At 47.4% G+C, this 71,325-nt stretch overlaps 4 protein-coding genes, 1 long non-coding RNA gene and 1 pseudogene across 11 annotated transcripts; 2 read left to right on the forward strand and 4 right to left on the reverse strand.

Moving 5' to 3' along the window:
* Nucleotides 1–21,148: 21,148 nt before the first annotated feature.
* On the reverse strand, nt 21,149–25,121 carry LOC125506720. Of its 6 annotated transcripts, none has more exons than XR_007282755.1 (5): nt 24,221–25,121; nt 23,487–23,695; nt 22,329–22,451; nt 21,731–21,837; nt 21,149–21,470 (listed from the first exon to the last, which is right to left on the reverse strand). It is a non-coding gene; the product is annotated as an uncharacterized LOC125506720 (long non-coding RNA). The 6 variants fall into 6 exon arrangements; XR_007282756.1 differs by having other exon boundaries at nt 23,487–24,276; nt 24,767–25,119; XR_007282754.1 differs by having other exon boundaries at nt 23,487–24,276; nt 24,763–25,119.
* Nucleotides 25,122–32,614: 7,493 nt separating this feature from the next.
* LOC125555530 lies at nt 32,615–32,938 on the forward strand. Its single transcript, XM_048718444.1, has 2 exons — nt 32,615–32,683; nt 32,825–32,938. Exons 1-2 carry the CDS (start codon nt 32,615–32,617, stop codon nt 32,936–32,938), a joined length of 183 nt encoding a protein of 60 aa, XP_048574401.1.
* Nucleotides 32,939–37,219: 4,281 nt separating this feature from the next.
* On the forward strand, nt 37,220–52,063 carry LOC125506725 (protein NUCLEAR FUSION DEFECTIVE 4). 2 transcript variants are annotated; one of them, XM_048671462.1, is made up of 3 exons: nt 37,220–37,920; nt 38,620–39,637; nt 51,723–52,063. In XM_048671462.1, exons 1-3 carry the CDS (start codon nt 37,468–37,470, stop codon nt 51,866–51,868), a joined length of 1,617 nt encoding a protein of 538 aa, XP_048527419.1. In that variant the 5' UTR covers nt 37,220–37,467; the 3' UTR covers nt 51,869–52,063. The 2 variants fall into 2 exon arrangements, with proteins under 2 accessions (XP_048527419.1, XP_048527418.1); XM_048671461.1 differs by lacking the exon at nt 51,723–52,063 and having other exon boundaries at nt 37,228–37,920; nt 38,620–39,951.
* Nucleotides 40,079–42,442, reverse strand: LOC125506727 (annotated as a pseudogene).
* On the reverse strand, nt 42,579–44,378 carry LOC125506728 (AAA-ATPase ASD, mitochondrial-like). Its single transcript, XM_048671465.1, has one exon. It carries the CDS (start codon nt 44,227–44,229, stop codon nt 42,739–42,741), a length of 1,491 nt encoding a protein of 496 aa, XP_048527422.1. The 5' UTR covers nt 44,230–44,378; the 3' UTR covers nt 42,579–42,738.
* A 125-nt stretch (nt 52,064–52,188) lies between the features above and the next one.
* LOC125506726 (AAA-ATPase ASD, mitochondrial-like) lies at nt 52,189–53,948 on the reverse strand. Its single transcript, XM_048671463.1, has one exon. The coding sequence runs from the start codon at nt 53,891–53,893 to the stop codon at nt 52,313–52,315; it is 1,581 nt and encodes a 526-aa protein (XP_048527420.1). The 5' UTR covers nt 53,894–53,948; the 3' UTR covers nt 52,189–52,312.
* Nucleotides 53,949–71,325: the final 17,377 nt, after the last annotated feature.

Consider the following 71,325-nt stretch of genomic DNA (forward strand, 5'->3'; position numbering starts at 1 on the left):
CCACCGTAGCGCCGCTCTTCTTCTACCTCTCTTTGTCTCTCACAACTCTCTCTTCTGTCAAGAGCACCAAAACACACACACACACACGGAGGAACACACACACACACAACGCACACATACACCAGAGAAAAGGATCTCAATGGCTTTGCCGAGAGGACTTCCCTGGTGACCATACAATGGCTACATCTTTTCTCCCAGCCCACACGGCCTTGAACTTTCTCATTAACTCAGTGCAACACTTATATACACAAGAGATGTTGGCTGACTTGCCAAGCCAGCCGCCATACCCGGGCACACTAACCACTAACCCATGTACTCACGCACTAACTTGGCCGGCACACTCGGCCACTAACCAACTCACCCATGATCCAAATGACCCGGCCAGCATGCACATGCACATGGCTAGCTAACAAACTACATGCGTGACTACATCAACTAACTAATCTGACCCACTACTAGCTTGCATACACACACATGATCTCATCTTTATGTGAGTACACTGCCGCAGCCTAGTATATGGACACGACTACATGCATGACTCAAGAAAAACCAAGAAATAATCTAAACCTAGCATTAATAACAAGATTAGTTCTAACAATAAAAGGGCATGCTTCCAAGTATCTGTCGCTCCACAGAGGTGTCAATTATGTTCAGTACTCATATTTCTATGTTTCAACAGCTACCCGGTTGGCATGGATCGTCTCGCAAGCCTCCACAAAAAGGTTTTCAACTTTGATGGGACCTCGATGTGCCAGAGTCTACTCCAGTGATCGCCCTCATTCTGAAGTGTGGAAGCTCCGCCTTGTTCATTCAACCACGACTCCCGGCTGTGTTTTATACACAATGCCATGCGATAGGGCGACCGAACTGAGAACAACCCCCGGCTCTCCTCGTGCCATGCCCAGAAGTCGTTTACTCTGCGCATGCAAATCGGTATTTTCAGGATATCTGTAGCATCAAAATGTGTAAATGTAGCCCGAACCAGCTCCTCGTTCCACGATGAACTAGTTGCATCAATTAGCTGAGAAACCATCTGAGATGGGTTTTCAACAAGAGAAGTGATGGGTCTCTTGAAACTGTCTCTGGGAATCCAGTTTTGATGCCATATGTTGGTGGTTTCACCATTCCCAATTCTCCTGATAACACCCTGCGTTAAAATGTCGCGCCCATCAAGTATGGCTCTCCAAATCTGAGATGGATGCGTCCCCAACTCCGCCTCTAGCAATATAGTGCTCGGATAATAAGCAGCCTTCAAAATTTTGCCCCTCAAAGACCTTTCCTCAGTCAATAGCCTCCAAGCTTGACGGGCAAGTATGGCTAAGTTGAAAATTTCCATGTCGCGAAATCCCAGGCCTCCAAGGTGTTTTGGCTGGGTCATGATATCCCATGCTACCCAGCTCGGTTTTCTCCTTCCCTGTTTACTGCCCCACCAGAACTGCCGAATTATGGAAGTGATGCTCTCACAAAGTCCCCTTGGCAATCTGAAACATGACATAGAGAAAACCGAGATTGCTTGGGCAATTGATTTAATCAAGACCTCTTTACCTGCTGCAGATAAAAGCTTCTCCATCCATCCCTTTATTTTCTCCCAGACACGATCTCTCAAATATTTAAACGTGCCATTCTTCGAGTGACCCACATCTGTAGGCATGCCAAGATACCTTTCACTCAAAGATTCATTGTGGACATGCAAGGTATTCTTGACCGCCTCCCATAGTGTCTCGGGATAGCCCTTGCTGAAATATATGGATGACTTGTCATGATTTATCCTCTGCCCTGATGCACCACAATAAGTATCAAGTAGGTTTGAGATCACTCCAGACCCCTCTACACTCGCCTTGAAGAGCAACAGGCTGTCATCTGCAAACAGAAGGTGGTTAACAGCGGGTGCCGCCGGAGCCACCTTGATGCCTACAGGCGATGACGAAGAACTGGATTTGAGGAGGCACGAAAGGCCCTCTGCTGCAATCAAGAATAAGTAGGGGGAGATAGGGTCTCCCTGCCGAATACCTCTCATTGGTCTGAAAGATTCAAGTTTCTCACCATTGAAAAGCACCAAGAAACTTACCGATGACACCATGCTCATTACAGTATTTATCCATTGACCTGCAAAGCCAAGCTTTTCCATGATGGCTCTCAAATATGACCATTCCAACCTGTTATAGGCCTTCATCATGTCGAGCTTTAAAGAACAAAAGGAATTAGCTTTTGACCTAGATCTCTTCATGAAATGTAGACACTCATAGGCACAAATGATGTTGTCAGTTATCAACCTTCTTGGGACGAAAGCTGACTGTTCCTCGAAGATTATAGCAGGTCAAATGATTTTCAGTCTATTTGCTATCACCTTTGACGCTATCTTGTACTACCTCTGTCCCAAAATATAAGACCATTTTTGACACTACACTAGTGTCAAAAACGTTCTTATATTTTGGGACGGAGGGAGTATAAGACATTGCAAAGACTTATTGGCCGGAACTGGGATAACACCGCTGGGCTCGTTACCTTTGGGATTAACACCAAAACAGTGTCGTTGATGCACTCCGGGCTTTCTTCTCCTCGTACAATCCTTAGAACAATATCCGTGACTTCGTTTCCGCAAATGTCCCAATGGCGCTGATAAAAATGAGATGTAAAACCGTCAGGGCCCGGCGCTTTTGTTGGGAACATCTGGAACAAGGCATTTTTAACTTCATCCTTAGTGTATGGGGCGCACAAAGTTGTGTTCACCTCATCAGTCACCTTTCATGGTACGTGTTGTAAGACGGTCCCCATGTCCTACACCCCCTCGGATGTGTATAAGGTTTGATAGAAATCATTGGCCATCGCCTTCAACTCCGCAAGATCAGCTATCACCGTGCCAAGGGAGTTCTGAAGAGCTTTTATCATGTTTTTCTTCCTACGTATACTGGCTTGAAGGTGAAAAAATTTAGTATTCCTATCCCCGGCCGAGAGCCACTGAACTCTGGCCCGTTGTCGCCACATAATTTCCTCCCCGTGGTACATCTCAATCAACTTTTCATTGATTTTTAGTTCTACATAGGTTGGCCCTGTCCTTGCTGGATCGCTTCGGAGTTCTTCCAGCAAACTCTTCAGATGCTTAATCTCTTTCCGAACGCTGCCGAATGTATCCCTGCTCCAAGTATTCAGCCCCTTAGCTAAGCCATCTAATTTGTGGCGCATCTCTTCTACTGATGAGCACGGCTGACCTGAGCCCCAGCCAGTTGTGAGCTGGTCCTTGAACCCTTCATGTGATTCCCACGTCAGTTCGTATTTGAAGGGTCGCAGTATATGCACATCCTCCCCACCTCCAAAATCAATTAACAAGGGCGTGTGGTCTGAAGTAGATCCTGTGAGGTGTGTAACAGATGCCAAAGGAAACTTGGCCTTCCATGCAGTGTTAACCAATGCTCTATCTAGCCTACATCTTGTGTAGCTTCCCCCTGTGACTTTCTTCTCAAACGTCCAAAAATTGCCCTTAAAGCCCAAGTCTAGTAACATGCAAATATCTGTGGTGTCTCGAAAAGCTTGTATTTGGACGTTACTACGTTGGCCCACTCCCTCATGCTCTTCCGGACGTAACACTTCGTTGAAATCTCGCATGCAAAGCCATGGGAGGGTACTCAAAGTGCTAATATTCTTCAATACTGTCCAAGTGTGATGCCTCAAATGCGTCTGTGCCTCACCGTAAACACATGTTAATCTCCATATATCATTGTTGCCTTCCTCCACCGAAACATCAAGATGATAACAAGAGTAACCAAGAATATCAACTTTTATTGAATTATTCCAAAACAGACCGATACCACCACTTCGACCTTGACTACTAACAGCATATGAATTATCATAACCTAAAGTACCTGCCAATGCTTCTACCCTAGACCCCTCTATCTGTGTTTCAACTATGCATAGTAGGGTAGGGACAAATTTCTTCGCGAAATCGTGAAGCTCTCGGACTGTCGCGGCTTTGCCCGCCCCACGACAGTTCCAACAGAAGGCACTCATTGGCCTCGGCGGCGCCCATCATTCGGGCCCGCCAACTTTAGGTCTCCTTTCACTTGTACGCTATTTTTTGCCAGGGCGTTCTTCTCAGCTTCCAGTATCACCTTTGCACTCTTCGGATCCTGTTTGCCACTCGGACTAGGGGGAACCTCAGAAGGAGGTAGTGCCAATTGACTAGTCCTTTCACTGCTTACTGATTCTGGTGCTGCTAGCCTTGATCTAGCAGCAAGTTTGGACGCTCTCTTCCTGTTATTCTCAGCATCCTGCATATCAGCATCAAGATCCTCTCCATACCTCAGATCATCCTCATAGCCCTCATAGCGCGTGCTTTCTGGTTCTTCCCTTCCGCGGCCTACGCCACGTCCTCCTCTACGTCCTCCTCTGCGGCCGCGCCCGTTCCCAGGTCCACGCCCGGTCCTCATTGTCCATGATGCATGCAGGTCCTTGAAGATCAAAGCTGACGGTGGATGAATACCCGTACCGTGTTCCTTGAAAAGGTACCCCAACATACCACACACCGCACACCAATCGGGCAGCTTCTCATACTTGACCCGATAGATCTGGCGCTTCCCCTCGCGTATCATTGACACTGCATTCCTCAGAGGTTTCATCACATCAATTCTTACCCAGACTCGATAAAAGTTTCTTGCGAAGTCCTGCGATGGTGGTTCAGCAAAGAGAACCTCTCCAATCTTTGCTGCAAGTGCCGGCACTAGGTGTGCATACAGATTTGGAACGTCGTGGATTTGAGCCCAGATTTCAATGTTGTCAAGCTTAACTGTAGAGGGTTTCACAAGTGCATCATATGGCTTGATGATCACCGCATCGCCCCTAAAGTGCCAGGGGCCGTCCTGGGTGACTCTCTCCCAATCTCCCAAGCACGAGAACTGGGCGGTGTAAAGGTTGTCCTCCAATGGCTTGAATTTTACTTCCTGCACAAGATCCCATGCCGCCCGCATATTCTTGAAAAACCAAAATTGACTATATGTTTTGCTTGAGTGAACCCTAATCAGGGCAACCCATCGCGCGGCCTCCGGCGGAACCTCCTTCTCATCAAACACAACATCGTCCAGATCCTCCTCTTTCAGTCCCAGCTCTTGCATCAACTTTTCCACGTCATCTTCCCCTGCTTGATCCGCCATAGCAGACCCCGAAGCCTTGTTGGATGACATCCTGAACCCTAGTCCGATGAAACATATCGGATCCTCCTGAAGGAACCCTAACCCCCCGCCGTCCTACCCCCTCCAGTACGAGTGCACGGGTCAGGGAAGGCAGAACGGAGGTAGGGGAAGACGATCTCGACGGCGGCGTGGTGGAGTCGCCCTGGGAGAACAAAAACCCTAACGAGAGGGAAAGATTCTGTCCTAGGACGCTCAGCACATGGCATGAACGCTTGTTAACTGTGCTGGTTAGCTGCTCGCTGCACTACTGTACAGTAAACAGGCACTCTCGCTACCCACTATTGGTCTGGCCCAGTGGCGGGTCCCTATGCGTCGCGTGGTTGTTCGACGCAAAACACGTCGAATAGGAGCTCCCGAGCTCCTGTATGACACTCATTAGCGTCAAACAGAAGAGCTTCCACACCAGGGCTCTCGCACAAACGAGCCGGCCCATTGATAGGCCAGCGTAAGGAAAAAAGTAACGAACAAAAAATCATAGAGCTAGTTGGTTTCTAACTCGCGACCTTGCACTGGATAGCCACGCCGAATGCCACTCCCACTAGCGACTTGTATTATTTTCAAGTACAGCGTAAACTTCAAGTACTCCCTCCATTCCCTTATACAAAGTCACAAACTCAAATTACAGGTACCAAGGTAAAATTTAATAATTGCTTTGCAAGTCAATTATTCTTTTAGTTAACCGGGATCATTAATACGCCCGCATGCATGCAAAGAAGGAATGGGAAGAAAGTAGCACAGTGTCATTATGACTACATGTATGTAAATATTAAACAAGTTGGTACTACGAGGAAACATCATTAATTTTGGCCTCGATTATTGTTAGTGGCCTTGTATAGATGCAAATTGTATTTTTCATAGTGGACTTGTATAAGAGAATGGAGGGAGTACTATGTACAGCGGCAGATCGGTTTTTTAATCTTCATTAAAAAATGAATAATGTTTTCTTGAACAAATTTTGAAACTCGAACAAACTGTTAAAATGTATTTTCTTAAAACTTACAAATCATTGAAAACATGAACAGAAATTTATTACTTTTTATATATATGATGAATGATTTTCAAATATACATTGAACATTTTTTAGATGTACGATGAACAATTTTGAAGTACATAGTGAACATTTTTGTGATATACACTGAACAAAACTTAAAACATAATGAACATTTTTGTGATATACCATGAACAAATTTTGAACATTGAACATTTTTATAGTATAGTCTGAACAATTTTTAACCATACATTGAATTTTGTGATATGCGCCTAAAAAACATTTAAATGCCCATTAACATTTTGTGATATACACTGAACAATTTTAATTTTTTGACAAAATTTGAAAAAGTTAATAAAATTACAGAAAACTGTGAACACGTTTTGAAATCATGATTTTTTTGGGGATTCGAAACATTTTTCTTGAAAACAAAGTATAAAAATAGAAACGAAAAACATTGAACATTTTTGTAAAAAAATACGATGGACAATTTTTAGTTAAACATTGAACATTTTTGTGATATACACTGAACAAATATTTAAATATACATTGAACATTTCTGTGATATATGATGAAGAAAGTTTTGAATTGTGAACTTTTTTTTTTGAAAAAGTGATTTTTTGGAAACCATGAACATTTTTTGATACATGAACAAAATTAGGAATTTCAAACTTTTTGAAAACAAAGAATAAAAAAATGAAAAAGAACAGAAACCGGGAAAAAGGAAAAAAGAAAACAGGCAAAAAGGGAAAACCGACAAAAAGAAAAAAAATGAAAAAAAAAACCAAAGCTTCATCTGTATCTTCAAATCCTCCAGCGACATAGCATACCTTTTTTTATCGCGAATACGCAAATTGCGTATCATTGCATTGATAGGTAGAATGGAGAGTTACAATGGCTAGACACAACTACAGATAGAGGGTGGTCATTCTAGCCAGCATTAGGAAGATACAAGACTCAAGGTGGGTCAAAAGTAAATTTGGCCAGCCCTTTGGCACCAGCTGAAGCCCAAGGCTTAGCTTCGTCAAGGATATTTTGCGTCAGGGTGGAGGTAGACGGTTGGATCCTGTCGAAGGTGCACGCGTTTTTGTGCTTCCAGAGCGACCACGCGATCAACATCCCAAGCGAAGCAACCCCTTTGCGAAGGGAGGTAGGCACACCATTGGTGGTGCGGAGCCACCAGTCGAAGAATGGCTCGTCGCCGTGCGGCATGGCACCGGTCAGACACACGGATGCGTAGACGTCGTGCCAGACCGTGCGGGGGAAGGAGCAACCGATGAGGATGTGCCATGAACTTTGTTTCCTGGTCGCAGAACGTGCACTTCTGGTTGTGCGGTGGGCCATGGCAGGCAAGGCGCTCGTTGGTCCAACAACGATCGAGGAGAGCAAGCCAGATGAAGAATTTGGCACTGAAGAGGGCCCAAGTCTTCGAGGTGAGTGCAGCTAGGGGCGAGGGAATCGATCCTTGGAACATGGCATTGTAGCAGGAGCGTGTCAAGTACTTGCTGTCAGGAGTCCAACGCCAACGCAGTCGATCCGGCCGGTCCGATAGGATGGTGGATTGAACACAGCGTATACCTGAAGAAGTCCGGTTCACATCTATTCACAGCATGGGCTAAAAGCATGGAGCAATGACGATTGTGATGGCTCCTAACTGAGCAACTAAGAGCATCTCTAATAGACCTATCAAAACACGGACCTATAAACTCCGTTTACAGTTCGTTCATTGCCTCGGATATGGGCTGAAAACCTCCACGAAAGAATAGAAACCATAAATCGAATTGTAAATTTTGAAATCAAGACTTTGCGGGAGAAATAGAACGTGTTCATAGATCTTGATCACCATACATAGTTCATACATACACTAAATTACACTAAATAGCTAGGAGAATAGGCGGCCATCGTAACCCTATAGCCAAAAATTGGCTCATTAGAGCCATCCGGGTGCGGTGGCGACCCTGCGGCGGCGGACATGCTCAGTCGTCGTCGTTGGAGACGAGGTCAACATATATGTCGCCCTGCGCCTTCTTCTCGTGGCGCCATGCGTCTTGGTTGTCAACGAACTCCTTCTCCTTCGATTAGGAAGTCGTCGAGGTTCGCAAGATATCGCCGACGCTGCTCCTCCTCCTCCCACGCACTGCCCGCCATGATTGCCCGCTCGAAGATGTCCGCCTCGGCCGGGGGAGGAAATCCTTCGGCCCGATGACGCCGACGCCCGACAACTCCGCCTCGAGCTCCTGCTTCACCACGCGGAGGGCCGAGAGATCCACCGGCTCCCTTTTCATCGGTGTGAGGAGCGGCATGCGAGGACTTGACCCCCCGGCGGCGGAGGAGCCCGCGCCAAAGAAGATCAGCCCATGCCGGCGGTCGTACTCCTCCGTCTCGTGGTGGAGGAGCGACTCCGGCGGCCGGAGACCGTGGTTGGTGTACTTCTTTGCCACGCGCTTCCTCGCGTCGTCCGCTCGGACACACCGCTTGCACTCGGGGTCGTCTCTCTCGCTGGAGCTGCGATCGGAGCTCCACATTCCGCCCCACATGATGGCGTTCGGCAGCGGGATTGGACTCACCGGCGGCAAGAAATAGAAGGGGGATTGGGGAATCGTGGCGGCGGGGGATAGGGTTTCGACCCGTATCGGCGCCACGAACCCTTACATATACCGTGGGGGGGGGGGGGGGTGTTGTGGGCCACCGTAAAATGTTTTACAACCGGGCGAATATACGGGCTCTGTTCTGGCCAAAAAATAATATTCCAACCCCGTATAATCGCCGGGTTTTGCGGGTCCACGCGTTTTTAGGGGTCTGCTAGAGATGCTCTAAGTCAACCACTTGATTCATGGCCTGAAGCTCAATCGTCAATGCATCACGGCCATGAGCCATCCGGCCAGCTTTGCAGGCCACCACATCCCCGACATGATCCCAAACCACCACACCCCAGGCTGCATGATCTTGGCCTTGAACAAATGCGCCGTCAGCGTTAAATTTTAGCGTGCCGGGTTGCGGCGCAAGCCATACTGCTGCCTCTTTCTGCACACTCTCCTTGTTCGGACACATAATCTCCATATATTCAGCATTGTCAATAATGCCTCGATATCCTATAGTCTGCGCGCTTGCCATCTTGCGTCGACCCTGACGGACGTCGTTTCTGTTATTCTACCAATGCCACTATGCATAAAACAGCTCCAGCCTCTTTTTCTGTTGGATTAGCCATAGAATATCCATTGTTTCCTGTATTGTTGTACAGCACTGAACTGAACGTCTTACATCCTCGAGGCCCAGGAACTGCCATAGCTCCTTAACCTTGCTGCATTGTATAAACAGATGTGCACCATCTTTGATTCTTGTGTGGCCTATTTCCATTTCACCCCGGTAATTCCATCGAACTAAGTAGCAACATGTAAGGAATCAGTTTTCGAGATACCACGCAACACCAATTTTCCAACGACACTAATTAGAAATAAAAAGATGCATCACTCGTTTCCGACCAAATTAATTATGTCTTGGTATTAGAGTTTTCTCTCTTTGTCCTGATAAACCCAAACGGAGGGAGTAAAGATTATCTATCTCAACATTACATGATTCGAAATACAAAACAGAAAACCACGGCTAGAAGAGGACGACATCTAGAGGTATTGCTTTTCATGTACTAATACCTTGTAAAACACATTCTCTAACAAATTGGTCTGGATCCTTCTTCAACAATTTCCACACACTACAAGGCCAGTTCACAAAAGCTTAAAGCGTGAAGCTTTGGTACAAAACTATCTGTGGTCTATCTTGAGAAAAGGGTACATTTAGTACACGAACCGTCACCTGTCTCAACAACGCACCATTTCTGTTGGCTCGCAAAGTAACTTTAATTTGTGAGCATTAGCCAAAGCAACACACAATGGTAGGCAAAAACCATGTCACTAAGCAATAAATAAAGGGGAGCCTCAACCCATCTATTCATCTCCACCACCACCACCAAAACAACATTGAAAACATGAAGACCTTATTCCTCCTAGCCCTCCTTGCTCTTGTAGCGAGCACAACCTTCGCGCAATACTCAGAAGTTGGTGGCTGGTACAATGAAGTTGGTGCAGGAGGTGGTTCTCAACAATGCCCGCTGGAGCGGCCGAAGCTAAGCTCTTGCAAGGATTACGTGATGGAGCGGTGTTTCACAATGAAGGATTTTCCAGTCACTTGGCCCACAAAATGGTGGAAGGGCGGTTGTGAGCACGAGGTTCGGGAGAAGTGCTGCCAGCAGCTGAGCCAGATAGCACCACAGTGTCGCTGCGATTCTATCCGAGGAATGATCCAAGGCAAGCTCGGTGGCTTCTTCGGAATTTGGCGAGGTGATGTATTCAAACAAATTCAGAGGGCCCAGAGCCTCCCCTCAAAGTGCAACATGGGAGCCGACTGCAAATTACCTAGTGGCTATTACTGGTGATGATATAGCCTCTATTCGTGACCAATAAAATGTCACATACCACAACATGTGACAAATAAGTGTGCTCGTATGATAATCTATGAATAAAATCACCCTTGTATATTGATTTGTGTTGGAGATACCTGTGTATGAGTTTGCTGGTGGTGGTTTGTGTGCATGTTTGTGCAGCTTTAACAATAATAAAAAATACAAACTTGTTCAATACTTCGCAAGAAAGAGAAGAAGATTAAATGGTTCACACAAGAGAACTATTTTGGACATGACTATTCTCTCTTTTTAGTCTAGCAATAGCTAAAAGAAATCTATACTAGTCACTGACATGCTAATCGAACCCATAAATTTGTATGCACAGCCACTCCATGTATCTTTTGCACTATAACCTTATCCGTCCATCCAACAACTTGTAAAATAGTGCAAATCTAGTTTCATGAAATGTTTAAATCTCATGGAAGTGAAACTTGCTCACTTGTTTACGAGAGTAGATGTACAACCCCACCATCCGGGTTGAACTTTTCACTCCATAGGGATCTCCTTTACAATTTGTTTGAACAATTATCTTGGGAACAACCTGTTTTCTGGGGGGAAATAATCTGGAATAACTAGGCATGAACCAAATGATTCTAAATACAAGATAAAACTAAATTATGGCACAGATAGGACGTCATCTTGATTCACTATTTTCTGTACATGGAACCTTGGCGCATTCCTTATCATGTACTACTATGTAAGACACATTCTCCAACTAAAAAATTTACATGACTTGTATCTTTTTAGGGTAAATATTTAACATTTTTTAGGGAAAATATCTAATAGTTTGGTTCAGATCCATCTTTGACAACTCGTGAAACACTAAAAAAATAGTTCTGCAAAACTATTTGAAGATTTGGTAGGACACTACTTATGGTCTATCTACACACGTCCTATGTGCTTTTAAACTAACTTTGTTTGGTATCTAACTAAATTAACATGCACCGACCAAACCAACACACAAGATAGAAAAAATCGTGTCACCTCATCTGTAATCATAGAGAGGCCTCATCTAATCTATGCATCGTCTTTCCTGCAGGGTAAGCTATCCATCTTCACCGCCACCAAAACACCATTGACATAATGAAAACATTCTAGCTGCTTCATGTAGATCTCCTTGCTCTCACAACAAGCATGGCCTTCATAATTCATGTTGTACAAGGAAGTTCGCATGGGGAGTGGTCACAGTTGACGCAAGAAGGAGCAGATGATTCTGATATATCTCTATTTCTAATGGACGAGTTGGTGAATAGTCACCGCGGTTTATTTTTGTTGGGTTTTTTTGTCTCTCCTCCCACCACCCCCTCCCACCCTGGCCCATCAGTTTATTTTTCTCTTCACTCTTTATTACAACCAAAACTTTCCTAACGTATAACAAATCACGGATCTAACTTCCTTAAATTATGCAAATCAATCGATTCCTTTTATTGGTTCAATTTGTCTTAGGAAACAAATAACAGATTTTCACGAAACAAATAATACATTTTAATCTAACTTTCCTAACTTATCTAAATCAATCGATTTCTCTTATTAGTGAATTCTCTATTTTTAATGGACGAGTTGGTAAATAGTCTCCGCGATTTATTTTTGCTAATTTTTTTTCGTCTCTCCTCCCACCACCACCACCCTGGTCCATCGGTTTATTTTTCTCTCCACTCTTTATTACAACCAGAACTTTCCTAACATATAACAAATCACGGATCTAACTTCCTTAAATTATGCAAATCAATCAATTCCTTTTATTGGTTCAATTTGTCTTAGGAAACAAATAACAGATTTTCAAGAAACAAATAATACATTTTAATCTAACTTTCCTAACTTATCTAAATCAATCGATTTCTCTTATTAGTGAAATTTGTTTTAGGAAACAAATAACAGACACGTCACAACTTTTCTCCCAATAAATAGTTGCTTAACATTTGCAAACTTTCCTAACCAGACACGTCACAAACGGGCAGGTATTGATATCACGTTACCTAACAATAAAACCCCATTTGCATAGAAATCAGTTCAAAAATCCTAACTTTTCTAAATTTTTACCTTTCCTTGATAACAACCAATATTTCCTATGTTTTTCATCTATTGAAGGAAATCACTCCTCCATCGATATTAGCATTTTTTGGAATGAGATCTCTGGGTTATGTTTTTTTTGCGATTCTTTCCAATTGTGACCTCTCCTTCCACTCTGGCTCCTTCTTGCATAAACACCTCCACCACAGCCAGGTGACACCACCCCAGACCTCCTGCCTCTTCACACCTTCTCCGCCACCTCCTTCTCGTACTCCATTAACAATCCCTCCGCCACATTTGTCCACGACGGTGTCGAGGGCATGGCGCAGCAGCGTACCAGCGGTAGAAGAGCGTAGCAGCAGGAAGCAGCACGCAGCAGGCGAGGCGAGCGGCCGACGGTGGAGGGCAGAGATGCGGCCGGCGTGGCTGAGGGGCGGCCGGTAGAAGATGGCCACGACTGGAGGCGGCGCGAGGCAGGGGCGCGACAGCTGGGCGAGCAAAGGGATAGGCGGCAGCAGACGGGGCGAGCGCAACCAGCGAGAGTGTGCAGCGCGGCCAGGGTGTGTGTCGCGCGGGGCACAGTTGTGCGGTGGCTGCGGAGAGCGCGACAGCAGCGGCGGGCGCGACCGACGCGGTGTAGCACGGGAGTGGGCATGGAGAGGGAGTGGCCCCGCGGGCGCAGAAGAAGAGCGGCAGGCTCGGGCATGGGCGTGCATAGGAGCGGGCATCTGCCACGGGGTCAATCCGAGGAGCTCGGTGGCTACCCCTGCAATGGCCATGGCGGACGACGGTTCTCGGCCATGGCGAAATACCTAATGAGAGCAAACGAGAGGGGAAACAGGGGAAAGGCAAGAGGAGATCATGGTGGTGTCAATGGCGCCCTAGGGAAAGACATGGGAGCTCAGGGCGGTGTGGATCGAATGACAATGTCGCGGTGGCCCAAGGTTGAGGAAGACGACAGTGACGTCGATGCGGGGGTGCTGGACTTGATCTAAATATATCGGCTAAATAGGCTATGCTGATTGGTACTAAAGTTGAGCTAGCACCGCTTGATTATGTTACATATAATCGCCAAGATCTCGTCAGCGGCGTCATCTCTTTTATGTGCTTTACTGCATCACATATGTCGTGTCTCAACAGCAAAATTGTAGGAGTAACTGGTCCTGGTTGCACAACCTTTTGAATAAGAATAGGGCCAGACAGATTATAGAGTTCGCTGCCGTGAAGGGTTTGATTGTGTGATACCACCATTCAATTGCGCCATTCTTTTGTTTTTTAGGAGGAAACGACAGGAGAGGCTTCTACTGCATTTAATTAACAAAAGATATTAATGTTACATATTTACAAGAGGGGTGCCACTTGTTTGTTGTTTTGCCTCAGTTGCTCTTAACGCGTTCCTACCTTCTGTCATGCGATGCCAAAGGCGTTCCAGGAGGCGTTGCGCATGATGGAACGTTGATGAGTCATAGGTGCACCAGGTCATCATGGCCTCCAACAGTACCACATGGTACGTTGAGATTCACGCATCATTAACAGGTTGAAGATGAAGTTGTGTGAGTCATAAATTGAAGTGGCTCGTGATTCTGTATGTTAGCCCTTCCTTGTAGGTGCTTCTCAAGATGGAGGACAACATATTAGTCAAGACATTAGGGATCCTCATTGATGTTTTATCTCTCGTCTGCATTTATTTTGTTTGCTCCAATTCTATATATTCTCACGAGTAGATGAGGTGTAAACATGTGCAATGTAGTTCCTTTTTCTACATATGGTGATTGATTTCTTATTTGGTAACCCAACTAACGGATGGTAATTAATCTTCAAATACCAAAACCAAACATACAAGGTAACAATCAATTCATGTATCACAATCAGATTCTTCTTTAGTACCCAGTTTAACTCACGGATGGTAATCAATCTCCAAACAAAGGAAACAATCACCGTCGTTTACCTCTCGCCAATGTTACATAAAAATAACGCTGAGAATTTAGATGTATTGTTTGTCATGACGCTGTGGCTGGCCGATTACATGAAATTAACTCCCTCAGTTGTGGTGACAAATATAATACACATAATCCATATTGTTATGCACTAGCACATGTGCGTGTGAAATAGATAGATTATGGTCCCGTACCCAATAAGATGAATATGTGTGTGTTAGAGAGAGAGAGAAAAGGAGAGGGGAGAGAGAGTGAGGAAGAGGGAGGGGAGGGTGTGTGTGTGAGAATTTGATGGTAAAAAAGGTTGTCAATGTCACTTAATATGTATGAGAATATTAAATGTAATATTAACATAATTAATATTAAACTCTTAAAGTTAATGTGGCCCCGTTGCCGTTGGTATACCACCGTATGTGGCCAATATAAGGAGTTGTAGATGGTGGCTGGGCCTTCGGATTAACACTAAAAAATGTGTGATCTTGCCTATCAGATGTGCACGAGGGTGACTTCATAAAATTTCAAAGTGATATGCCGGCTCAATCTCTCAGAGACGCCCATAGGGATAGGATGTACGTGTGTGTTCAAAAAAATAAATATATGCGTATGTATATAAGCGTTTGCGTCTGTACTATGTTAAAAAAATGTGCACGAGGTGGTGGAATTGCTCGCCAATGGGCTTGGGTGCCACCTGGGGCTACCATTGTGCCTGCAGAAAGCCGTGGCTGGCCATTTCCAAGAGCTGCGGCCTTGGATAAATCTGCAAGGCTGATTCTAGTGCACTCCGTCCTATGCGCTATGCCGATCCACACGATGATGCTCCTATGCGGCAAATCCTATTTAGCGCTGCAGGCGCCGGTTTCTTCAGTTTCTGCAAACAGGCGCCTGCAGGCGCGGTAGCTGGGCTCGGCCCATTTCTCCTTTGTTTCTTTAGTTTAAAACTTTCAAAAATTATGTAGCTGCCGGACGTCGAACCTACAACCAGCTCCTTCGGGGCAATCAAGCGCAACCACTAGACCAATGAAGGACTTGTGCGGTCAAAGCGTTTTGTTTTTATTTCTAATTGTATCACCATAACATCAACCTGCTGCTGCACAAACACTTCGTTTTCTCTCTTTTATTTTTTTCTTCAGTTCGGTTCATTTTTTATTTTCCTTTTTCTCATTTTTTGTTTCATTCTAATGCATGTTTTTTATAAAATTCGTGAACCTTTTTTCTTAATTGACGAACTTTTTTCCGAATTTCATGAACTTTTTAAAAAATTCAATGATTTTTTTTTCAAATTTGATGAACTTTTTCTCAAAATTAATGAACTTTTTCCAAAATCGATGAACTTTTTTCAAATCGAGTGAACTTTTTCCAAAATCGATGAACTTTTTTCAAATCGAGTGAACTTTTTTCAAAATCGATGAACTTTTTCAAATCGAGTGAACTTTTTTCAAAATCGATGAAATATTTTTTTGAAGATTGATGAGCTTTTTCCATTTTTATTAGTTTTTGTTTTAAATTCTTCAACCTTTTTTTTAACCCATGAACCTTTTTTTTAATTCCTGATTTTTTAAGAAAAGATACACATATTTTTTTGAACATTCAATGGTCAACTGGTCAGACCGGTCAATTGATGAACTTTTTTCCTCCAATTAGTGAACTTGTTCTAATTTAAATAGCGCAGCTAGAGTAGTTCTTAGATGGTGCGTGCTGTATTCAATCACTATTAGCCTGGTAGCGTAGTGGTAGCCAATGTATTGGATGAAGCTGCAGTCTTTGTTCGATTCCCCACGAATCTCTTTTTTATGGTGGGTATGGTGGGTTTTTTCGCGCTACAATATTACGGTACGTTACGTGTTTATGGGCCGGCCCACTAAGGTTCTCCTGTGAGCGCCGGTTACCGTCGCGGGTGCTTAAGGCGCCGACTAGGACCTCCCCTCCTATGCGCCACTCGTTGCGGCGAATTGTCGAGCGGACGCACAGGCGCGTCTTCAGCTGGGCCGGCCCATTAGCGCAACGCAATGAAAAAATCCCAAAAAACTCTGCTCGAGGGAGGGACCTCCATCTTTGTACGCACAAGCCTAGCCAACGCGATAGACAAGCTTTCTTGGTTGCCATGGCGCGCGAAGCTAAATGTAATGTAGATCCGAACATTTTCTCAAATTCCTAACGCGAAAATTATTTTGAAAAAGTGTTTCTTTAAAAGCGAACACTTTCCAAATTTTAGAAGAAAAACTAAAAAGCTTGAACAAAGTTTTGATAAAATGAACGCTTTTTAAAATCCCAAATATTTTTGAATTTAGAGAACAAAATTTTGAAATTGAGAACACAATTTGAATATGAACATTTTTTAAAGCATAAACATTTTTTAATCTTGAGAACAAATTTTGAAATGGAGAACAAATTTGGACACGTGGGTTTTTTTTAAAGCATGAACATTTTTTTGGAATCTTGAGAACAAATTTGGAAGCACGAACAATTTCTTAAAGTACGAACATTTTTTGAATATTGAGAACAAATTTTGAAACGGAGAACAAATTTGAAAAATCCCGAAAAAATTTGAAAGCGCGAACATTTTTTGAAAACGTGAACAACAAAATTGAAGTCTGGTACATTATATTAATTTCGGAAGTTTTGTACTTTTTTGTGTAACGAGAATTTTTTTTGAGTTTTGAGAACTTTTTTTTTAAAACTGAACATTTTATGAAAAGGCAAACAAAATATTAATATTTTGAAAAAAAAGAGAAAAGAAAAAGAAAATGAAATAAGAAACCAAAGAAAGAAAAAAAAGCAGAAAAAATGAAAAAAGAAGAAAAGAAAAAAGAAACAGAAAGGAATTTGAAAATCTGAAGAACAAAAAGGAAATAGAAAGAGAAGAAAAAATAATTGAAAAATGAAATAAAGAAACAGAAAAACAAAGAAAGAAGAAAAAAAGAGAAAGAAAGAAACATAAACAAGAAAACAAAAAACCAATGAAAAACCGGTTCAAGAACCTTCTGGAAGGTTCCAAAACCGGTAAGGAACCTTCCAGAAAGCACCCAAAAACGGATACTGTAGCCCGTGTACTATCTAGTTGGGCCGGCCCATCTTGATCGCTAGGTCGCTCGCCTTTGTGCGTTCGCTCGACATTCTGCCGCAATGAGCGTCCCTTAGGATATTCCCACAATGATGGCTTTGGATGTTGCCCCCTGCTACTTTAGCCCAGATTAGAAAGATCTGTAGGGGCTTCATTTGGCCTGGTCATGCGCACGCCAATGGAGGGAATTGGGCTGTCGCTTGGGGTACTGTTTGCACGCCCAAGTGGGCTGGTGGCCACCGTCAACATACTTTTCCCTCACGTTAGGGTTCCTCTCCTCTCGGCGGCGACTCATAGCCGCCGTAGAGATTCATCTTCCCTACCCATGCTTCTCCGTGATCCCTCGGCTCGGATCGATCAAGGGGCGGTCCCTGGACTGCTACTCGATCTTGGCTAGGGGTCTGTGGAGAGGAAGGGAGTCTAGGGTTCCGACAAACAAGCCCGGTGGAGAGTTCTTCGGGCTAGGGAACGACGAGCGAAGCTTCTGGATCGGGCACTCACGAGGATCTGGAGGCGATGATGAAGGAACTGGGTCTCTCGGAGGAGGATCTAGATGACGTTGTTGTTGATCAAAAAGCTATACCGCCGGAGGCAACACGGTGGATGGCGATTGCTAGAGTTCACAATGAAAAGCCCTATAGCCAATTCTGGTTCTACAAGAACATGAGGGCCGCTTGGGATCTCGCGCAGAAGGTGAACATCCGACCACTCGAGGATAATTTATACACTCTGCAGTTCTCCTGCCTCGGTGATTGGGAGCGCGTGATGGAGGAAGGTCCGTGGACTTTCCGCGGAGATGCGGTGATTCTTGCGAAGTACGACGGGTTCACCAAACCGTCAATGATCAAACTGGACAAGATGGCTATATGGGCACAGATTCATGATTTTCCGGATGGCTATGTGTCGCAGATTCCGGCTTTGGCAGCAAAGATAGGGGATCTGGTGTACGCGGAGCCAGCATCTCATGATTTTGAAGGTAACTTCTTCAGGGTTCGAGTCAACCTAGATGTCAACAAACCACTGAAGAACGCGGTCTCGCTCAAGATTGATGATAAAAGGTTGTTGTTCCGTGTCAAATATGAACGCCTCCCAGATTTGTGTGCTGTATGCGGCAAGCTTGGGCATCTGTACAAGGAACACGGTGACGGAGTTCACCCCCCATCGGCGCTGGTGTTCAAGAACTTGAAGGCCTCTTGGTTCCGCGGAGCGGGTCCTGGACTCGGTGGGGCGAAGAATAAAAGAAGCACAGCAGGGAGTCGACGGTCAGCTGCTGATGAAAGACCCGCCTTCCCAAAGGACCAGGATGCTGCGATGACAGAGGCAGATCAGAATGGGAAAAGGACCCAAGCTTCGGTCCTGTCTACAGGCGTGCATACTTCTGCACCCTCGGCTCATCCAGGCGACGGGATTCTGCTGCTGCCGGCGCCACAGTTACCCGTGAGCCCACCACCCAAGCAGGACCCCAAGAGGGCGAAGACAGATGCACAAGGTCAGAACATCCAAGGCAAGGGAAACAATGCAAAGGATAACACAAACGCAACATCGGCGGACTCCCGGGTGGAGTACCGCCGGGCCCAATGAGTATCCTATGTTGGAACTGCCGCGGTGCGGGCAAAGCCGCAACAGTTCGGGAGCTTCGCGAGTTAGCGAAGAAATTTGCCCCTACCCTACTTTGTATCGTAGAAACACAGCTGGATAGAGCAAGGGTAGAGAGTTTGGCTAGTAGCCTTGGTTTTGATAAAGCATTTGCTGTTAGTAGTCAGGGGCGGAGTGGTGGACTCGGAATTTTCTGGAATAATCCAATAAATATAGAGATTTTGGGCTACTCGGTTTATCACATTGATTGTTCTCTCACAGATCCAGGCCAGGACCCATGGAGGGCCACTGTTTTTTATGGAGAGGCCCAAACCAACCTGAGACATCATACTTGGGACGTAATGAAGGGGATAGCTAGTTTAAGCGATCTACCTTGGGTCTGCATAGGTGATTTTAATGAAGTGTTGCATCCAGAAGAACAAGAAGGCATTGGAGAGAGGAGTAATGCGCAAATCCAAGGCTTTAGGGAGGCGGTGGACGTTTGCATGTTGGCGGATTTGGGTTACCAGGGTAACTTTTGGACGTTTGAAAAGAAGGTCTCGGGAGGGAGTTACACCAGAGTACGCCTTGATAGAGCGCTTGCGACGGGTGCATGGGCACTGAAGTTTCCCACAACCATGGTTCTGCATCTTACGGCTGCGACTTCGGACCACGCACCGATCCTCTTGAAGACGCAGGATGATGAAAGTCGTCCACCGGCGAAACCCCCATTCAGATATGAGGTTATGTGGGAGACGCATGAAACGTGGCAAGATACACTCTCGAACATCGCGCCTGGATGAGTTGCAACAGAAGCTGCGGACTATATCTGATAGTCTTGGTAATTGGAATAAGAACACTTTTGGAAGCGTCCGCAAAGAAATAAAGAACCTATTGGCCGAGCTAGAACAACTGAGAGGGGACCCAAGGAGGATCGGACCGTCACGTGCAGAACTAAAAATCAATGAAAAGCTGGTTGAGCTTTACCATCGGGAAGAACTGATGTGGCGTCAAAGATCTAGGCTCGAATGGCTTGCATCAGGAGACAAAAACACAAAAAAAATTCATATGAGGGCTTCTATGAGGAGAAAGAAGAACATGATTAAAGCCCTAGAGAATGCTCTTGGGGTGAATGTTAGCGATCCTGCGGAACTAAAAACACTCGTGACTGATTTTTACAAATCTCTATACACATCAACGGGTGTAACTAATGTGGACCAAGTTCTCCAACATGTTCCTGCAAGAGTCACTCAAAGCATGAACGAGGCGCTGGTTGCCCCGTATACTCGGGAGGAAGTTAAAACGACACTTTTTCATATGGGCCCAACTAAGGCCAGGGCCCGATGGCTTCCCGGCACAGTTCTATCAGCGACATTGGGATATCTGCGGAGAAGAGGTCACGAGAGCAGTCCTGAGAATTGTAAGAGGGGAGGAAAGTGCAGAATGTGTCAATGACCACTACACCACGACACTCAAAGCAGCGTCAAATAATCTGTCGGCATAAGCCACCTAAGGCGACACATTTAGTGTCGGGAAAGACCTTTGCCGACAAAAAGGAGCTGACGCCTATAGTCCTGCCGGGAAAGGTCTTTGCTGACAGATAAATCTACACCGACAGATAGTATGTTAGCTTTGGTGAGACATATGGCGACAGACATTTCTACACCGACAGACTGTTCTATGGCGACAGATCATCTGACAATGTACTATGCCGACAGATTGTGCGATGTCCATTGCTACGCCGACATTTTGTGTGTAAGTGTGCTATGCCGACAGATTGTGTGACGTCCAATATTACTGCCAGACAGATTTACTGCAGGGTTCCACATTTCACCAGAAATGCAAATGCACCATATTTTAAATGAATTTACACTCATAATATTCAATTCATGTTCAATATGTAATACATATATAGACAATTGCACTCTTGTATTCATCAAAAGATACTATTGATCAAATGCATTCATTCAACACATATAGAACATTCATTGTTTTACTTCACCCAAGTAGCTACAACCATTAAGGATCCACAAATCAGATATACAAGAGAGGCATGTTACAAACATAATGGCCAAAGTTCCTAAGAGACCAATTGCATGATCACTGGATTACTACAGAATAATACGGAAGACCAACTCTTCAATCGCCAAGCCGAATCAACTTCCATATGAACAAAATGTGTCAACCCTGTTCTCAACAAAAGCAGTCACGAGAACATCTTCAGTCAACTTGTGGACTTGCTACTTTCTACCATTTGTCCCTACAAAAGAACTCGTATGTTTTAGAAGATGTACAATATACACACAGATCATGCATATTACCAAATATTATATGATGAATTGGAACCATGCATAGTTGAACTAGTCTCGTACAGGGAAGACCACAAGAATGAACTAGGCTGGAGTTGAGTGTCATCAATCAATCAGTAAACCAGATCCAAGTAGTAAAACAAAGATGAACTAGATATCACAGGTCTAAATCAACAGTGTAGAGCAGTAAGAAACTGGGGAGAAACCTCACAGTCAAGAGCCGCTGATCCACAACCTTGTTTGGGGAGTTGAGGTCAGGGTCGTCGTCTTGGGCTTGGGGTCTTAGTTGTCCTCCTCGTCCATGGAGCCGGGTGCCTGCTGCACCAAATCAAGCAGGAAAATAAACATCATATTATTCAAAAGTCAGACATACAATCAAGTGGAAAAATAAATAAAATCACATGAAGATTATAAGGAACAAAACCAAACAACCAGCACAGCTACATTCCGTATGAGGAGTTTACATTCCACTCATACTCCATTGTACACAGACAGAGACAGCTACACACAAACAAGTCCAGTCCCTAGAACCAACAAATATAACCATCGATCGTGCGGTCTGCAAGGGTCAAAGTAAAAGCAATTTCTACTGTACCATCCATTTTTAGTTGCGACAACGACTAGAACATCTTGGCCAAAGAGGGATCAATTCCACAACCAAACAAGATAACTGCATTTACACACAATTCCTAGTTCCCTACCAAACAACAAGAACAAGATAGCCAGGCCACTTGCATCAGACCATAAACAGGCCAGAATTAATGCAATGATACATAAAGGGCAGAGGGAGGAGAGTTGTTGTTTATTACCACATTGTTTGTTGTTGTTATTGTTGTTGTAGTTGATCAAAAGGGCGACTTGGTGGGTTTGTGATCCTTATCCAATTCCAACTGACCATGCCAGGTGCTGAACCGGAGGGGTTCCAACTCTACCTGCAAACCATAAAGGAGCTCACGATTAATAACATTACAGAAAAAGAACAAGATTACTTAAGAGGAACTAGGCTGGAGAACCTAGAGAACTAGAACTGGCATCACATCATTAAATCAAGGTATAAAGTAAAGCGAGCGAAACCCAGGACAGATGGTAGTGTGGTTTCACAAACAGAAAAGAATAGAACCTAGGCAGGCTAGAGCAGAGCATCGACAACTTACTTGGGTACGTAAACCATTCATTTTAAGGCAAGACTTGCAGGCATGTTCATTGGCAATATATATTTAATAAACGCGTGCATCTATCTAATTCACATGTATGAATGCAAGAAGAAAACAAACCATTCATTCTAGATCACTAAATGATCGAGAACGTCTTATTTTACTTTACATATGTGCACATGACTCAGTCAAAAGGAATAACAACACATGATGTTAATGCTAGTTAAGTGCATTGTCGCTTATATTCTACATTATTATCAGGTCATGTGTTCCACTTTTGAAGTGAATAGGCATTTTACTATGTGGTATAAGATACTTATAGAGAAATACATACCCGTCCATACATCCATAATTGGGAAGGCCAAATTGCATCAAACAAACATATGATTATTTTGTTACAACCTTTAGAAATGCAAGTAAGACATGATGATTTTGTTATTGTACTTATGAAAAGAGATAAAGGCGGCAAGCAAGCAGGGCGAATGCATTGATGGGAAATTGAAACTAAAGAAGAAATTGGTTCCTAGTCAATGACTTGTGCATAACCGTCAACAGATGGATGGCTACTTAGTGTCGTACTAACTAACAAGACACACTAGGCAAATCACCATGCTTTCAGTTGTAGAGACCAGACATAGTAAACCAGATGCTTAAGTTTAGGGGCCTCCCTCCCTGCTGCAGTGGAGCAAGTATCTAGTGTGTGCGTGTGCGTTCCAAAGCTAAAGATGCATACATTATTACATGACATTTTTCCATTAGTACAAGGGTGACCCAGCAGCAACGATATAGAAAAAAACAATGACACTTCTTTACCTTCGGACAAAATAGCACCAAGTTTTGCTTCTCATATGCTTAATTTACTATTGCCCAGGGTGATCACACCTAGGCGGCACAACGGTCCACCCATCAGCATCAGGGATAGGCTTCCGAGGACCTCGGTTCATCCTGCTTCATCCTCGAGCAACAGTGGCTGGTCACCATCATCATCATCCGAACTATAAATCATCGGCATCGGCAACCCTCTCCTCGCAACAAGGAAATCAATAAATTAAAAGAGAGTCATCTCCTGAATATTAATTGGTAACCAAGATCCAACCAGCACAATGGTGGCATGCCAGGATGCCAAAAACTGTTCGTTCAACAAGGAGAATACATCAAGGGAAAATCTAAAAAGAAAAAACAAGGCTCGCCGCTGGCCTATCCGCAAAGTACCTGGGATAGATAGATATATGCTAGCAGCTCGCATTCTTGCTGGAATAATATTCACATGTATGTGGCTACAAACTAAACCATACATTTTCTACTAGCTGCCATGATTAAGACTCAGGATTTGATACTATTCGCATAATCAGGGTGCTGCTATACATATACAAATGTAGAAACCAAATATTCAATATTCTTCCATAACCCGGATTTACTGTCATCATATTATGCCCTTATTTATTATCATTTTTATATAAAAACTAGGTATTATGACAGTCTGATGCATCCAATGTTTATAATGACATTAGAAATTGTAGCATTAAGCAGCTTTGGAGGACTATCACCTATTCACATGTTCCTGTAACAGAACGGGCATAAATTCTTTACTTGCCTTCACCACCTACGTATGAAGATTGACTGATTGTTAGTATGTTACTGACAAATGCTTCTCTTCAATAGATGCATCATTACATGTGTATGTAATTAGGACATGCAGATCACATTTGGGACTTGATAGGCCCACACATAATCAGATTTAGCTACAAGAGGCTATGAAAGCTAGCATCCGCGCAATAAGAAAAGGAGAAATTGAAAAATAAAATATGCCAATCACAAAGGGGAACATAATTACAATTCTAATAGAAGAATGACACGCATCCCTCTCCTTTGTAATGCCTCGGCTAAGAAATTGTTACATGCTGCAAATTTGTAGATGAAGCACGCACTAGAACAACCATAGATTTATTTACCTACTGGAAGAAGCCAACCAATTCACGGCTGGATCCGATTAGTTACCTACACGTACTGGAAAAACCACTAACCCAGCTTACCTATAGCGACCAGATCTGGAGGTGGGGCAGAGAGGGGGCGACAAGGAACCACTCACCCACCAGAAGCTTATCTCTTGTATTCTGTAGGCGGGGCAGAGGAAAGGAGATCAGCCGAAGCAGAGGTCGCACGTGGAGAAAAATCAGCAGTGGATCCTCGGTGGCGGTTGACGGCGCTGCTGCTCCTCGGCGTGGCGGACGGAGCTGCTACTCCTGGGCGTATGGCGCCCTGCGGGGAGGAAGGCCAGGATCGGAGATGATGTGGCACGAGGGGACCAGAGGACGGGCGGCGGCGCGCAGATCAGGGGCGGCGGCGCAGTTGAGTTAGGTTTAGGTCGGGGGCAGCGGCGCAATCGGGTAGAGAGAGAGAGAGGGAGGGGGGATTGGGAAGTGGACGGGTGTGTTTTTTCTTTTCTTTTCCTGGTCTGGTCCGACTCTTAGTGTTTTCAATCGCGCGCGCATGGCTCTCTTTCCGCGCCTTATTTTTCGGGTGTGGGTGGAAGGAAACTACCCGTGGGTGGAAGGAAACTACCCCGACACTTTCTTTGTTCCTACGAATCGCCGACACACAAACAATCACTAAGGATGGTAACTGCCGACAGAAATTACGTCGGTGCTCCGGTGGTGCTTCGGCGATAGATAATGTGTCAATGAGGTTATATAATACTGTCATACTATGTGTCGGTATAGTTTGGGACAAAAAAAGTGTCGGCGATGCTCACTTTTACCAACAGATGCATGTTGTCTTTGTGGTGTCATGGTGTAGTGGACATAGTATTAGTGTTAATTCCGAAGGTGATGAATCCAACCCTCTTATCTCACTTTCGCCCCATTAGCTTATGCAATGTCATTTATAAGATTGCGTCCAAGGTTATAGCAAACAGGTTGAAAGTAATCTTGCCAGATATCATCTCAGCGGAGCAATCAGCTTTTGTCCCGGGCCGTCTCATCACAGATAACATTATTTGCGCATATGAGTGCTTGCATTTCATGAAGAGGAGTAAGGCCAAATCAAATAGTCATTGCGCACTCAAACTTGACATGATGAAAGCATATGACAAGCTTGAGTGGGCTTATCTGCGAGCGATTATGCTCAAGCTTGGTTTTATGCAGCAGTGGGTGGACATTATTATGGGTATGATCAGTTCAGTTTCTTTTAATGGAGAAAAGCTAGAACCTTTTACACCATCATGTGGTATTCGACAGGGAGATCCGATTTCCCCTTACCTATTTTTGATTGCAGCAGAGGGCCTTTCGTGCCTCCTAAAACACAGTTCTCAGTCGTCTTTGCTCAGTGGGATTAAGGTGGCTCCGACAGCTCCGGTTGTAAACCATCTCCTGTTTGCGGACGATAGCCTGCTGCTTTCCAAGGCTAGTAATGAGGGTGCGACGGCGGTGTCAAACCTACTGAATACCTATTGTGATGCATCTGGTCAGAGAGTCAATCATAGCAAGTCCTTTATCTTTTTCAGCAAGGGATGCCCCCAGCAGAGGAGAGAAAGCATCAAGCATATTCTCAATGTTCAGAATGAGACCCTGAGCGACCGCTATTTGGGAATGCCAACAGATGTTGGCCAATCAAAAATGGGAACCTTTCGGTATCTCCGAGACCGTGTTTGGGAGAAGGTGAAGGGGTGGATGCAAAAACTATTGTCTTATGCGGGGAAGGAGATCTTGATTAAAGCAGTGGCACAGGCGCTCCCGGTCTTCTCCATGGCATGTTTCAGGTTATCGAGAGGACTTTGTGAGAATATCACGTCGATCATCCGGCAGTTTTGGTGGGGCAGTAAGGCGGGAAAGCGCAAGCCCAGTTGGGTGGCGTGGGACGACATGGTCAGACCAAAACACCTTGGGGGTTTGGTATTCAGAGATATGGAAATTTTCAATCTAGCACTACTCGCCAGACAAGCTTGGAGAATCTTGAGCGAGCCATCCTCTCTTAGTGCGAGGATTTGAAAGCAGTATACTTCCCAGAGACTTCTTTGCTTGATGCAGAATTAGGGAGCAAGCCATCGCAAATATGGCAGGCAATACTTGATGGACGAGATATGTTGAGACATGGAATTATAAGAAGAATTGGCAATGGTCAGTCTACAGAAATTTGGAGACACAACTGGCTTCCACGCCAGGGTATGATGAGACCAATTGTGTCCTTGATTAATAACCCTCCTGAGCTTGTTTCTGACCTGTTAATCCCAGCAACAGCATCCTGGAACGAGACGCTGGTGCGTCAAGTGTTCTTACCTATAGATTCTGAGGCCATTTTGTCGATCCCCTTGTGTACCAGAAACATTGATGACTTCTGGTCATGGAGTGCTGACAACTGAGGTATGTTCACTGTCAAATCAGCCTACAAAATGATACTACGCATGAAAACCACAAGGGAAAATTGGATTGACGAGGTAGCGGGCGCGTCAGGCGATGATAGGGAAACGAGCGACTGGTCGAAGCTATGGAAGATTGATGTTCCATCTAAATTGAAAATGTTCCTGTGGCGGCTGGCTAGATCTTCTATGCCTACTGCGGATCTTCTTCAGCATCGGAACATGGCTACCTCGGCGGCATGCAGATTATGCGGAGCTAGAGATTCTTGGAGACATGTGCTTATAAACTGCTCAATGGCAAGAAGTGTGTGGGCTTTAGCTGATGAAGAAATGGTGGAGTTAATGTGCCAGCACGAATCTGAAAATGCTAAGGAATGGATCTTCCAAATGAACAGCAAGTTATCACATGATCAACTAGTGCGTATGGTTATCACGCTGTGGTCTATATGGGGAGAGAGAAGGAAAGCAGTTTATGAGGATATCTTTCAAAGCCCAATGTCTACACACTTATATATTCAGTCCTACTGGAATGATCTCCAAGTCTTGAAAAAACCGCACATTCAGCACTCACAGCCCAAGCCAGTGAGGCCATCCCATTGGATCCAACCGCCGGAGCACTTGACGAAGGTGAATGTAGATGCTGCGGTTTCGGGACGACGAGGGGTAGGCTCAGTGGCAGCAATTTGCAGAAACAGAGATGGACTCTATCTAGGTGCTTCATCGGTGGTATTTAAAGGGATAACTGATCCGACAACTTTGGAAGCTCTAGCGGTAAGGGAGGCGCTGGCATTAGCAGAGGATCTAAACATACAAGCAATACATGTGGCTTCTGATTGCTCAGTGGTGATAGAAGATCTCAAGAGAAGAAGCGGGGCTGGTTATGGAGCTATTATACATGAAATATTAGAGTACTCTACTAGTTTTACTACGTGTAATTTTGTTCATGAGTTTAGGAGCTCGAACGTCGAAGCTCACAATCTAGTAAAGCATGCACTTAAACTGGGGCTTGGTCGCCATGTTTGGTTGGGCCACCCTGGGGATCTTCATTTCGTCCATGTAAACTGTGTGACGGATCAATAAAGCTTTGCTGATTGTTGTTGGCACAGCCGGAGGAGGAAGAAGACTCACACACACAACTAGAGGTGGAAGAAGATACGCACAGAGTCTTGGCACGCACACACTTTGCCTTTTCTTTGTTTTCTTCTCACACTTGCAATGCAATTACATGATGGCTTAAATAGCCGGAAGCACACGGCTAAAACGCAGCCACTCACCTACTAACTCCATGCATACACACGCACAGACCACAACTGTCTGACCCGGTTACTACTCAACTAACCCACGTCTAGATTGAGTCACTTTCAAGTTTTCTGCAGATCAACTAAGAGTTCACGCAGCCGGCGCATGCCACAACTGATTTTGCCAGCTTCTTTCTCCACCTCTTTCTGCTACACAACTCGGCCGCTTGGACTCCACGGAACTAGACGCATGCAGCTAGCCTATCCATGCAAACTACTAACAAACTCAACGGCATACACTACTGACTTGCATATACACGCGTGATCTCTTCTCTACGTGAGTACATGCCCACAGCCAGGTAGGTCAGACGTGACAACATGCATGCCACTGCTAAATAAATATGATGAAAAACCAAAAAACAGCAAGGTTAATTCTAACAATTGTCTCAAAAAAGAAAGTGGGCTGGTGGCCTCGGACTTCTGGACATGCACTGCTTAAACATTGCCTTGGGGCAAGATGGCTTTGGCTGAGAAGGACGGACGGTTCACGGCCATGGATGGAATTCCAGATCAGGGTGCCGAAGGAGGCACTACAACTTCACCATGCTGCGGTGTTTGTGGATGCGGCGATGGGCAGAAGGCCCTCTTCTGGGATGCCATCATGATAGATGCTAGATGAGGCGTCCTACCAGTTTCTCACATCGGACTACCGATGGGAAGTGTTTCCCATTAGTCTTTATTCCTCGAAGAAATGATCGCATGCAAGTTTGTTAGTTAATATAGTTAAGTCAAAATCTGTTTTTGTTGACATGTGTGAGTTATTTTTAGAATTTACACGATTAGATCATTGCAAAGAATAGACAGTAAGGGCGGTATTTGTTAACGAGGTTCACCAAACATCAACAACATCTTAAGGCATGACTTTGAATATTCCTCCACATGTACTAAATTGACATAGTACAAATCAACAACAAGCCCTGTAGAGGCAACCACACACTCAGGCCAACTCAACCGTACAATCCCAAATGAACGTTTGTTTTGTCCGGATTCTGTCTGTTTGGGGTGGCAATGAATGGCAAAACGAACATGTATGTCCAGATTGGATAGAGTTGAAGGCGCCCAACGCATCAAATAACCTTAAAATGTCCGTCTCGACCGCACGTCTCACCCGCCTGTGAGCTCGCGCTCTTGCTCCGCCGGTGCAGCTGCAGCTGCCAAGCCCGTCCGCCCGTGAGCTCGCGCTCTCGCTCCGCTGGTGCAGCCGCCGCTGCCAAGCTCGTCCGCCCTCGCGCTCGCTCACCCCCGCCCGCTCGCCGTCGCCACCCGACTTGCGCCCTGCCTGCGTCGCGCCCGGGCCGAGCCCGCGCCCCACCCGCTCCGCGCTCGCGCCCGCGCAGCCGGCCGGCGCGCGCCGGCGCCACGCCCGCCCCGCACCTGCACGCCCAGTGCCCCCGCTCCCTCGTGGCCGCGCTCGCCCGGCGCGCCCCTGCCTGCCGCCGAGCGCCCCGCTCGCCAGCTCGCCCGCAACCCCGCTCGCCAGCTCGCCCGTCGCCGCACGCCCCGCTCGCCCGCAGCAGCAGGAGCAGTCCGCCGCCCGGGCCATCCCCGCCCTGGCCCCGCCCCGCCCTCCGCGCGCGCGCCCGCACCCTGTCACACCGCCTCCCGGCCACGGCCACTGCGAGCACGCCCGGCCGCGCTCCCGCGCCCTGCCGCCCAGCACCGCCCGCCGCGTCGCGCCACCCGCAGCGCCGCGCCCATGCCCACGCCTTGCCGCCCCGCTCGCCAGCTCGCCCGCAACCACGCTCGCCAGCTCGCCCGTCGCCGCACGCCCCGCTCGCCCGCAGCAGCAGGAGCAGTCCGCCGCCCGGGCCATCCCCGCCCTGGCCCCGCCCCGCCCTCCGCGCGCGCGCCCGCACCCCGTCACACGCCGCCTCCCGGCCACGGCCACTGCGAGCACGCCCGGCCGCGCTCCCGCGCCCTGCCGCCCAGCACCGCCCGCCGCGTCGGCCCACCAGCCGCCGCCGCCCACGCCTTGCCGCCCCGCTCGCCAGCTCGCCCATCGCCGCACGCCCCGCTTGCCCGCAGCAGCAGGAGCAGTCCACCGCCCGGGCCATCCCCGCCCTGGCCCCGCTCCGCCCTCCGCGCGCGCGCGCACCCCGTCACGCCGCCTCCCGGCCACGGCCACTGCGAGCACGCCCGGCCGCGCTCCCGCGCCCTGCCGCCCAGCACCGCCTGCCGCGTCGCGCTGCCCGCAGCGCCGCGCCCGTGTCCACGCCTTGCCGCCCCGCCCCGCGCGCTCAGCCGCCCTGCACGCCCGCCGCGCCCGCGCCCCGCCCTGCACTCCCGCTCCAGCTCCCGCCGTGCTGCGTGCTGGGCCACCCCGCCCGCGCCCTGCCGCTCCGCCCGCAGCAGCTCGCCGTCGCGCTCCAGCCGCGCCCGCGCTGCAGTCTACCGCCGCCGCTCGTGCTCTTCCTCTCACGCGAGCTCGCCGCCTGCGCCTGCTCGCCTGCGCGCCGTGGCCCCGCCTCACCAGCGCCCCACGCGCTCCCGCTCCGGCGAGACGACGGAAGATGACGCGGCTGCAGCGTCCAGCAGAGGAGAGAGAGGGAAAGGGAAGAAAAACGGGGTAGGTGGCTGCCATGTGGGCCACACGCGGACGCGAGGACGCAGGCGGGCTGTCCGTGGCTGTCCGTTTTGACCCAAATCCATTCCAACTTTGCTCCGGATATGGAGTCGAACGGACGCTAAACGGACAAAAAAATAAGATAGGGTTGCGCGTTGGGTTGTTACCTTTGTCCCTTTTATTCCAAACGGACGGGACCGGACAGGACAGGGTTGCACGGTGGAGCTGGCCTCAACCATCACTCCACGACCAGTCCAGACACTCCTCCAACGGGCATATGGACCATTCCCTTCGTGGTCTTGTGTCTAGCCTAGCAGCTTCATGTAGTCTATTTTTGCCTTTATGTAATACTCCCTCCAATCCAGAAAAAAAAAAGAGTGTCGTAGCTTTAGTTCAAGCCATGACATTTTTTTTTGGATACGAGGACGTATGTCCAAGTTACATGTGTTCGACTTAAACATCTAACCCTCTGTATACCACAAATTCTGACAAACTCGATACAAGTTCAGAACTTCTGGATCCCTCTTGCACAGCCCTACAAGTTTTATTTCACAAAGAAGAGCGAAATATGAAGCTTGTCACATATGATTTTCTTGGTATGATAGAAAACAAGCAGGATAAGACACGCCACACACCACTCGTCATGCATGGTGTACAGTACGCGAAATATCATTGATCTACTTCTGTACCACATGATTCTAAATATATGACAAAGCAAAAGCATGGCTGGCTAGAAGAGGACATCATCTGATGAATCATTAGCTTGTACAGCAGAGGCCGGGGGTTTTCCTCCTTTTCAAAAAAAAAATTAGCTTGTACAGCACAATCTCTAACAAACTCGGTTCAAGCTGGGAACTTCTGGATCCATCTTGCACAGCGGTACAAGTTTATTTCACAAAAGAACAAAATATGAAGCTTCCTGCCACATGATTTTGTTGGTATGATAGAAAACTAAAAGCAGGACGAGACACGCCACACATCACTCCCCATGGTGTACAGTACATGAAGCAGCATCGATCTATTTAGCAAAAGAACGGAACAGTCTTACAAGTCTTATATTTCACAAAAGAACGGAACATGAAGCTTCACAACATATATGATTTTCTTGGTATGAATATGATACAAAACCAAAGAGAGGACGTGCCACACATCTCTCCTCATGGTACAATACTTGTGGGATCTGTTTTAGTACCACATGATTCTAAATATGTCACAAAGCAAACAGCCTTGCTAAATCTCAGTTGACTTAGACTTGGTTATGTCTCGGTCGATGTTATATTTGTGGGATCTTACAGTGCATTTTTCTTTTTCTTTCTTACATGTTATGTCACTTGACTAAGACTTGGTTAAGTCTTAGTCGACTGAGACCTAGCCACACCCCAAAGCAAAAGCATGGTTGGTTAGAAGGGGACAACACTGTTATGTATTACTTATCATGTGCGTGTTCAGTTCCACACAAAAAATAAGATCTAAAGCTTTGCTACAACACTATTTATGGTCTATCTTGGGAAAAAGAAAATGACGATAACACCATATGCGCCAACAACTTGAACACTTGTGCGCATTTGCAGATTAAGTTACTTTGATTTATTATATGTAAGGACTAGGCAGAGCAACAGACAGCTAATAGCACAAGGAAATAGTGTCACCTCATCTATAAAAAAGAGGGGTCTTATCGCATATATTCATCTTCACCAATCATCACCACCAAAACAATACTGACAACATGACGGTCTTCTTCCTCCTAGTTGTCCTTGCTCTGGTAGCAAGCACCGCCTTTGCACAATACGCGGCTGTCAGGTACGCAGCCGATGATTGGGGGGGGGGGGCAGTGTTGACCAGCCAATGGGACTAAAAGAACTTGGACTCTTGTACGGAATACGTGATGGAACGGTGCATGGATAAGAAGTTTCCGCTCATCATGCCTCGGAAATAGATGCACGCCCCTTGCAACACGGTACACAAGCAGTGTTGTGGGCAGCTAGGGCAGACGTCGCCACAATGTCGCTCCCAGGCCATCAAGAAAGTTATCCAAGCCGAGCTCTTCTAACTTTTCAGCAAGGTCAGAAATCTAAGGAGATTCAGAGGGCCAAGATGTTGCTCTCCCAATGCGGGTTGTTTCCATGCTACTGCATAGCCTCCATGACTAATGGTGGCTACTAGTCTACTACTGATGATGTAGCTAATAAACTGTCACATAGCACTGTGCGATAAATAAAATATGGTCATAAGAAAATATATATGAATGAAGTTTCCATTCAATATTTGTTTCACTGCAAACATCTGAGTCTGCCATCCTCATCAAGGCACTGATGCAACATATTCCACTGCAAAATGTTGCATGAATGTGTGTTCTTATTTTCTTATAATAAATATAGAAACTTCGTTGAGCCTTAAACAAGAAACAATAGAGATCGGAGTGCCAATCCCAGTAGTAAAGCTCGGTGGCTTCTCGGGGTCTCAACAAGGCCAGGTGATCAGAATGATGTAGATTCACTTGCTCTCGGCAAGGCCAGGTGATCAGAGTGATGTAGATGGCCAGGAGCCTACCCTCTGTGCAATATGTACCCAAGCTACTTTAGCATCCCCACCACTGGTTGCTCCCTACGGACAATGCCCATTATGTAGATAGCAACAAGGAGTTGCTTTCATGTACATATAGCTCGGGTTGAGAGTATCTCTAGCATGTTGGCGCCGCCTCCTCGCAGCGCTGCTTCTTCTTCCTCCTCTCAACTCTCTTTTGTGGTTTCTCTCTATCTTCTCTCAAGAACACACTCGCACACACACACACACACACATATACACTAAGGAGAAAACCAGTGCTGTTTTGCACAACAAGCTCTCCTCCTTGATGAACACAAGAGACAACATTTTTCTACAGCCCTCACAGCTTCTTCTGATTGATTTGCTGAGCTTAAATAGGCAGTACAAATGACTCCACACCCAGCCACTAACTTTTTCTTTTGAAAGATCCAGCTTGGCTGGCATTGATTGATTTAGAAGAGAGTATATGGAAGACAAGGTTTGATCAAGCAATCGGAGGGAAAATAAGGATAGAGATACAATCAGAGAGCAGGCCTTTGGCCTGCAGCTCCCAGTAAAGAAAACCGTAAGCTATTATCTCACATCCAGATTCCCAAAGGGGGGCTCGATTGACTTTGCTCCGGCAAGCCGCCAGTGATCCATCATGCGTCGAATGGCGTCGATGACGTTCTTTACCCAGCCACTAACTCACGCACGCACGCACTAGGCTGACCGGCACACTTAGCCACTATCCTACACACGTCTGCATAACACCATCTCCTAGAATCTCTCCAGGATATACATCACCTGCTAACTAACTCTACACTCGGTCATGCACAAACAGACTCAACGCATGCACACGACTACATGACCAACCTTTTAGCTAGCCCACTAACCAACATATACATGCAGCTAACGACGACTCCATGCATGCAAACTAACTCACCGTCCAGCCGGCCAGTCTTGCTTCAACCATCTACGTGTGTGCCATATCACACGACCTTGCCGCCTTGCGCAGCACTGCGGCTTCACGCCGACATCGGCATCTTGCCGGACTCGCTGTATCTCACGGCGGTCTGACATCTCGCCTTCTTCACACATCTTCATTGAAGCTCCGACGACTAGCTAGTACGTAGACCCTCTAAGTTACATGCATAACAAAACTAAATACGCAGATACATGAAATCAAGATTAGTGCTAACATAGCAGACCCTGCATAATCCAATACTGCAAAATCGTTTTAGCCTTTGCGGGAACTCTAAGGTCTCTGCAGAACAGATCCGTTATAGTTTGTACTACAAATTTAAAACCAGTTCACGCTACAAAGTTCATCAATACAACCGGAGTTCATACATAGCTAAGCATAGGTCAAATTACAAATTAAACCTAGGGGAAGCTATCTCAATCATCAATGCTGAGGTAGAACTACTCCATTGCTTTGCGGCACGCGTGGGCATAGTCGGTCGGCAGCGCCTTCTTCTCCGACCGCCACCGCGTGATCCACAGCCAGGAGCTCCACATCCGTCTCTCGGCACCACATAGTGTGCGGGAAAAGGGCATCGTGGAGCTCATCGAAGCGGGCCCATAGGCTCCGCCCGCCGCTGCGAGAGAGGCGGACGCGGTCGCGCGCCTGCTTAAACCGCCATGGCTCAACGACGGACCAGCTGCAGCTACCGGCCTCCGCATTGTGCCTGGCGAGCTTGCGCAGCAGTGTCCCACCATGGGCATCATGCCCGCAAGCAGCACCGGCCATGGGGAGGAGGAAAACGAAAAAGGAGAGGCAAGATTTGACGCCGAAGGCCGGGATAGCTAGCGGCGGAGGGATAGGGTTTGGTAACCCTAAATCCCGGCTAAACCGTAGATATAGCACCGGAGAGACGTTTTCGCGGGCCGCCTGTAAATTTTTATGGGCCGTGCTAGATTTAGCGGATCTATTCAGACAAAAAAACGTTTAATCTCACAAAATGACCGGAGTTTTACGGGCCGGCGTGCTTTTGCGCAATCTGCTAGAGATGCTATGATCCATTCTTTTTGGAAAAAAATGTAGGTAGCAAAAGATCACCTATATACCACAGTCCACGGTGAGTAGCCAATAAATAGAGTGCTGAAATAATAATATATGAAAAGATTATCATATATATGTTTCTTGGTACAAATATGCAGCCAAAAACAGAAGAGAACGTGCGTCTTTATCTCAACTAGTAAAATGCCCGTGCGTTGTTACGGGCAAAAGCCGAATGTCCGTGCATTGCCACATATTTATAAAAATATAGAAACATTGATCAAATTATTCTTTTAATTCAAAAATATGTGTTAAGCAAGGTGGCATCTGATTTCCATCATATAGCGACAAATGAAGACTCTCTTCCACTTGTTTCCTTCTCGGTAGTCTTTGTGTCTCCTTAACCAACCAAATCATTCGCTAACTGGATATATGTTGTCCACGATTAAATAGTATTAGTATCACTCAACTTCACGCATCCATGGTGTCACTATTATAAGGTACACAAAGCTTGGCAATTCCTTAGACTTATAGTGCGCCTCTTAATTTCAGCAATAATAGCACGAGAAGAAAGATCCAATTTTGTGAGATTGTTCTTTATCAATAGCATAGATGTTCCATTCTCCATAGCAATAACCAGTCTGAAAATAACACTGCAAATGGTTTGAGCTTGTGTCAAATATTAGGCCCAAGTTGTTAACTGCGTCATTTTTCAACCAACAACACATCTCCCTTGTTGGTAAGTATATAGTGCACCAGGGCTTGTACTGCACCTGGATTCAGCTTGTACATACAAATGTTTTCAAAAAACATATGAGGAAAAGTCTACAGATGGGCACAACATGAACAGATAATATCACAAAAATCAAGTACCTTTTGAATCTCAACTAATGCCAAGGTCCAAAAACAAAAGTAGTATTAACAGTGGTAATGGGCAAAATTTAAAGCCCAACTAATGTTGTGTACCGTCAGAGTCAAATTTGTCTTTTTCTCCCGAACTATATTATAAATTAGACTTCAAATTTGTGACACGGGTGTTCCATCTTGCAAGTTGAATTTATGTTGGAACTATTTTATTTCAAAATTTAATTGGATTATAATATTTATAGTGGAACTACTGTCGCATTTGAATATTTTCATTCATGAAGATTTGATATGCTATTATTTTGATCTGTGTCCGTGAACCAATCCATAGATAAATAGTGTGTCCATCTTGTGGGCCTGCATTGGAGATGCCTTTAGGGCCTATCTTGCCGACGCAGTGGTCGTGGTCATGACAGCAGGCGTCAAGCCGTCAAGGTCTTCACAACGCCACAACTATCCTTCCCTGTCTCCACCAAGTTCATAGGCAGTGCAACGGCGGCGGACCCGTGTGTTGCCACGAAACAACACATTTACGCACAGTGACATGTTTTTAGCAAGTAATATTAAAGATATCAAACAAACATGAAAGCTGCTCCAATAATCACTTATCATGTTAATGTGAGTAGAAATAACAAATAACAATGTTGAGATAGACAATTTAACAAAGAAAAAGGACACCAACCCCTTCTTACGTCCGTAATTCAAGAATAAACGGTCCTTTTCAGGGGTTTGTTATGCTCTCATCAAGAATGTCGTTTTCGACTTTAAAAAGAGTTTGAATTTCATATACAGTGCAGCTCTATTAAAAGTGCAAGAATAAGCGGGGCCTTTTCAGGCTTTTGTTATGCTCTCGATTTCACACAGATTCGCACATTCGATAATTACAATCTTATAAAAATGCAATTTAGTAGGAGTACTTCCAAGGGTAGAGGGGTTTGAGTTCTTTGCCAGCTTGCCTCTTGATTGAATACTCCTTGAGCTCCATTATCTTGTTCTTGTCCACATGTCCACATGACACAAGCAAAATCATAGCTTGGCTTCTTCTCAGTGGGCCCACGCTGTCAGTGACACACGGCGGCTAGTGGGTGTCACGTAGCTTACGTGGCAGCGTAAAGAGAGGTCCTTGAAGCCACCGAGCTAAAAAAAAGACATTATTTTCTTCCTCTTCTGTTCCGGCAGGGGCGGCGGCGATGGCGGCCAGGACGCGCGCGCGGACGCGGTGGTCGGCGCTGGCGGCGAGCGCGCTGATCCAGTGCTTCGCGGGCGGCAGCTACTGCTTCGGCGTCTACTCGCCGGCGCTCAAGGCGTCGCAGGGCTACGACCAGTCCGCGCTCGACGCCGTCGCCTTCTTCAAGGACGTCGGCGCCAACGTCGGGGTCCTCTCCGGCCTCCTCGCCGCGTGGGCGCCCGTGGGAGGGCGCCGACGCCCCTGGGTCGTCCTCCTCACCGGCGCCGCTCTCTGCGCCGCAGGGTACCTCCCCATGTGGCTCGCCGTCGCGGGTGTCGTGCCCGCCCCGCTCCCGCTCGTCTGCCTCTACATGCTGCTCGCCGCGCAGGCGCAGACCTTCATGAACACGGCCGATGTCGTCACCGCCGTCGAGAACTTCCCCGACCGCCGCGGCACCGTCATCGGCATCATGAAGGTACCTGCTGCCGATCGATCCCCTTACTCTGCTTTCAGTCTCTGCTCTGTTCCTCTGCATCAGTAATTTGCTCTGTGAGTTACAACAAGAAAACAATCCAAAGAAGCATGTGAAATCCACAGGCTCTGTCTGCTCCAATCGTACAAACCAAAAAGAGGCATGTGAAAGGATCTGTTTTGTTCCATTTTTATGTGGAGAAATCTGTTTTGGTGGCATACCACAGTGGCACAGTAGTACAGAGATTTATGCTGAAAGTAGTCAAGGAGAGTAATTTTGATGCAACACAACCTTAGAGACAAACAGTTCTAGAGAAGTACAATTCATCCAGCACAACCATTCTGGGAATCCTTGCTCCCTGGGAGGCAGCATCACAGGTTCTAGAAAAGTACAGTTGTGTAGGTACAGGAACTGTTTCATAATAATGTTTTCTGGTCCAGATACATCAGAGAGGCAATAATGCAGTGTTCATTCGCTGGCCTCGTCCTTTACCTACCACACCAGGTGGAGCTATCAATTTTGTCTTAATTGCCCGAACTTTCAGTGTTATTGTCTTCAGTTCCCGCCTAACTGTATTCATAACTCTGATGATGTGAACTTGTGTGGATCCAACATTGCACACACTTTATTTTCTCAATAATCCCAACCTACACTCTGTTTCGCAGTTTATGACATCGATTCATCTGTTTAATTTCCAAACAGGGTTTTCTAGGCTTGAGCGGCGCAATACTGGTCCAAGTACAGCGCACTCTCCATATTGATCCCGGCAGTTTCATACTTATGCTGGCAATACTACCCACAGCCATCGCGTTGCTGCTCATGTACTTTGTCGACGTCCACAGCGCTCATCAGCGGTACAACAAGAAGTTCCTCGATGCTTTCTCTCTCATGGCCGTTACTGTTGCTGGGTTCCTGATGGTTGTCATAATCTGCGACCAAGTTTTCATGATAAGTTCAGCTGGGCAGAGTGTTTGCTTCGCGATACTCTTGCTGCTGATCATGTCTCCAGTGGCTATTGTTGTAAGGGCTCAGAGGTCCGAATCGAAGCAGCGAGAAGAACCAACGTCGGAAGAACAAACTGGTTTACTTCTTCATGAGGAAACGGCGCAGCAGGATTCAGAGAACGCCAGCTCTAGCACACCGCTTGTGGGATCTAATAATCAGGACATGTCGTCGGACAAAGCAGAGAACCTGAACGTGGTGCAGGCCATGTGCAAACTCGACTTCTGGCTGCTCTTCCTTGCGATGGCCTGCGGAATGGGCTCGGGGTTGGCCACGGTGAACAACATCAGCCAGATCGGGGGCTCTCTGGGCTACACGAGCAGGGAGACCAGCACTCTGGTGTCCCTATGGAGCATCTGGAACTTCTCAGGGAGGTTCGGCGCAGGCTACGTCTCCGACCACTTCCTCCGGTCGCGAGGACTGGGCAGGCCTTTCTTCATAGCAGCGACGCTTCTGGTCATGGGTGTAGGCCATGCCATCATCTCCTCCGGTTTCCACGCGTCACTCTACGTCGGCTCGGTCCTTGTCGGCTTGTGCTACGGGTCTCAGTGGGCTTTGATGCCGAGCATAACTTCAGAGATATTCGGGCTAAACCATTTCGGCACCATCTTCAACACAGTGGCCGTCGCGAGCCCTGTTGGCTCTTACATCCTCTCGGTGCGCGTGGTTGGGTTCATTTATGACAAGGAGTCACCGCAAGGTGAGCTTGCCTGTGCCGGTAAGCACTGCTTCGCACTCTCCTTCCTGATCATGTCATGCGTCTGTGTCTTCGGGTCTGCCGTAGCATTTGTATTGTTCATCAGAACAAGGAAGTTTTATAGACGGGTTATATATGCCAGACTGCTCCCTTTTGTAGATAAATGAGGAAATGTATATATACAAACCATGCTCAGTTTTCCTGTATCTTTTATATAGTAGTAACAATATCATGTTAGCATTTGGTATTGTAGCACTCTCTTTAGATAGCAACAATACAATGGTCACTTCCTGTGTTAATAAGCAAATGAAAAAGAAACCAATATTTGTATTTCAGTTGAGTGACACATATTTATCGGGAAAAAAGCTGAGTGATACATACTCCCTCCGTAAAGAAATATATGAGCGTTTAGATCACCAAAGTAGTGATCTAAATACTCTTATATTTCTTTATAGAGGGAGTACTTTACAGGAGTTGTGCTCTTACAGCAATACCATGTTAGCATTAGGTATTGTAGCCTCCGTCCCAAAATAAGTGTCTTGGTTTTAGTTCAAATTTGAACTAAAACCGCTTCACTTATTTTGGGACGGAGGTATTATATAGCAACATTATAATGGCAATTTCTCTGAGAAGAGAAATCAATATTATTTATTTATTTTACTCCAGTTGAGTGATACATATTTTATTTGAACAAACACTGCATCTGTTTGTGTCTGTAAGGGAGCACTAGTTTACATGTTCACTCTGATCCTGTAACTCTACTCGTCACCTTGATTGATGTCTCCGTTGGCTACCTCTGATGTTTTTCCTTCCCTTCGTCTTTCTTCGCCTCTCCCTCCTTTATCTCCTTGGCTTTCTTCACTTCAGCCTCCTTGGCCTCCTCTTCCTCCTTCGCCTTTGCCGCTCCTGCGTCCTCCTTGGCCTGCTTGAGCGCCTCGATGAGTCCTGCCAAGCACACATCAGGGTCCCTCCTTTTCTTCTTGGACATGGGCATCAGGTTCTCCGCCACATCAGCAGGCGACATATCGATTTCCTCGAGCAGCTGCTGGATCTCGCCGAACAGCTCATGCTCAACGATGTCCATGTAGTTCTTGGCGAGCACCGTGAAGCCCTCGAAGCGACAGTAGGACATCTCTATGTGCTTGTCCATCCTGCCCCGCCGGATCAGTGCGGGGTCCAGCTTCTCCTTGTGATTGGTCGTGAAGATGATAATCTGCTCACCCCCGCAGGCCGACCACAGCCCGTCGATGAAGTTGAGCAGGCTAGAGAGCGTCACTCTTCTCTGGCTCCATTGATAGCTTGGATCTGTCATCGTCATCAGAATCCTTATCGCCAGAGGCCTTCTTGTCCTTGCGGTGTTTTTCGGTGAGGTCGGCGGAGCAGTCGATGTCTTCTATGATGATGATGGATTTGCCTGTTGTCGCAATGAAGAGCTTCCACAGCTCGGTGTTGTTCTTGACGGCCGTGAGTTCAAGGTCGTAGACGTCGTAGTCGAGGAAATTGGCCATGGCGGCGATCATAGTGGACTTGCCAGTGCCAGGAGGACCGTATAGGAGGCACCCACGCTTCCATGCCTTGCCGACTTTTGCATAATACTCCTTGCCCTCCTGGAAGGCCATGAGGTCGTTGATGATGGCCTCCTTCTGATCGGGGTCCATGGCAAGCGTGTCGAACGTCGCTGGGTGCTCGAATGCGATGTGGCTCTAGACGCTCTTGGCCCGGTAAGGGTTCCAGCTACCGCCGGCGTTGTTAGTGAAGAGGCGGCGCTGGCGGTTTTTGACGGTGACGGCACGGCCCTTGCTGAGGATAAATGGTAGGTAGAAGCCGACAACGAGTTCACGGTGTCGCCTGTGAAAGACGACCCGGTAGAAGCGCTTCTCATCCTGGCTGGGGTATATGCTGATGACGTTGGCCTTGGATTGCTGCTTGGAGGCATACCACCAGAGTGTGGTTCCGGAGAAGTCATCGGTGACCTCCTCGTGGTCATCGACAGCGATTTGGAGGTTCTTGCTGTCCTTGCCGAGCTCGGCCTTGAGCCTCCATGCATGGCGAGCACAGGCATCGCTCACGTAGGCCTCGACAGCGAGAAAAAATTCGCTACGCTGGAATCGCTTGGCGCCGTACTCGGAGATGGTGATCTCGTGGTAAGGGTTGAAGTTGGCAGCAATCTTGGCTGCCCGGGTGGTGAGGAAGAGGCGGAGGGTGTCGGGGACGTGGTTCTGCACCATGGACCATAAGAAGATGGCGCTCGCCACCGCCGATCCAAACCATGGCAACCACTCCGCCATGGGCGCCATGGCTGGACCTCTTGATATTGTGTCTTGAGGCTTTCTTGTTGGAATGCTATAGGTCGATCTGCACTGGAAGCGCCTGCATATGTGTATATATAATGCTGGAGAGTTGTGGGTGATCTACTTAAGTTGACCTGAGTCTTCGTGCCCGTCTTCGTTTTTGTTGTCGTCATCGGAGCATGTTCGACTTTGCCTTTGTCGTCATCGGATCAGATTTGTGTTCTTCTTTGCCGTTGTCGGAGCAGGTGAGGAGGAGCTGTCAGAGCAGAGAAGAATCTACAGCATGGAAAAATCCTGTGGATTACCTTTGCCCAGTACGTTTGAGACAGGGGAGAGGTTGGCATTTCGTATTGTAGCTATTCCATACATACACAGGAATTATCATCATTATTATTCTTGTTGAGGGATACATATTTTGTTTTGTGCCCCCATTTGCCTTTCTCCTTGGCTTCACACTCTCCTTCATGATCATGGTGTGTGTCGTACCGCTCGTATTGTTCGTCGGGACGAGCATGTTCTATAGGCAGGTCATATACGCCAGAATGCTGTCTTTCGTAGTGAAGTGAGGAAAATGTTCGCTGTGTACTTGCAACAGTATCATGTTAGAATTATGCATCTGGTATCAGTTATATTAACTTTCTAAAGGTAACTTCCCGTGTGAATTAACCATTGAGAAGAGAAAGCAAAACCATTTTATTCCAGCTGAGTGATACATAATTTATTTGAACAAACACTATACATCCTTTTTGTTGTTGTAAGCGAGCACTAGTGAGCAAGCAAACTTGTTTGATGTCTTGGTTGGCTACCTGGCTTCCTGGCACGTTTTTTCTTTCATTTGTCTTCCTTGGGTTCCTCTTTCTCCTTGGCTTTCTTTGCTTCTGCCTCCTCTTCCTCCTTCGCCTTTGCCGCTGCCGCAGCCTCGACGGCGTCTTTCTTGGCCTGTTTGAGCGCCGCAATGAGGCCTGCCAAGCACATGTTCGGGTCCTTCTTTTTCTTCTTTGACACGGGCATCAGGTTCTCTGCCACGTCGGCTGGTGACATGTCGGTCTCTTCGAGTAGCTGCTGGATCTCGCCGAACAACACATGCTCAACGATGTCTAGGTAGTTCTTGGCGAGCACCTTGAAGCCCTCGAAGCGGCAATAGGACATCTCGATGTGCTTGTCCATCCTACCCCGCCGGATTAGCGCCGGGTCCAGCTTCTCCTTATGGTTGGTGGTGAAGATGATGATCCGCTCACCGCCGCTTGCCGACCATAGCCCGTCGATGAAGTTGAGTAGGCCTGAGAGCGTCACCTTGCTTTCATCGTCCTTCTGTGGCTCCGTCGGGTCCGCTTCATATTCATTGTCAGAGTCCTTGTTACTCGAGGCCTTCTTGCCCTTGCGGCGCTTACCAGTGAGGTCAATGGAGCAATCGATGTCCTCGATGACGATGATGGATTTGCTTGTCATCTCGATGAAGAGCTTTCGCAGCTCGGTATTGTTCTTGACCGACGTAAGCTCGAGGTCGTAGACGTCGTAATCAAGGAAATTGGCCATGGCGGCGATCATTGTGGACTTGCCGGTGCCGGGCGGGCCGTACAATAGGTACCCCCGCTTCCATGCCTTGCCGACCTTTGTGTAGTACTCCTTGCCATCCTTGAACGCAATGAGGTCGTCCATGATGGCCTCCTTTTGGTCAGTGTCCATGGCAAGCGTGTCGAACGTGGCGGGGTGTTCAAACTTAACATAGTCCCAGACGCTATTGCGAAGGTAGCGCCTCCGTCTACCACCGCAGTTGGTGAAGAGGCGGCGCTGGCGGTTCTTGACGATGACGGTGCGGCCCTTGGCGAGGACGAAGGGCAAGTAGGAGCCGACCACGAGGTCACGGTGGCTCCTGTGGAAGACGACCTGGTAGAAGCGTCTCTCGTCCTCGCCAGGGTAGAAGCTGATGACATTCCCCTTGGAATGCTTCTTGGAGGCATACCACCAGAGAGTCACACCAGAGAACTCATCGGTGACCTCCTCATGGTCGTCCACGGAGACCTGCAGGTTACTGCTGTCGCTCCCGAGCTCGGCCTTGAGCCTGCGGGCGCGGCGGGCGCACGCGTCGCTGAGGTAGGCCTCGACGGCGTAGAAGAACTCGCTTTGCTGAAAGCGCTCGGCGCTGTTCTCCAAGATGGTGATCTGAAGGTAGGGGCTGAAGCAGGCGGCGAGCTTGGCGGCCCAGGAGGTGAGGTAGAGGCGGAGGGTGACCGGGACGTGGTTCTGCACCATGGACCAGAGGAAGATGATGCTGGCCATGGCCGACCCCAACCCCGCCCATCTCTCCACCATCGCCACCATGGCTGGCTAGCTCTCTTCTTGCTAATGTAACGCTGGAGATTTGTGTGTGTAGTGTATATATAGTTCCTGAGTTCTGGGTGCTGATTTACTTAAGTAGACTTAGGGGCGACCGGTGGTCGTTGTGGTCGATCGTCGGAGCAGGTGAAGATGAGCTATCAAACCCGGGTAACTTCATGCGCGCATGGAAAAAATGCAGAACTTGGTCGACCGGTGGTCGTTGTGGTCGTCGGAGCAGGTGAAGATGAGCTATCAAAGCCGGGTGACTTCATGCGCGCATGGAAAAAATGCAGAACTTGGTTGCTTCCGGATTTGGGTTGCTTAATCAATTAATTAATGAAGGAGCAGGGTAGGTTCCGATTGCTAATTGCGTATTCTGTCACTGTCATGCGTAGTGTCGATATTGTGTTGGTGAAATTGTAGGGAAGCTTCTTATGCCACGTTTAGGTTTAATTCCCTATAGAAAAACTGGTTAGCATTTTGTTGTAGGTAAAGCGAATGGGTCTTGTTAGCATTTTGTATAGTTTTGCCGGAAATATTACAAATGAGAGATGAAACAAATATCTATAGACTACCTGTTGCCGCTTGAATTTGTATCCTTGTGTGCACGAAATGACTCCCTCTCCTCCCCGCCCCCGCTCCCCCTCGGGCGAAGCGCCGCCGCCGCCATTAAAGCACAATCTACGGCTTCCCACCCACCCCCACACCGCACCGAGCTCTCCCCGCTCCAAATCCACAGCTGAGAAGACGTATGGCTGGAGCGCGACGCCGCGGGATGCGGGTTCGCCGGCTTGTGCCGGCGACACGGGTTGCGGAGCCGCGGGCACTTCCGCCTCCAGTTGCGGCACCGCTGCCCGAGATCGATCCGCTCTCGCCGGAGGCTCGCTGAGAGATGAGGCGGGTGGTGATGGAGCGCTTCCCCGACCGCGACGAGTGGGGGGAGATCCACATGCATATCCTCCGCCACGCGAACTTCGTCGAGCGTGCGTGATTCATCGGAGACGACGACTGCGAGGATATGGAGCTTCTCTTCTGGGCAATTCAGGAGGCGGAATCATCAGATCCGCGGCAGGCCGCCCGCTGGGAGAACTTCAGGACGGCGAACCCCTCAAGGCTCAACATCAGGCCGCCGTCGTGGGAGGGGATCGCCAGGATCCCACCGGAGTTCCTCCCTGCGGGGACCGTATGGCCTCCGCGTCGTCAGTAAATCGCCTTCCCCGACAGATGCAGACACATCAACGAGCCATTGATCCTCCCCCGTGGCCTGGTGAGCTTGGTTTGCGTTTCCGTGCTAATCCAGCTCTTAAGGCTAAACTAAGGGATTTTCGATTGCGCCGCCGGGGGATGCATGAGGTTGTGTGTTCGATTGAACAGTTTGATTCGGTTCCTAGCGAGTTAGTTCAGGATTTGGGGATAAATTCGGGGGTTCTCCCTCTTGTTCCTCGAGGCAATAAGGAAGCTGTGGCTGCTTCTGCGGCGGGCGAGACCTCGTCGGAGGTTTTTTCCAGCGAGGGACTTGGCCAGGTTGTAAATCCCGTCCCAGCCTCTGGAACGGGATCTCTGTGTCATTCCCACGGGGTGAGTCCAGCCTTGCCTGGGCCCACGGTCAAGTTGCGTGTCGTTGGGGAGAAAGCGGAAAGAACGAGGGGATTACGTAAAGTCGAATCCCTAGAAAACGTTGAGGAGCACTTTGGCCAGCTCTGGCTCATTCCCTCCCCCCCTCGTCGCCGCCCCCCTAGAAACCCTACCTCTCAACCTCAAGACCACCAAAAATCCGGGTTCCTTTGCTGGATCCGGAGAGACCTCATTGAGAACAAAGCCTTTTCAGCTGCGGATTGTTTTCCTACAACCCGTCGGCCGTTCGATCCACCTCCCAGACTAATCAAAGTTGCTCGTGAGGGGATTGGCCCTGGTTCCATCTCCTTCGCCGAGGCTGTTAAGCATGGGGTGAAGATGGCAGATCGTCGTGCCGGGGGAAGCAGCCACCCTGCTGGCCCGATCAAAGGGGCCGGGCAGAAGCCTGCCGCGCCTGCTGGTAGGAAACCAGCGATGCCTGCTACAAAAGAGCAGGCTCCTGCTCCCAAGCCTACCAGATCCACAGCTTCTACCGCTGGATCTGCTCAGGTACAGTCGTCCCAATCTGTGGAGGTTGAGGTGGAACAAGTTCTTGACCCTAAGTATAAGGACATGATTTGTTTTAACTGTGGTGGACCGGGACATTATGTTGGGAATTGTGTGAAGCCGAAGGCCTGCTTTATCTGTCAGCAGAATCGTAATGTCAACAATTGTGCAGCGTGGTCTAAGGTCCAACCTACTGCTGCCTTCTTTGGTAGTGGAGCTCAAGGTCTTGGTTTTTACCATGTTGATGTCCCTGTTGCAAATGAGTCCAATTGGTTGAACTTCCAGAACTGTGCAGTGGTTAACATCTTGAAAGGGGAAGTGGATGGTACTAAACTGAGGGAATTACTATCTGCTACATTCTGTAAAAATAAACATTGGCCTTGGCAAATCAGAGGTTTATCTAGTAAGACCTTTTTGGTCAGGTTTCCTCCCTGGAAGAAAGTGGAAGATCTTATTGAGTTGCCTGGGTTCTCCCTGCCACAGGATGTTAATGTGACTCTAACTGAATGGAAGGGTGCGTGCGAGCCATTTGGTGAGTTGATTGAAGCTTGGGTTTTGATTGAAGGGATTCCTCCAAAGTGGTGCACTTGGAAAGTGTTTGCTCAGATTGCCTCATTGTTTGGGGCCCTTACATATGTGGATTGGAATGGGATGTTCAGGACTTTTTTTGAGAATGTCAGAGTCAAGATTGCCTGCAGAGACCCCACCAAAATTCCTTTTGAAAGACTGATTGAGATGAAGAAGAAGTTGTTTCTACTTGGCTTTACTGTGGAAGGTTTTGAACAAACATGTGGGGCTGATTCTGTCATTGATGTAGATGGGGATGAAGATGATTTTGAGGAAGAGGGAAAGGATGAGGAGGATCAGACAGAAAGGCATGAAGGAACACAGGGTGATCATGTTTCTGATGGGTCAGGAGGTGGTGACCTAGATATTGATGAGCTGGACAAGGCCAATTTCTCATCTAAACATAACTCTTCAAAAAGGTCTGGTGGTCAGGGGGTGGTGGATGCATCCATGAATGATAATATTGACACTGACCAGGAGGCATTTATTCTGGAATGTGCTGTGACAAAAGTCAACCTTGAGGGTTCATCTTCTGATGGACATGGATATGCCCATGAGCATATGAGTAAGATTACAATGCAAGACCTGAACTATGGAGAAAAAAAGAAGAATGCTATCTACAAAACTCCTACTCCAACCAAGAAAGACTCTGTCAGTATGACTCTTGAGAAGAATACTGAGAATATGGAATATTGTGAGGATCTGTTAAGGTCAGTGGACATGTGTGTCTCTGAAGATGAGGAAACAGAAGATGAGTTGGGGGTTCTCCCTCCTGAGGCTGTCCAAATTCTCCAAAGAGAAACATGGAAGAGATCTCTGCTGGAATCATTTGCTCAAGTTAAAGGTGTGGAGGCTGGTCATGGAAACAAGTCAAGATGGGGGCCTGTTGTTGCTAAAAGACCTGCTACCAGAGGCCATGGCAATGTTAACATCATGGAAAAAGCTGCAGCATATAAAAGAAAGAAGAATCTGGAAATCCCACCCACGTTCAAAGGTAAATCCTTCTCTACTATGGATAAAAACATTCTTGCTAATCAGATGAGTCAAATGAATTTGGTGATTGGGGGGGGGATGACATTCAAAAAATCTATACTATTGATGAGATGATAGAGGTAGAAAAGGAGAGGTGTTTGGTTTTTGCCAACAATAACCCTGAAATTGTGCTACCTAATAACCTTGATTTTGATGCCAGTGAATTGGTTAGTACACCTAATGGTGCCCCTCTCCTGGAACCAGTGGGCACTGCTGATGCTTCTAGGGGAACACCAATGGTTCTAACTAAAGTTAAGCCTTGTGGCTTGTCCCATCCATTCAAAATTAATTAGATGATAGGGCTTATTTGGAACATTAGAGGTTTAGGGCAGCATGGGAAGATTCAGTGCCTATGTGATACTATTACTAAATCTAATCCTAATTTTATTGGTTTTCAAGAAACTAAGAGAGAAATTATTTCTGAGGGTTTCCTCAAGTCTATAGATAAATTTGACAATTTTGTGTGGCACTTCCTGCCAGCTGATAATACTGCAGGAGGGATCCTTGTGGGTCTCAAATTTTTTTGCTTTGAAGTGGTTGGTTTTATTAATCAGAAGTTTTCCATTATTGCTACTGTTAAGAATAAATCTGATGGATTCGTTTGGCAGTTGGTGTTGGTCTATGGATCTGCTTACCCTGAATTTAAGATTGACTTTATCACTGAGTTACATGATACTATAGCTAATGCTTCTTATCCTGTTATGATCTGTGGAGATTTTAATTTGGTTAGAAATGATAAGGATAAGAGTAGTGGTTTGGTTAATCAACAAACTGTCTTCTTGTTTAATGATTGGATCAATAGGTGGGCATTGATGGAGATTTCTATCTCCAATAGGGTGTTTACTTGGTCTAACAACCAGGTTTCCCCTGTTTTTGCTGTACTGGATAGAGTCTTCATTTCTGTGAGCTGGGATACACATTTTCCTTTTTCTACCCTAATGACTCTTCCCAGGGTGGGGAGTGATCATGCTCCCTTGGTCCTGGATACTGGTGCCAGAGCCCCAACCACCCCCAAACCATTTAGGTTTGAGAAGTGGTGGCTCTCACAGCCGGACTTTCATCAAATGGTGATGGAAGCCTGGAATTCCGTGTCTTCAGACAAATCCTCTGCTGATAATTGGATGCTTAAGACTAGGAATCTCAGAAAGAAAATCAAAGGGTGGAGTATTAATAGGGAAGCTGGTCTTAAAAAGAAGAAGAAGGCACTCCTTCTGGAGTTTGATATTTTGGATCTCATGTCTGAAAACCATCAACTATCTGTTACTGAGTATGATAGGATGAAAGAGATTAAGAAAGAGCTAGATGAATTGTGGAAGAAAGAGGAAACTGCCCTTTGGTAGAGGTCCAGAGATAGAAAAATTCTAGAAGGTTATAGGAATAATGCTTATTTTCATGCACTGGCTAATCACAGACATAGAAAGAACCATCTGGCTGAGTTGGAGAGTCCTAATGGTGTGGTCACTTCGACCAGTGAGATGCTTGAGGTGGCTACCTCTTTTTATAAAAAGCTATTTGCCTTTGAACCCAGACCTGATATCCATTTGGATAGTAACTTCTGGTCTGAGGACGAAATGGTTAGCGCTGATGATAGAGAGTGCCTAGAGAGACCATTCTCTGAGGAGGAAATTAAGCAAGCTGTGATGTCTTCTTATGCTAGTGGTGCCCCTGGCCCTGATGGTCTGTCCTTTTTATTTTACCAAACCTTTTGGGACTTGATTAAGAAAGACTTTATGTGGATGGTTAGAGACTTTGAAAGAGGTACCCTTGATTTATATAAGCTCAACCATGCCATTATTACTCTTATTCCCAAAATCCCTAGGGCTAGAGACATGAAGAATTTCAGGCCCATTAGCCTTAGTAATTGTGCTGTTAAGATTTTTTCTAAAGCTATGACCACTAGGGCCTCCCCCTTGTGTGACAAGCTAATATCTTCTAATCAAACTGCGTTTATCAAAGGGAGATTCATCTTGGAAAGTGTGGTTATGGCTCATGAGGTCATTCATGAAGTTCATAGGTCTGGGACTGCTGGCTTGATTCTTAAATTAGACTATGAGAAAGCCTATGATAGAGTTAGTTGGGATTTCTTAAAAAAGATGCTTCTTTCTAGAGGCTTTGGTAATAAATGGGTGGATTGGGTGATTTCCACCATACATCAAAGCACTTTTCAAGTTAGGATTAATGACTCTAATGGTCCCCAGTTCTCTGGGGGAAAAGGCTTGAAACAGGGTGACCCTCATTCACCCCTTCTTTTTAATTTGGTTGCTGATGTGTTTTCAAAAATGCTTCAAAAGGCTACTAGTTTTGGTTTGATTCGTGGGCTTCTTCCACAAGCCTTCCCTGGTGGTGTGGTCAGCCTGCAATATGCTGATGACACCATCTTATTTTTAGAGAATTCGCTGGATTATGCTAAGAACTTGAAGTGGATTCTCTCATGCTTTGAAAATCTGTCTGGATTAAAAATTAATTTTCATAAGAGTGATTTGCATGCTATTAATATCTCTGAACAGTTGTCCAATGAATTTGCTCAAGTCTTCTGCTTCCAACTGGGGGATTTCCCCTTCAAATATTTAGGTGTCCCCCTTCACTTTAAAAAATTGAGGAGGGAGGACCTTCAACCCATTATTGATAGGATTATTAAGAACATTTCAGGCTGGTTGGGAAGATGTCTATCTTACAGAGGGAAATTTATATTGCTTACCACATGCATTGCTAGTATTAATTCCTGCTTATCTTATGTCTATTATGAAATTTCCCAAATGGGCAATTGATATGATTACTTCTCAAATGTCCCATTTCTTTTGGGGTAACATGGGGGATTCTCATAAATACCACCTTGCTAACTGGGGGCTGATTTCTAGAAAAAGGAGTTTGGTGGCTTGGGGGTACCCAATCTTAGAGAGTTTAACATGGCCCTCTTGGCATCGTGGGGTAAAAGATTGTATGATGAAAGGAACAGTGATTGGAAGAAATTGTTGAAATATAAATATAACACCACTTGCCCTAATTTTTTTAATACTAGGGTGGTTCTTGGTTCTCCATTCATGAAAAGTTTATCTTGGGCTCTTGCAGCTGCTAAGAATTTCTATAGATGGGTCCCGGGGGATGGGAACAGCATTGCCTTCTGGCATGACATTTGGACAGGAGATTGTTCTTTAAAAACTGCTTTTTGGGATCTTTACAGTATTTGCCAGCAGCAGGACTCTACCCTGGCTCAGGTCTGGGTGGATAGTGAGCTGCGGTTAACATTTAGGAGGTGTGTCACTGAAAATACACTAGCAAGATGGGAGGAACTCACCGAGATTGTTAAGACTGTTTGGCTGTCTGACTCTCCGGATCAACCTCTCTGGATGTTAGATTCTTCTAACAAATACTCTGTCAAATCCTTCTATAAGCTTATTAACTTTGGAGGGATTCCTTCTGTCATTAAAAATGATATATGGAAAATCAAAGTGCCGCCGAATATACATGTTTTTCTCTGGCTGGTTTACTACAACAAGAGTTTAACCAGAGATAACTTAGCTAAGCGTAGACATGTGGAGGACATGTCCTGTGTCTTCTGCTGTGAACCTGAATCTATCCAGCATCTATTTTTTGACTGCATTGTTGCTAAGTCTGTTTGGAGTTTAATTGCTGATATCTTTGTGATCGATGTTCCTAACTCTTTTGATCAATTATCTTCCTACTAGAAGAGAAGGAAGCATTATGAAGTCTTGAATATGGTTTCTGCTGCTGCCTTGTGGAGCTTATGGCGTATTCGGAATGATTTTGTTTTCCAGGGGCGAAGATGGCGAAGTATACGGTGTGTCTTGGACCTGTTGGGGGCGACGATCAAGAAATGGAAAATATTATGCTCAGAAGCTCAGGGTGCGCTACTTCTCCGGTGCTTAAGGCTGTTGGACCATCGAAGAGGGGAATTGCTTAGAATCGCCTGGAGGTGAAGAGGGAATAAAATGAGGAGGGGAGCTGGATCCATAGCTAGGGCTTTTGCTTTTACTGGTTATGCGTCTAGTTCCTGAACCTGTTCTGGTAAAAACTCCTGCTATAATAGGGTAGATCTACCTATGCTTGGGTTCTATATGTGGCAGCTACTCTCAGGCTGTTGCCGGGCGCTGTTAAACAGTCTTTGTGGTCGTTGGTTTTGCCTTGGCTTTCAATAAAAGTTGGGGCGGGGGGAAACCCCTTTCATTTCAAAAAGAAACAAATATCTATATAGGTAAGGGGGCACATATTACAAATGAGAGATGCAACACACAATTTCTCAGTTGAGAGTTTATATTTTTTGTGAACAAACACTGCATTTTCTTTTTGTACAAGCGGGCACTAGTGAACAAGCTCATTCTTTTTTCCTTGGCTTTCTTTCTTGATTTCACTTCACTTTGTCACCTTCCTTGATGTCTCCATTGGCTTCCTCTGCTGCTTTGTCCTTCCCTTTGTTTTCCTCCTTGGCTTTCTTCACCTCCGCCTCCTCTTTCTCCTTGGCTTTCTTTGCTTCAGCCTCCTTGGCCTCTTCTTCCTCCTTCGCCTTGGCCGCTGCTGCTGCCGCATCTTCCTTGGCCTGCTTGAGTGCCTTGACGAGGCCCGACAAACACAAATCAGGGTTCCTCTTTTTCTTCTTCGACATTGGCATCAGGTTCTCTGCAACGTCGGCGGGTGACATGTCGGTCTCCTCGAGCAGCTGCTGAATTTCTCCAAACAACTCATGCTTGATGACATCTAAGTAGTTCTTGGCGAGGACCTTGAAGCCCTCGAATCGGCAGTATGACATCTCGATGTGCTTGTCCATTCTTCCTTGACGGATCAGCGCCGGATCGAGCTTCTCCTTGTGGTTGGTGGTGAAGATGATGATCCGCTCACCCCCGCAAGCAGACCAAAGTCCATCAATGAAGTTGAGGAGGCCCGAGAGCGTCACCTTAGTGGCGTCGTCCTTCTCTGGATCCATCGGTAGCTTGGGTTTGCCATCATCGTCGGAGTCCTTGTCACTAGAGGCCTTCTTGTCCTTGCGGCGTTTTCCGGTGAGGTCGATCGAGCAGTCGATGTCCTCTATGACTATGATGGACTTGCCCGTGGTCTCAATGAAGAGCTTCCGCAGCTCGGTGTTGTTCTTGACAGCAGAGAGCTCGAGATCGTAGATGTCGTAGTCAAGGAAGTTGGCCATAGCGGCGATCATGGTGGACTTGCCGGTGCCGGGCGGTCCATAAAGGAGGTACCCGCGCTTCCACGCCTTGCCGACCTTTGCATAGTAGTCCTTGCTCTCCTGGAACGCCATGAGGTCGTCAACGATGGCCTCCTTCTCATCGGGGTGCATGGCGAGCGTGTCGAAAGTGGCAGGGTGCTCGAAGGCGACGTGGCTCCAGACGCTCTTGCTGCTGTAGGGGTTCCAGTTGCGGCTGGCGTTGTTGGTGAAGAGACGGCGCTGGCGGTTCTTGACGGTGACGGCACGGCCCTCGCCGAGCACGAAGGGCAGGTAGGAGTCGACGACGAGGTCGCGGTGGCGCCTGTGGAAGACGACCTTGTAGAAGCGCCGCTCGTCCTCGCCGGGGTAGAAGCTGATGACTTGGGCCCTGGACTGCCGCTTGGAGGCGTACCACCAGATGGTCGTGCCGGAGAAGTCGTCGGTGACCTCGTCGTGGTCGTCAACGGTGACTCGGATGTTCTTGCTGTCCTTGACGAGCTCGGCCTTGAGCTTGCGTGCGCGGCGGGCGCACGCATCGCTGAGGTAGGCCTCGACGGCGAGGAAGAAATCACTGCGCTGGAAGCGCTCGGCGCCGTACTCTGAGATGGTGATCTCAAGGTAGGGGTTGAAGCAGGCGGCGACCTTGGCGGCCCAGGCGGTGAGGTAGAGGCGGAAGGTGGGCGGTACGTAGTTCTGCACCACGGACCAGAGGAAGATGACGGTCGCCATGGCCGACCCGAACCCCGCCCACCTCTCCACCATCATTGCCGCCATTGCTGCAACTGGACCTCCTGTTGTTGTGTTTTGGGGTGGGTCTTGTCCCGATGGAAAGCTGTAACTCGTCCTGGACGCATATATATATAATGCCAATGATTCGTGTGGTGCTCTGCTTAGGTTGAAGCTAAGCAACGTGTAGTCGTCGTCGTTGTCGTCTTCGTCGTCGCCGTCTGCGTTGGAGCTGTCCAAGGAAATGGAGTTACTTAACTCTGAAGGCAGTGGCAATATCGGAATCGCCAAGCTCAGTCTAGCCAATCGTCGCTGTTTTTAGCTCATGGATTGCATCTCTGAGACTGACAGCCGAGTATAGAACAGAGACGAGGTAGACCGGCCGGTGACTTGTTCAGTCGTCGCCAATTCGAAGCATGCGTGACGGCATGGTGTTGGTGACTGCTGAGGATGGATGCATGACGTCATGTAATATTTACCGCAATAGTTCTATGTAAGTTAACTGAATTTGCATTGGAGCGGTCGATTTTTGCGAGAAAGGAAGGAGGAGGCAAGGCGCAGAACAGAGGCCGAGATGAGGGCGGCGCGGCGAGCGGCAGAGAGGTGCTGGGACCCCGGTGAGGCCGAGCCAGGAGCGAGTTGTAGCCCGTGATGACGTCTCGCCGCTGCGTATACGGAGGCCAGTTTGAGGGTTAGCAGGTGCGTGTGGTTGGTCTTTTCGTTTTGATTCCCCGCCGGATTAGACTGAGCCCTCGCCGTATGAGGTGACGGCACAGCGAGCGGCAGCAAGGCGGGTCATCGGAGCTGGGGGCGAGCGCTTGAGGAGGAATGGCGGCTGAAGGAAGAAGAATGAAGTGAGGCCATTGGAACTTAATATTCCAATGGAGTACAAACGGTCCAGAAAATCTATTGACCCAAAAAAATTTCAGGCAACTTACTGATAGTCGGTCCCAATATTTATCTTGGCATTTATTTTGCTAGATGACTTGCAACTATCTTTTTTTTCCTTTTTAATATGCCATCAACCTCAACCTCTGGCTACTCGATGGTGTGCATCGAGGCAGAGATAGCGTTGGCATGGAGTTGCGTGCGATGACAGCGGCGAGTATGGACCGAGTCTAAGACGGAGGCGAGAGTGGAGGATTTAGGTTGTGGTGAAGAGTTTAAAATTTGGGGTGGGACACCGGGGTCGGAGAAGAAACTCATTTCTCCGGTTAGAGGGTGGGAAGAGGAGGTGGCGGCGGTAATTAAGATAGTGTGGGTGGTGATTCAGTCAGATGAGGCATGCCTGGAGCTTGGAAGACAACCGACCGAGCAGGATAGGAGGAAGAGGATGAGAGAAGAGAAAATCAATAGTAATTTTAAATAAGAAAAAAGAGAGGTGATGTTTGCTATTGACACTAAGTGTCAACTTTGAGTCTGGGCCTAGAAATTTGACTTGGTATTTTGATGAGATAGAAATCCTTACTCAAATCTCTGCATATGGGCCGAAATTGGGAGCATATGGACCATAGGTTTTGTGTGTATCAAGTGGACCATGACCCCTAAGGAAAAGCAAATAGGCTGCTGTGAAGAAGAAGAAAAAGAATAGATCATGGGTAACAACTCAAACTAACACTACTAGGGAAAACTTTATACACAGAACATTAGCAGTAGCGCGGGTTAAAAACGCACGTTGGTGCTAATTAGCAGCAGCGTGGTGTTTTAAACCGCGTTACAGATACAGTTATAGCAGTAGCGCGCCCAAGTACAAAAGCGCTACTACTAAAATTCCCACGGCTTAGCCGATAGGCTACACATAGTAGTAGCGATCTACGTAGAACCGCGCTACCGCTACTTGTTTTGTAGCAGCGCGTTTACGAACAAAGGCGCTACTGCTAACAAAAATAAAATTAAATGGAAAGCAAATAAAAAAAAAGAAGGAATAGCAGTAGCGCTTATTAAGAAACGCGCTATAGCTACCGTAGCAGTAGCACACTTCCTGGAACGCACTACTGCTACTTTTAACTTAACCGCGCAGTTCGTTCTTCCCCCACGGCCACTTCCCCCAAATCCTACTCCTCCGCTGTCGCCGCCCTGCATCGCTGTCGGCCGCCGCGCGCGACCTGTCGCTCTTCGCACACCCTCGACGCCGCCCCGCCCCGACCGCGACCTCGACGCCGCCCCCGACCCCGACCTCGACGCCCCCCCCTACATCGCCGCCCTCCGCCGTGCGCCCACCGCCCCGACCCCGGCCCCGTCCCCGACCTCGACGCCGCGTGCCCCTCTCCCTATCTCCGCCGGCGCCAGAGGTGAGCACGCCCTCCTCCTCCTCCCCTACCTCTGCCTAGCTAGGGTTCTTAGGGTTAAATTTCAGAGTTCATCTAATTAGTTAGGGTTCATCAAATTAGATGCTAATTATGGCAGTAGTTGTTAAATAGAATTAGTTTTAGAGTTCATCGAATTAGCTAGGGTTAAATTTTAGAGTTCATCAAATTAGTTAGGGTTAAATTTTAGAGTTCATCAAATTAGTTAGGGTTAAATTTTAGAGTTCATCAAATTAGTTAGGATTCATTAAATTTTAGAGTTCATCAAATTAGTTAGGGTTAAATTTTAGAGTTCATCAAATTAGTTAGGGTTCATTAAATTTTAGAGTTCATCAGTTAGGGTTAAATTTTAGAGTTCATCTAACTAGTTTTTGTTACTATTTTTAGTAAGTGTTTAATAGAATTAGTAAGAAAATTGATATAACTAGTTGAACTAGTTTATTTTTATTCATAGTAAGTGCTTAATTGAACTAGTTGAGTTAATACAACTATTTTATTTTTAGTACAAAAATTAATAGAACTAGTTTACCTTTTTAGTTAAAGCAATTGTTCCCGCATTGACGTTGACGATGCCTATCCCGCATCCTCGTCGTCGAGTCGGCGGAGGACACCTGCGTCACCAGATGGGTCATGTCCGGGACTGGGCTCCGCCGGGGTGGTACTGGGAGGCGCTACCTACCGGGGGGCCCAGGTTGGTGAGGAGTGAGCCCGTCGTTGACCCGAACCTTCTTTGGTGGCGGTCGCGTGGGCCAGTGACGGGCCAGAGGCTCGAGGACCCCGCGGAGGTGGTGCGTCACCGTGTCAGTGAGGAGGACGCACACGTCCGTCGCTACTTGTTTGCGTTGGAGCACAGGTTCTCCAATACCTGGCAGGTTCTCCAGGGATCTCACTAGAGCTATGATCCCGTGATGGTTCCTTCTCTGTGGGTGTCCACCGCCCGCGCCGATACCCGTCGTGTGCTAGGGTTTTAGTTGTATTAGTGATGTTATATGTATGACACTATTTGGGATGTATTAGTGATAATATTCGATGATGTACAGATGCATGAGATGATTTACTTTTGCTTATTGAATGCATGCTAATTTGAGTCCTATAAGATATTTTGAAATGTATATCTTGTGTTGCTCAATATCCAAGTGGCCGGTCATGTTTGCAGGTTACACCTTCGAGTGGCCTATGTTTTGCCGGAGTGTTGATTCACTTCCGTTCCGACAAATTTTAGGCGCTCGATATGTCCTATTTTAGCAAAGGTCATGCCGGATTTTTCCGTGAATTTTGGCATTACTTGTGCCAGAATATGTAGGAAATATCGAGTGCCCCGGATTTGTGTGTTGAGTATCCTGGTAGTTGTCTTCGATCGATTTTCAATTAATGTTTTAACTATGAACATAGGAAATGTCTGATGACGAAAAAGATTTCGATATTTGCAAATACTGTGAAGACGAGCGTGGCCTGTGCGACGGAATCTTCCTAGATGATGATAGGCGCTTCAGCATCAAGCAGGACGAGAACTTCGAAGTGGATACAGTAAGTCACAACGACAAGTCTTTTTTCGTAATTAAGCATGACATATGCTTCATTTGCTTCAATTTATACTTTTTTGACTATTGTACTAGCATATCCCCTGCCATGCAAGAGTTTTTGTATTGGATAAGATATGTTTCAGTCATACTATGGAGGTAAAGAAAGTTTACTTGAAGACCGAGCATGGTTATATTTTCCATGCAAAATTATACAATTCAGATAACTACACCTATTTTGGATGCAAAACATGGCGAGCACTATGCAAGACTTATGCATTTGAGCCTGATATGGTTATCACCTTTGATTTTCGTCCAGAAGATGATATTGAAGGTAATACCGACATCTGGGTCGATGTGCAGACGCCTCCAATTATACCATTATGTAAGTTTCTCTACCATATTTATGTCTTTGATATTGTTTATTCAAAAATAGTTGACAACTAATTTGTATTGTCAGCTTATTTCGGTGCAAGCAAACATGTCCAGTGCTTGGTAGACAGGACCTACTACTGTTCCGAGGCTGAACTCAACTGCGAGGAGCTAAGTCATTATGTTTCATGACTTGAGGATCTTGATACTGTCAAGACAAATTTTCTTCCTGCATTTAGAAATGTTAGTATTGAAAACGTGCGACCAATAGTGTTCGTAATGAACTACGGTCACATCTATTTAGGAAGGATGGTAAGATTTTTACTATTTGTCCTCAATGCATCTTTTCTATACATTATTTTTGAAGCTAAACTTCATTGCTAAGTATGTTACCATACGATGTTCTTCAACAGGGACTCCCGATGAATGTTGTGCCTTATGGGATCGAGACTAAAGGTACCATGAGTATTATTAGCTTACGGCCAAGATATCCTACAGATTACTTTAGTGCATTCAAGATTAGCGACGGATGCTTAATAGTGCAAGACTGGACCAAATGTGTGATGGAGAAGCGCAGAGAAGTACTAGGGGCAGCAAACAGATGCGCTACCCACGATTAGGAGACAGGTTCATTTGCATGCTCCAACTTGATCAAGGAGGAGAGCTACACATGTTTTATATTATTTTACCTAAGAGAGAGCAGCAGGAGTGATTACCTAGCTAGAAATGAGTTTGAGGATAATGATGTGCTACACTATTACTATGATGATAAAATAGCTAGTGTTGGTGGTAATGACTATGATGATTATTATTAGCTAGTGTTAGCGGTGATTAAATAAATACTGTTGGTGGTAATAACTATGATGATGATTAAATAGCTTGTGCTGGCGGATTAGATTCAAGTGGAGGCAACATGTGGTGCACATCGAAATTACTACTAGTCCAAACTAGATCAAGTTTGAATTAGTAGTATACTTTTGACATGCACCACATATTGCCTCCACTTGAACCTAATCCACCATCATTTGACACACTGTTATGGACATAATGATGTAAACCTCATAACTGGTATTGTACCAATATTTATCCTATGGCGCATAAATACACTAAAAATAAAAAAATTAAAAAAAAATACTAGTAGCGATGGCGAGAAAACACACTGCCATTAGTTACATTAGCAGTAGCGCGGGAGTGAACAAACGCTGCAGCTATTTGCCCTAGCAGTAGCGCGTGCGGGCACGCGTTACTGCTAAGCAATAGCTGTAGCGCCTTATTAGTAGCGCGCCTACCCGCGTTACTAGTGAGCACAAAACCCGTGCTGCTGCTAGCCTTTTTCCTAATAGTGTAAACCAAAACCTGCCACTCTAAAAGCTCTTCAAGTCTACCCAAAAAAATTAACTCTTCAAGACGACGGCGACTTAACGAAAGGGGGTCCATTGGGCTTAGTTTTTTCCTTCGTTTTCGGGCTTCTGTTTATTTATGTTACTGAAACTGAAATGTATTATTTTATTCTGTTTATTTATGTTACTAAAACTGAAATGTAGAGAAAGGCATTATTTTGTTCATGTTACTAAAACTACAATGATTTTTAAGGTGTTTAGAGTTTGTGCACAGAAAAGAAGGAGAGAGAAGAATGCTCCGACATGTGACGAACAAATACGAAAGACATGCAATATTACATATTGGTTGTCTATATACTCTCTCCGCCCGGAGAAACTTGTCCCAATCTTGTTTCTCAAATGAACTTGATGGTAGATACATCTATTTGACGGACAACCTTTTTCGGACAGAGGGAGTAGGACGTAAGAGCTGTCAATTCTTATAGAGAGGTGAAAATCAGATCAGTTAGAAGTACATAAGCACATAGAAATACTTAATATAAATTTAATTCCCCTGCTCTACATTCAGATATCGGATTAAATGAACGATGGCAATCAGATGAACATTCAGATAGTTTAAATGCAACAGTAGATCAAACAAGGATGGGATAAAGAAAAGGAAAACAGAGAAAACATGTACAAAACATGACATGGCATTAGATACTTGCTGCCACTGTCTGCTCGGACGCGAGGCTGCTACCCTCAGCCCCTCCACTGGATATCTTCTATTCCAACATAAAATAACCAACTATCTATTTTTCTCTAGCCCCCTCAAAAAAAAAATCTATTTTTCTCTAGCCTTACAACCATGTCATATAAGCTAGAGGTTTAGGGGTTGTTGGAAGGATATAGCTCAATCTGCATTGGACACGGCTGCGTGTGTCTATATATAATATTCGGATGTTTGTGTAGTGATTTAATTAGGTTGACCCAGGTCTTCGTCTCCGTCTTCGTTTTTGTCGTCGTCGGAGCAGGTTCGACTTTGTCTTTGTCATCATCGGAGCAGGTTCATGTTCTTCTTTGTCGTCGGAGGAGGATGGAGGAGATTCATCTTCATTGCCGTCGGAGCAGATGAGGCGGAGCTGTCGGAGCTGAGAAGAATCTACAGTCCATGCACGCATGGAAAAAACCTGTGGATTCCCTTTTCCCAGTACGTTTGAGACAGGGGAGTGAGAGGTTGGGTGTAGCCAAAGGGTCATGTTAGCATTTCGTATTGTAGCACCATTCCATAGTCCATACATAGGAATATTATCATTCCTGTTGAGAGATACATATTTTGTTTTGCCTCCCCTTCGCCTTTCTCTTTGGCTTCACTCTCTCCTTCATGATCATGGCGTGCGTCGTACCGCTCGTATTGTTCGTTGGAACAAGCAAGTTTTCTACGCGGGTTATATACGCCAGATTGCTGTGTTTTGTAGAGAAATGACGAAAATGGCGCTCAGTTTCCATTCTGTTCTTACAGATCATGTTAGCATTTGGTATTGTAGTACCATCTCTATATGGTATAACACTACAATCACTACCAGAATTAACGTAGTTGCCGACGGCCAAATCTATGCCGACGGCACTCGTCGGCATAGATGGGCATACCCCGACGGCCCAGCTAAAGCCGTCGGCGTATGACCCTCTATGCCGACGGGGGCCGTCGGCATAGATCAGCCGTCGGCGTTGCTTTGAATATACCTACGGCGGCCGTCGGCATAGAGTAGGCCGTCGGCATACCGCGTGGGCCCGTCTACCCGGGCGGCGACGGCAGTTTGACGGCGTCAGGCTACGCCGACGGGCTAACGGTAGACGTCGGCATAGCTACGCCGATGGCCTAGCCGTCGGCATAGCTATGCCGACGTCATCAATCCGCGGCGCCACCACGTCATCGATCCGCGTCGTTCGCCGGTCCCGTGGGGTGGCATTTCTATGCCGACGGCTAGGCCGTCGGCATAGGCCTGGCCCATGGTTTTTGCCACGTCATCGATCCCCGCCCTACGCCACGTCATCGATCCACGGCTCTACCGTTCCGTGGCCGTAACTATGCTGACGGCCTTGCCGTAGGCATAGATTTCTAATAATATTTTATTTATTTTCTCTTTTTATTTTTTATTTTTCTCCAATACTAATTTCATTAACTTAAATGTACATAAAACATATATCGATTGCACCCCACACGGGCCTTCTTCCGTCGTGTCACGGAGAGGTTAGACGGGACGGGGTCCCGTGGGGGGTAGCAATGCCGCCAGGTGTTGCGGTGGGCGCTCCTACGGTTGTGGAAACGTGGTGGCAGGCGCAAGCACGCGGCTCCGGGGTGTGCCCCCCTCCCCCCTCACGGGCGTCGATGCCGCCGTGCCCCGGAGGTGGGAAAACGGCCACGTCAGGCCGACGCAGAGGGAATCTTGGGGTGGGTTGTGCCGGGACTGTGTTGGGGGTGTAGCTATGGCTGGGCTGTGACAACAAGGTGAGAAGGTCCACCGGTCAAACTACGTCCAGCGAAAGTCAAAGGGATAGATCTGACGGTCGTCTGTGTCAGGGTTAGACGGGACGGGGTACCTGGGGGTAGCAATGCCGCCAGGTGTTGCGGTGGCCCTCCTAAGGTTGTAGAAGCATGGTGGCAGGCGCAGGCACCCGGCACGCGGCTTGTATGAGGTCCCGGTGCGACGCTCCGGTGGCATTGCTACCCCCCTAGGGCCCCCGTCCCGCCTAACCCTGTAGTGTTTGACCACGGGATCTACCCCTTTGACTTTGCACGGACGGGCTTTGACCAGTGGACGTATTCACCCGGTTGTGTTAGGTCAGCCCATAGGAAAACTTTGGAGCAACATCCGGGCCAGACGCACGGCAAGATCCCCTCCGTGTAGACCCGACGCGTCCGTTCCCCCCTCCAGGTGCCGGCGGCGGCGCCGTCCGTGAGGGGGGGGGGGGCACACCCCGGAGACGCGTGCTGCCTCTTCGGACATGCCACCACACCGTACGGCATGTATGAGGGCCCGATGCGACAATCCGGTGGCATTGCTAACCCTTTAGAGTTTGACCACGAGATCTAGCCCTTTGACTTTGCACTCACCGGGTCGCATACACACGGTAAACTAAAAATCCAAAAAACGTAATAATTGAATTTATTAAAAACTCCGGTATTCATCATGGAAAGGTCCACCGGTCAAACTACGTCCAGCGAAAGTCAAAGGGATAGACCCGACGGTCGTTTGTGTCAGGGTTAGACGGGACGGGGTACCTGGGGCTAGCAATGCCGCCAGGTATTGCGGTGGCCCTCCTAAGGTTGTAGAAGCATGGTGGCAGGCGTAGGCACCCAGCACGCGGCTTGTATGAGGTCCCGGTGCGACGCTCCGGTGGCATTGCTACCCTCCTAGGGCCCCCGTCCCGCCTAACCCTGTAGTGTTTGACCACGGGATCTACCCCTTTGACTTTGCACGCACGGGCTTTGACCAGTGGACGTATTCACCCGGTTGTGTTAGGTCAGCCCATAGGAACACTTTGGAGCAACATCCGGTCCAAACCCACGGCAAGATCCCCTCCGTGTAGACCCGACGCGTCCGTTCCCCCCCCCTCCAGGTGCTGATGACGGGGCCGTCCGTGAGGGGGGGGGGCACACCCCGGAGACGCGTGCTGCCTCTTCGGACATGCCACCACACCGTACGACATGTATGAGGGCCCGGTGCGACAATCTGGTGGCATTGCTAACCCTTTAGAGTTTGACCACGAGATCTAGCCCTTTGACTTTGTACGCACCGGGTCCCATACACACGGTAAACTAAAAATCCAAAAAACGTAATAATTGAATTTTATTAAAAACTCCGGTATTCATCATGGAAAGGTCCACCGGTCAAACTACGTCCAACGAAAGTCAAAGGGATAGACCCGACGGTCGTCTGTGTCAGGATTAGACAGGACGGGGTACCTGGGGGTAGCAATGCCGCCAGTTGTTGCAGTGGCCCTCCTAAGGTTGTAGAAGCATGGTGGCGGGCGTAGGCACACGGCACGCGGCTTGTATGAGGTCCCGGTGCGACGCTCCGGTGGCATTGCTACCCCCCTAGGGCCCCCGTCCCGCCTAACCCTGTAGTGTTCTACCACGGGATCTACCCCTTTGACTTTGCACGGACGGGCTTTGACCAGTGGACGTATTCATCCGGTTGTGTTAGGTCAGCCCATAGGAAAACTTTGGAGCAACATCCGGGCCAGACGCATGGCAAGATCCCCTCCGTGTAGACCCGACGCGTCCGTTCCCCCCCTCTAGGTGCCGGCGGCGGCGCCGTTCGTGAGGGGGGGCACACCCCGGAGACGCGTGCTGCCTCTTCGGACATGCCACCACACCGTACGACATGTATGAGGGCCCGGTGCGACAATCCGGTGGCATTGCTAACCCATTAGAGTTTCACCAAGGGATCTAGCCCTTTGACTTTGCACGCACCAGGTCCCATACACACGGTAAACTAAAAATAAAAAACGTAATAATTGAATTTATTCAAAACTCCGGTATTCATCATGGAAAGGTCCACTGGTCAAACTACGTCCAGCGAAAGTCAAAGGGATAGACCCGACGGTTGTCTGTGTCAGGGTTAGACGGGACGGGATACCTAGGGGGGGGGGGTAGCAATGCCGCCAGGTGTTGCGGTGGCCCTCCTAAGGTTGTAGAAGCATGGTGGCAGGCGTAGGCACCCGACACGCGGATTGTATGAGGTCTCGGTGCGACGCTCCGGTGGTATTGCTACCCCCTAGGGCCCCCGTCCCGCATAACCCTGTAGTGTTTGACCATGGGATCTACCCCTTTGACTTTGCAAGGACGGGCTTTGACCAGTGGATGTATTCACCCGGTTGTGTTAGGTCAGCCCATAGGAACACTTTGGAGCAACATCCGGGCCAGACCCACGGCAAGATCCCCTCCGTGTAGACCCGACGCGTCAGTTCCCCCCTCCAGGTGCCGGCGGTGGCGCCGTCCGTGATGGTGGGGGGCACACCCCGGAGACGCGTGCTGCCTCTTCGGACATGCCACCGCACCGTACGGCATGTATGAGGGCCCGGTGCGACAATCCGGTGGCATTGCTAACCCTTTAGAGTTTGACCACGAGATGATCTAGCCCTTTGACTTTGCACGCACCGGGTCCCATACACACGGTAAACTAAAAATCAAAAAACGTAATAATTGAATTTATTAAAAACTCCGGTATTCATCATGGAAAGGTCCACCGGTCAAACTACGTCCAGCGAAAGTCAAAGGGATAGACCCGACGGTCGTCTGTGTCAGGGTTAGACGGGAGGGGTACCTGGGGGTAGCAATGCCGCCAGGTGTTGCGGTGGCCCTCCTAAGGTTGTAGAAGCATGGTGGCAGGCGTAGGCACCCGGCACGCGGCTTGTATGAGGTCCCGGTGCGACGCTCCGGTGGCATTGCTACCCCCTAGGGCCCCCGCCCGTCCCGCCTAACCCTGTAGTGTTTGACCACGGGATCTACCCCTTTGACTTTGCACGCACGGGCTTTGACCAGTGGACGTATTCACCCGGTTGTGTTAGGTCAGCCCACAGGAACACTTTGGAGCAACATCCGGTCCAAACCCACGGCAAGATCCCCTCCATGTAGACCCGACGCGTCCGTTCCCCCCACCTCCAGGTGCCGATGACGGGGCCGTCCGTGAGGGGGGGGGGCACACCCCGGAGACGCGTGCTGCCTCTTCGGACATGCCACCACACCGTACGGCATGCATGAGGGCCCGGTGCGACAATCCGGTGGCATTGCTAACCCTTTAGAGTTTGACCACGGGATCTAGCCCTTTGACTTTGCACGCACCGGGTCCCATACACACGGTAAACTAAAAATCTAAAAAACGTAATAAGTGAATTTATTAAAAACTTCGGTATTCATCATGGAAAGGTCCACCGGTCAAACTACGTCCAGCGACAGTCAAAGGGATAGACCCAACGGTCGTTTGTGTCAGGGTTAGACGGGACGGGGTACCTGGGGCTAGCAATGCCGCCAGGTATTGCGGTGGCCCTCCTAAGGTTGTAGAAGCATGGTGGCAGGCGTAGGCACCCGGCACGCAGATTGTATGAGGTCCCGGTGCGACGCTCCGGTGGGATTGCTACCCCCTAGGGCCCCCGTCCCGCCTAACCCTGTAGTGTTTGACCACGGGATCTACCCCTTTGACTTTGCACGGACGGGCTTTGACCAGTGGATGTATTCACCCGGTTGTGTTAGGTCAGCCCATAGGAACACTTTGGAGCAAGATCCGGGCCAGACCCACGGCAAGATCCCCTCCGTGTAGACCCGACGCGTCCGTTCCCCCCCTCCAGGTGCTGGCGGCGGCGCCGTCCGTGAAGGGGGGGGGCACACCCCGGAGACGCGTGCTGCCTCTTCGGACATGCCACCGCACCGTACGGCAGGTATGAGGGCCCGGTGCGACAATCCGGTGGCATTGCTAACCCTTTAGAGTTTGACCACGAGATCTAGCCCTTTGACTTTGCACGCACCGGGTCCCATACACACGGTAAACTAAAAATCCAAAAAACGTAATAATTGAATTTATTAAAAACTCCGGTATTCATCATGGAAAGATCCACCGGTCAAACTACGTCCACCGAAAGTCAAAGGGATAGACCCGACGGTCGTCTGTGTCAGGGTTAGACGGGATGGGATACCTGGGGGGTAGCAATGCCGCCAGGTGTTGCGGTGGCCCTCCTAAGGTTGTAGAAGCATGGTGGCAGGCGTAGGCACCCGGCACGCGGATTGTATGAGGTCCCGGTGCGACGCTCCGGTGGTATTGCTACCCCCCTAGGGCCCCCCTCCCGCCTAACCCTGTAGTGTTTGACCACGGGATCTACCCCTTTGACTTTGCACGCACGGGCTTTGACCAGTGGACGTATTCACCCGGTTGTGTTAGGTCAGCCCATAGGAACACTTTGGAGCAACATCCGGTCCAAACCCACGGCAAGATCCCCTCCGTGTAGACCCGACGCGTCCGTTCCCCCCCTCCAGGTGCCGATGACGGGGCCGTCCGTGAGGGGGGGGGGCACACCCCGGAGACGCGTGCTGCCTCTTCGGACATGCCACCACACCATACGGCATGCATGAGGGCCCGGTGCGACAATCTGGTGGCATTGCTAACCCTTTAGAGTTTGACCACGGGATCTAGCCCTTTGACTTTGCACGCACCGGGTCCCATACACACGGTAAACTAAAAATCTAAAAAATGTAATAATTGAATTTATTAAAAACTCCGGTATTCATCATGGAAAGGTCCACCGGTCAAACTACGTCCAGCGACAGTCAAAGGGATAGACCCAACGGTCGTTTGTGTCAGGGTTAGACGGGACGGGGTACCTGGGGCTAGCAATGCCGCCAGGTATTGCGGTGGCCCTCCTAAGGTTGTAGAAGCATGGTGGCAGGCGTAGGCACCCGGCACGCGGCTTGTATGAGGTCCTGGTGCGACGCCCCGGTGGCATTGCTACCCCCCTAGGGCCCCCGTCCCGCCTAACCCTGTAGTGTTTGACCACAGGATCTACCCCTTTGACTTTCCACAGACAGGCTTTGACCAGTGGACGTATTCACCCGGTTGTGTTAGGTCAGCCCATAGGAACACTTTGGAGCAACATCCGGGCCAGACCCACGGCAAGATCCCCTCCGTGTAGACTCGACGCTTCCGTTCCCCCCCTCCAGGTGCCGGCGGCGGCGCCGTCCGTGAGGAGGGGGGGCACACCCCGGAGACGCGTGCTGCCTCTTCGGATATGCCACCACACCGTACGGCATGTATGAGGGCCCGGTGCCACAATCTGGTGGCATTGCTAACCCTTTAGAGTTTGACCACGGGATCTAGCCCTTTGACTTTGCACGCACCGGGTACCATACACACGGTAAACTAAAAATCTAAAAAACATAATAATTGAATTTATTAAAAACTTTGGTATTCATCATTGAAAGGTCCACCGGTCAAACTACGTGCAACGAAAGTCAAAGGGATAGACCCGACGGTCGTCTGTGTCAGGGTTAGACGGGACGGGGTACCTGGGGGGGGGGGTAGCAATGCCGCCAGGTGTTGGGGTGTCCCTCCTAAGGTTGTAGAAGTATGGTGGCAGGAGCTGGCTCAGGAGGTGGCTCAGGAGGTGCCCAATTATTTTCATTTGTCAACATATTATTCAATAGAATTTCAGCTTCATCCGGTGTTCTTTCCCTGAAAAGAGAACCAGCACAACTATCCAGGTAATCTCTGGAAGCATCGGTTAGTCCATTATAAAAGATATCAAGTATTTCAGGTTTCTTAAGAGGATGATCAGGCAAAGCATTAAGTAACTTGAGAAGCCTCCCCCAAGCTTGTGGGAGACTCTCTTCTTTAATTTGAACAAAGTTATATATATCCCTCAAAGCAGCTTGTTTCTTATGAGCAGGGAAATATTTAACAGAGAAGTAATAAATCATATCCTAGGGACTACGCACACAACCAGGATCAAGAGAATTAAACCATATCTTAGCATCACCCTTTAATGAGAATGGAAATATTTTGAGTATATAAAAGTAACGCGATCTCTCATCATTAGTAAACAGGGCAGCTATATCATTTAACTTAGTAAGATGTGCCACAACAGTTTCAGATTCATAGCCATAAAACGGATCAGATTCAACCAAAGTAATTATATCAGGATCAACAGAGAATTCATAATCCTTATCAGGAACACAAATAGGTGAAGTAGCAAAAGCAGGGTCGGGTTTCATTTTATCTCTAAGTGGTTCTTTGTTCCATTTAATTAATAACCTCTTAAGCTCATATCTATCTTTGCAAGCTAAAATAGCGGCAGAAGATTCCATATCAAAAAGATAGCCCTCAGGAATAACAGGCATATTTTCATCATCACTATCATCATCGTATTCAGATTCAATAATTTATTTTTCTCTAGCCCTAGCAATTTGTTCATCAAGAAATTCACTAAGGGGCACAGTAGTATCAGGCATAGAAGCAGTTTCATCATAAGTATCATGCATAGCAGAAGTGGCATCATCAATAACATGCCACATATCAGAACGAATAGTAGAAGCAGGTGTAGGTGTCGCAAACTTACTCATAATAGAAGGTGAATCAAGTGCAGAGCTAGATGGTAGCTCCTTACCTCCTCTCGTAGTTGAGGGATAGATCTTGGTTTTTGGATCTCTCAAGTTCTTCATAGTGTCCAGCAGATATAAATCCCAAGTGACTCAAAGAATAGAGCTATGCTCCCTGGCAACGGCGCCAGAAATTAGTCTTGATAACCCACAAGTATAGGGGATCGCAACAGCTTTCGAGGGTAGAGTATTCAACCCAAATTTATTGATTCGACACAAAGGGAGCCAAAGAATATTCTCAAGTATTAGCAGCTGAGTTGTCAATTCAACCACACCTGGAAACTTAGTATCTGCAGCAAAGTGTTTAGTAGCAAAGTAATATGATAGTGGTGGTAGCGGCAACAAAAGTAAAAGACAGCAAAAGTAATGTTTTTGGTATTTTGTAGTGATTGTAACAGTAGCAGCGAGAAAGTAAATAAGCGAGAACCAGCATATGGAAAACTCGTAGGCACCGGATCAGTGATGGATAATTATGCCGGATGCGGTTCATCGTGTAACAGTCATAACATAGGGTGACACAGAACTAGCTCCAATTCGTCAATGTAATGTAGGCATGTATTCCGTATATAGTCATACGTGCTTATGGAAAAGAACTTGCATGACATCTTTTGTCCTACCCTCCCGTGGCAGCGGGATCCTATTGGAAACTAAGGGATATTAAGGCCTCCTTTTAATAGAGAACCGGAACAAAGCATTAGCACATAGTGAATACATGAACTCCTCAAACTATGGTCATCACCGGGAGTGGTCTCGATTATTGTCACTTCGGGGTTGCCGGATCATAACACATAGTAGGTGACTATAGACTTGCAAGATAGGATCAAGAACTCACATATATTCATGAAAACATAATAGGTTCAGATCTGAAATCATTGCACTCGGGCCCTACTGACAAGCACTAAGCATAGCAAAGTCATATCAACATCAATCTCAGAACATAATGGATACTAGGGATCAAACCCTAACAAAACTAACTCGATTACATGATAAATCTCATCCAACCCATTACCGTCCAACAAGCCTACGATGGAATTACTCACGCACGGCGGTGAGCATCATGAAATTGGTGATGGAGGATGGTTGATGATGACGACGACGACGAATCCCCCTCTCCGGAGCCCCGAACGAACTCCAGATCAGCCCTCCCAAGAGGTTTTAGGGCTTGGCGGCGGCTCCGTATCGTAAAACGCGATGATTTCTTCTCCCTGATTTTTTTCTCTCCGAAAGCAAATATATATAGTTGGAGTTGGCGTCGGAGGGCATCCAGGGGGCCCACGAGGTAGGGGGGTGCGCCCTATGGGGGGGCGCCCCCACCCTCGTGAGAAGGGTGTGGCCCCCCCGGTCTTCATCTTTGGCGAGGATTTTTTATTGTTTTTTCTAAGATGTTCCGTGGAGTTTCAGGTCATTCCGAGAATATTTGCTTTCTGCACATAAAACAACACCATGGTAATTTTGCTGAAAACAGCATCAGTCCGGGTTAGTTCCATTCAAATCATACAAGTTAGAGTCCAAAACAAGGGCAAAAGTGTTTGGAAAAGTAGATACGACGGCGATGTATCAGTAGCAAACTGATTCTGATTGTTGCCATGGCCTTGATTTCCTTGGTTGCGCTCTTGCAAGAGTTGCATAAGCATCTGCGTGTTGGCATTAGTAGCGGCCATCACAGCTTGCCATGCCTCCGGAGGTGGAGGTGGTGGCGGCGGTTCAGGATTCTGACGCATTGGAGGAGCCATCCTAAAGAGGGTGACATCCGTTAGCATCTTGAAAGACATATATTCAAGCTGAATCAAATGGATAGAAATTGCAGCATATAGTCTTAACATTCGAACAAAATGAACGAATGAATTCCAAATTAAATGGTCACACTTCCATAAATTGAGAAGCCACTTAGATATAGGTAGATGAAATAAAACAACAAGGTACGGACAAGAACAAATACTTGGTGAGGATTACCCAATCACAAACCAAACATCTGCGGAAGAAATACTAGAGCTACATGAAGTCCCACCTATGAAACTCCCGAAATTTTCCCGGTTATGCAATCAGGCGTTGGGGATACAGGGGAAGCATAATATCTCACCCAAAGCTAGCAAATCCTACATCCAGCTGTATCCATCCTTCAACACATAACCAAGAAACCTTCGGAAATCATTTACCTCAACCTTCGAAAAGCATCCGTTATACGAGTTATGGCAATACTCCCGAACTCCCGCCCTAGTACTGGGTGGCATCGAGGTTATCTCACCAACAACTGCATAAAAGAGATTTTCGATGTCGGCGAAACTCAGGTATTCCAGAATTGCAACGATAAAATTGTGACGACAACACCTCGGAGCTCAACTCCCCGGGACATTGCCACAAGCCCTAAATGTCAGGAGGCACCAAGAACAATGTTCTCGTCACAAAACCATCAGAACGATTCCAAGATACCCGCGTGATCCTAATTTTTTTTAGTGAAATTTGAGAAGAGAAGAGTCAAAACTCTACGTCAGGATGCCTCACCAGAGCGACGAAGGGACTGAGGAGTAAAAAGAATCCTACTCTCCGATATATATAATCCTAAAAGACTCAAAACATTTTTTCTAGACTCAACAATGCCAACGATTCGATCAAGCAGGGGGCTCCTAAGTCGGGGAAGGCTCTGATTACCAACTTGTAACGCCCACGATGCGGCTATATCTCCCACGTGTCGAAGCACGACTTAGAGGCATAACCGCATTGTAAGCAATGTCGCAAGAGGGGTAATCTTTACACATCCCATGTACTGAATAAGACAAGAGGTACATAGTTGGCTTACAATCGCCATGTCACACAA

The sequence above is a fragment of the Triticum urartu genome, chromosome 5, assembly GCF_003073215.2.
Source record: "Triticum urartu cultivar G1812 chromosome 5, Tu2.1, whole genome shotgun sequence".
NCBI lineage: Eukaryota > Viridiplantae > Streptophyta > Magnoliopsida > Poales > Poaceae > Triticum > Triticum urartu.

Excerpts from the sequence above, each read along its gene's own strand:
- LOC125506728 (XM_048671465.1), bottom strand. The coding sequence starts at position 44,229 with ATGGTGGCGATGGTGGAGAGATGGGCGGGGTTGGGGTCGGCCATGGCC.
- LOC125506726 (XM_048671463.1), bottom strand. The coding sequence starts at position 53,893 with ATGGCGGCAATGATGGTGGAGAGGTGGGCGGGGTTCGGGTCGGCCATG.
- LOC125555530 (XM_048718444.1), top strand. The coding sequence starts at position 32,615 with ATGACGGTCTTCTTCCTCCTAGTTGTCCTTGCTCTGGTAGCAAGCACC. Across the intron at positions 32,684-32,824 it reads CCTTTGCACAATACGCGGCT|ATGCACGCCCCTTGCAACAC; the intron begins GTCAGGTACGCA and ends CCTCGGAAATAG.
- LOC125506725 (XM_048671462.1), top strand. The coding sequence starts at position 37,468 with ATGGCGGCCAGGACGCGCGCGCGGACGCGGTGGTCGGCGCTGGCGGCG. Across the intron at positions 37,921-38,619 it reads CCGTCATCGGCATCATGAAG|GGTTTTCTAGGCTTGAGCGG; the intron begins GTACCTGCTGCC and ends ATTTCCAAACAG. Across the intron at positions 39,638-51,722 it reads AGGTGAGCTTGCCTGTGCCG|GGGCGAAGATGGCGAAGTAT; the intron begins GTAAGCACTGCT and ends TTTGTTTTCCAG.